Source organism: Hyperolius riggenbachi, chromosome 1 (genome assembly GCF_040937935.1).
Source record: "Hyperolius riggenbachi isolate aHypRig1 chromosome 1, aHypRig1.pri, whole genome shotgun sequence".
NCBI classification, from domain to species: Eukaryota; Metazoa; Chordata; class Amphibia; order Anura; family Hyperoliidae; genus Hyperolius; species Hyperolius riggenbachi.
In genome coordinates this window covers 131120676-131192764 of record NC_090646.1, presented here as the reverse complement: position 1 = coordinate 131192764, position 72089 = coordinate 131120676, and the positions used below count along the sequence as shown (strand labels likewise).

General features: G+C 44.3%; 1 protein-coding gene across 3 annotated transcripts; it reads left to right on the top strand.

Annotated features, from left to right (window-relative positions):
* Window positions 1–13079: 13079 nt before the first annotated feature.
* On the top strand, window positions 13080–44819 carry SGCB (sarcoglycan beta). Of its 3 annotated transcripts, none has more exons than XM_068278555.1 (6): window positions 13080–13176; window positions 21874–22080; window positions 24500–24685; window positions 26205–26396; window positions 29478–29609; window positions 38539–44819. In XM_068278555.1, exons 1-6 carry the CDS (start codon window positions 13159–13161, stop codon window positions 38734–38736), a joined length of 933 nt encoding a protein of 310 aa, XP_068134656.1. In that variant the 5' UTR covers window positions 13080–13158; the 3' UTR covers window positions 38737–44819. The 3 variants fall into 3 exon arrangements, with proteins under 3 accessions (XP_068134656.1, XP_068134655.1, XP_068134657.1); XM_068278554.1 differs by having other exon boundaries at window positions 13110–13203; XM_068278556.1 differs by lacking the exon at window positions 24500–24685 and having other exon boundaries at window positions 13110–13203.
* The last annotated feature ends 27270 nt before the right edge of the window (window positions 44820–72089 follow it).

The following is a 72089-nucleotide window of genomic DNA, read 5'->3' as shown; positions in this document are numbered from 1 at the left end:
CGCAGGCGTGCCGCGGGCCGGTTCTTGACAAAAAGCACTTTCAAAAGTGCTTAACAAAGTGAAAATTGTTCTAAACGTACAGGGGAAAGCAATTTAACCACTTAAGCCCGAAGGGTTGAAATTTTTTTACATCCGAACAACTTTCACCCCCCATTCATTTGCCAATAACTTTATCACTACTCATCACAATTAATTGATCTATATCTTGTTTTTTCCTCCACCAATTAGGCTTTCTGTGGGTGGTATATTTTGCTAAGAGCCCCTTTACTGTAAATGCATTTTAACAGGAAGAATAAGAAAAAAATGGAAAAAATTCATTATTTCTCAGTTTTCAGCCATTATAGTTTTAAAATAATACATGCCTCCATAATTAAAACTCACGTATTGTATTTGCCCATATGCCCCGGGTATTTCACCGTTAAAATTATGTCCCTATCACAATGTATGGCGACAATATTTTATTTGGAAATAAAGGTGCATTTTTTCCGTTTTGCGTCCATCACTGTTTAGAAGCCCATAATTTATTAAATCATATTGATATACTCCTTTGACATGCATATTTAAAAAGTTCAGACCCTTAGGTAACTATTTATGTTTTTTTTATTATTGTAATTTTTTTTTTTTTTAATTTAAACTTGTATGTGGGTATTTTTTGGTGTGGGAGGTAAACAGGGTTTTTTTTTAATATAGAGCTCAGAAAAGCCGCAGCATCTGAAGAGACGCTGTCGGCTTTTCTCCCCGGGGGGGGGTCCGATCAGCGAAAGGGATTTATAATCCCTTTCACTGATCGGTGGGCTAGCGGCCAGCAGCGGGGGCGCGCACGGGGGGGCCCGCGGGAGCGCTTGCGACCGGCGGGAGTGCGCGCAGCCCAACTGGACGAGAAATCTCGTCCAGTTGGGCTTAAGTGGTTAAAGAGAACCCGAGGTGGGTTTGAAGAATATTATCTGCATACAGAGGCTGGATCTGCCTATACAGCCCAGCCTCTGTTGCTATCCCAAACCCCCCTAAGGTCCCCCTGCACTCTGCAATCCATCATAAATCACAGCCACACTGCTGACAAACAGCTTGTCAGAGCTGGCTGTGTTTATCTCTATAGTGTCAGTCTGCTGCTCTCCCCGCCTCCTGCAGAACTCCAGTCCCCGCCTGCATCCCTTCACTCCCTGCTGATTGGAGGGAAGGGACGGGGGCAGGGACCGGAGCTATGCAGGAGGCGGGGGAGCAGCTGAGACTGACACTACAGATGTAAACACAGCCTCACAGCATGGCTGTGATTTATGAGGGATTGCAGAGTGCAGGGGGACCTTAGTGGGGTTTGGGATAGCAACAGAGGCTGGGCTGTATAGGCAGATCCAGCCTCTGTATGCAGATAACATTCTTTAAACACACCTCGGGTTCTCTTTAAAAAGCGCTTTCAAAATCGCTCAGCGCTTGCAATTGTGCTTGAGATTTATAATGTGAATAAGGCCTAAGGGAGAGTAGAGGGGAGGTTGGTGTTAGGCAGAGGATGGGTGGAGGGTGGTCAGGCACAGGATTGGATAGGTTGATGTGTTTATTTACCAAAAGAGAGTTGGATTTGCTGTGAATGGGCAATATCCCTAAATTCCATATGTCCTGGAATTGATTTTTTCATTTTTGAAAATAGATCATGCATAAGAGATCTGGTTGTGAAGAAGGGTGCTAAGATTAAGCACCTTCTCCCTCTCCAAGTTGCAACTGCATTATGCATGGAATTTGCTTACATTACATATTACTCTCTGTGATACATCCCCCCTGGTTCTCTGGCAATTTTTCTATCAAGGATCAAGTCTAGAGTAGAGATGGCTCGAACCTCCAAATTTAGGTTCGTGAACCTCAAACGCGAACTTCTGCAAGTTCGGGTTCGTGCGAACTTCGCAAACCGCAATAGACTTCAATGGGGAGGCGAACTTTGAAAACTAGAACCATTTATGCTGGCCACAAAAGTGATGGAAAAGATGTTTCAAGGGGTCTAACACCAGGAGGGGGGCATGGCAGAGTGGGATACACGCCAAAAGTCCCAGGGGAAAAATCAGGATTTGACGCACAGCAGCGTTTTAAGGGCAGAAATCACATTGCATGCTAAATTGGAGACCTAAAGTGCTTTAAAACATCTTGCATGTGTATACATCAATCAGGGAGCGTAATTAGTGTACTGCTTCACACTGACAGACCAAACTCACTTTGTAACGCACCGCAAACAGCTGTTTCTGTAGTGACGGCCGTGCTGGACTGGTGCGCGCCATGGCGAGAGTGCAGGCGATATCGGTTTTCAAGCCCATATGGTCGCCGGGCTGTGGTAGCTCAATGATAGAACAACAGCGACTGTCCAGCTGATCGAATTTGGTCTGTCCACAATGAAGCAACACCAGGTCATTCCCCTTGAGTTTTTTTATATGTGGGTCCCTCAACAGGCTGGACAGCATGAAAGCCGCCATCTGCACAAATTTTGATGCAGATGTACTATCCATCTCCTCTTGCTCTTGCACAGTGATGTCAGGTAAGTTCTTCTCCTCCCCTCAGCCACGAAGAATACCACGGGAAAGTTGAGCAGCACAAGCCCCCTGCGACGCCTGCTGCGATTGTTCTTCCGCCTCCTCCTCCAAAAAAAAAAAAACACCTTCCTTATCTGACTCCTCTTCCCCACACGACTCTTCCTCCTCCTCCGTCCCCCATCTCTGTGCTGCCGCAGTTGTTGAGGAAACATCTGGTTCTGCTGGTAATTGATCCCACAACTCTTCCTCCTGTTCCTGTTCCTATTCACGCTCCTCCACAGCTTGATCCACCACTCTACGCATAGCACGCTCCAGGAAGAAAGCATATGGGATCAAGTCGCTGATGGCGCCTTCACTGTGACTCACCATGTTTGTCACCTCCTCAAACGGCCACATGAGCCTGCAGGCATTTCGCATGAGTGTTCAGTACTTCGGCCAGAACAACTCCATCTATCCAGAGAATGTCCTTTTACTGTAGTTTATTTATTTATTTATTGTATTTATAAAGCGCCAACATATTACGCAGCGCTGGACAATAAATAGGGATACATACAATATTTAGGGGTGACATACAACAAAATGACAATACCTGAATACAAGAAAGACCAGATCATGCAGCACAGTATGAGTTCAAGGTAATGCTTAGTCAGTCACTGGATGGAGCATGGAGATTAGGCAAGTTAGGTTCACTCAGATGCATAGCATGGGTTCACGGTAATGGAGGTGCATGATCAGGTAGGACACAAAAGGAGGAGGACCCTGCCTAAAGGCTTACAATCTAGAGGGAGAGGTAAGGACACGGAAGGTAGGGGACCAGAGTTCAGCTGTGGGTTTAGAGCACTTGTGAGGGGTAGTAGGCTAGAGTGAAAAGGTGAGTTTTGAGGGCTTTCTTGAAGATGTTGAAGGAGGGGGCTGCCCTAATGGGTGGAGGTAGGGAGTTCCATAGTGTTGGAGCAGCTCTTGAGAAGTCCTGGAGGCGTGCATGGGACTGGGTGATGCGGGGGGCGGTTAGACGAAGTTCATTGGAAAAGCGGAGTGAGCGGCTAGGTGTGTACCTCTGAGTAAGATCGGAAATGTAGGTTGGACAGGTTTTGTGGACAGATTTGTAGGTCAGACACAGTATCTTGAATCTGATTCTGGACTGGATAGGAAGCTAGTTGTAGAGATACTTGTTGATGGCTTTCTCCTGTTGTAGCAGGCGGTTAAACATCAAGAGCATTGAATTCCAGTGAGTCGGGCTATCGCAAATCAAGCGCCTCACCGGCAAGTTGTTTCTCTGCTGAATATCGGCCAAGTGTGCCATGGCCGTGTAAGACCGGCTGAAATGCCCACACACCTTCCTGGACTGCTTCAGGACGTCCTTTAAGCCTGGGTACTTACACACAAATCTCTGAATTATTAGATTCAGCACATGTGCCATGCAGGGTACATGTGTCAACGTTCCCAAATTCAAAGCCGAAATGAGATTGCTGCCGTTGTCACACACCACGTTGCCGATCTCCAGTTGGTGCGGGGTCAGCCACTGATCCACCTGTTTGTTAAGAGCAGCCAGGAGAGCTGCTCCAGGGTGGCTCTCCGCTTTGAGGAAAGACATGTCTAAGATGGAGTGACACCGTCGTACCTGGTATGCAGCATAGGCCCTGGGGAGCTGATGAGGACGACGACAGCGAAGAGGATGTAGCAGGAGGAGTAGGAGGAGAAGGAGAGGAGGTGGCAGCAGGCCTGCCTGCAAGCCGTGGAGGTGTCACAACTAGATCCGCTGCACAGCCACGTACTCCCTGCTTGCCAGCGGTCACCAGGTTGACCCAATGGGCTGTGTAAGTAATGTACCTGCCCCAATCGTGCTTTGCAGATCAGACATCCGTGGTCAGATGGACCCTTGACCTAACGCTGTGTGCCAGAGATGACACCATTTGCCGTTCAACTTCATGGTACAGGGTATCGCTTTTTTTGAGAAATAATTGTGGCTTGGTATCTTCCACTGCGGTGTCCCAATGGCCACAAATTTTCAGGAGGCCTCAGAGTCCACCAGCTGGTATTTTAACAGCTTGCGAGCTAACAGTTCCGCCAAGCCAGCTGTCAGACGCTGGGCAAGGGGGTGACTGGCAGACATTGGCTTCTTCCGCTCAAAGATTTCTCTCACGGACACCTGGCTGCTGCTGAGGGGCAGAGGAGCAGGAACCGCTCAAGGTGAGAGGCGGAGTGGAGGAGGGTGGCTGTGAAGGTGCAAGAGAGAAAGCAGCTGAAGATAATGCACCTAAAGGAGGAGGAAGAGGAGAAGGAAGGTGGCTCAGGTGGTCCTCAGGTGGTCTTCCCATTGCAGTTTGTGCTTTTTCTCCATGTGCCTTCGTAAGGCAGTTTCCCCTACGCGGGTGTTGGCCTTTCCACGGCTCAAATTTTGGTGGCAGAGAGTACATATGGCATTGCTCTCATCTGAGGCAGACACACACAAAAATTTCCACACCGCTGAGCCCTGGGGTGATGGCACTATGGTGGCGTCAGCAGCTGACGTTGAAAGGCATGTTGGCTAGCTGTCCATAGGTGGCGATACATGGTGCCAGACACTGCCACCAGCTGTTTCTGACGACGAGCTCCCCCTGCTTCTTTCAGCAACCCGTCTCCTCCTACTACTCTCTGACTCCCCCTCTGAACTGTCCTCCTGTTCATCTCCTCTATTGGGAACGCACGTGACATCCATATCATCATAATCATCATCATCAATCATCCTCCCCAGCTTCAGACACCTCCAAAACTGCACCAACAGCGGGTACTTCATCATCCTCCTCCTCACACCTTATGTCCAGAGTGCCGCCTAACTCAGACATATGAGGTGGTGTAACTTTGTTAGCGCCTTCATCTTGTTGTAACAATAATGGCTGTGAATCAGTTAATTCCCCACCAAATAACTTCTGTGAAGTGTCAAATGTAGTGGATGTGGGCCTGCCTCTGGGTCTGCCTCTGCCTGTTTTGTCCATATTGGGGGGGGGAAGAAGTGAAAGGCATGCACTGACTTGACTAATACAATGTGCAGTCACACAGGTGCAGTCAGGGGCGGCGCCAGGGGGGTGCAAGGGGGTGCTCGAGCACCCCCTAGAATTGTCCAAGCACCCCCAAAGCACCCCCTGGAGTGAACTGACTTCAGGCGTCTAAAAGACGCCAAGTCAGTTCACACAGCGGCAGCACGGAGCAGCAGGCAGGGCTACGGTAAGATGGCCGCCCGGAGCCCTGTTCTGCAGACTTCGAGTCTGCAGTGCATGGCTTCGGGCGGCCATTTTCCCGTAGCCCTGCTCTCTGCATGCAGGCAGGAAGTCTCGTCGTGACGTCGGGAAGGAAGAGGATCGTGGGCGCGCGGGCGCTGCGCGCCACAATGAGGTCGGGACTCGGGACAGGAGGTCGGGAAAGAAGGTCTTCTGGCTGTAGGTGAGTAAATGGGTTTTTCTTTTCTTTTTCAGGTGATGCTGATTGTGCATATTGGGGTCATATCTGCTACGGATTGTGCATATTGGGGTCATATCTGCTACGGATTGTGCATATTGGGGTCATATCTGCTACGGATTGTGCATATTGGGGTCATATCTGCTACGGATTGTGCATATTGGGGTCATATCTGCTACGGATTGTGCATATTGGGGTCATATCTGCTACGGATTGTGCATATTGGGGTCATTTCTGCTACCGATTGTGCATATTGGGGTCATTTCTGCTACCGATTGTGCATATTGGGGTCATATCTGCTACGGATTGTGCATATTGGAGTCATATCTGCTACCGATTGTGCATATTGGGGTCATATCTGCTACCGATTGTGCATATTGGGGTCATATCTGCTACCGATTGTGCATATTGGGGTCATATCTGCTACCGATTGTGCATATTGGGGTCATATCTGCTACCGATTGTGCATATTGGGGTCATATCTGCTACCGATTGTGCATATTGGGGTCATATCTGCTACCGATTGTGCATATTGGGGTCATATCTGCTACCGATTGTGCATATTGGGGTCATATCTGCTACCGATTGTGCATATTGGGGTCATATCTGCTACCGATTGTGCATATTGGGGTCATATCTGCCACCGATTGTGCATATTGGGACCATATCTGCCACCGATTGTGCATATTGGGACCATATCTGCCACCGATTGTGCATATTGGGACCATATCTGCCACAGATTGTGCATATTGGGACCATATCTGCCACCGATTGTGCATATTGGGACCATATCTGCCACCGATTGTGCATATTGGGACCATATCTGCCACCGATTGTGCCTATTGGGACCATATCTGCCACCGATTGTGCCTATTGGGACCATATCTGCTACCGATTGTGCCTATTGTGACCATATCTGCTACCGATTGTGCCTATTGGGGTCATATCTGCTACCGATTGTGCATATTGGGGTCATATCTGCTACCGATTGTGCATATTGGAGCCATATCTGATAACGATTGTGCATATTGGGGTCATTGGACGTGTTTTTTGTTAAAATCTGCTCACATTACGTGTATTTTCTTGAGAAAACCTGCACAATTATGTGAATTTTCTGGGAAAAGGGTCACCAAAACTTGGGCCCTCTGTCTTTGCGTTGCACTTTTAAAGGGAACCCGAGGTGAGAATAATATTGAGGCTGCCATATTTATCTCCCTTTAAGCAATACCAGTTGCCTGGCTGCCGTGCTGGTCCTCTGCCTCTTATTCTTTCAACCATAGACCCTGAACAAGCATGCAGCAGGTCAGGGGTTTCTGACAATATTGTCAGAACTGACAAGATTAGCTGCATGGCTTGTTTCTGGTGTAATTCAGTTCTCTACTACAGCCAAATAGATCAGCAGGGCTGCCAGGCAACTAGTATTGTTTAAAAGGAAATAAATATGGCAGCCACCATATCACTCTCACCCTGGGTTCACTTTAAATTACAGTTAGCCCCGCCCTCATCCGGTCATGACCACGCCCATTTTTTCGCCGCGGCGCGCTTCGCGCGCCGCAGGTTATAGCCACACCCATTTTTGCCCGTCAGCTCCCCCGGAAATTGGTCCAGCACCTGCATAGCACCCCCTAAAAAAAATTCCTGGAGCCGCCACTGGGTGCAGTGAAAGGTATGCAGTGACTGGTATTACAATACAATGTGCAGCTGTCACACTGGTGCAGTGAACAGGTATGCAGTGACTGGTTTATAAAACAGCGTGCTGTAACGAAGGTGCAGTGAACAGGTATGCAGTGACTGGTATCAATACAATGTGCAGCTGTCACACACACAGGTGCAGTGAACAGTTATGCAGTGACTGGTATATAACACTGAGTCCGGTCACACAGGTGCAGTGAACAGGGATGCAGTGACTGGTATATAATATAACACTGCATGCTGTCACGCAGATGCACTGAACAGGTATGCAGTGACTGGTATGAATACAATGTGCAGCTGTCACACACACACAGGTACCGTGAACAGGTATACAGTGACCCTTATTACAAATGTGCAGCTGTCACACACACAGGTACCGTGAACAGGTATGCAGTGACAGGTATATAATATAACACTGCGTGCTGTCACGCAGGTGCACTCAACAGGTATGCAGTGACTGGTATCAATACAATGTGCAGCTGTCACACACACAGGTACCGTGAACAGGTATGCAGTGACTAGTATTACAAATGTGCAGCTGTCACACACACAGGTACTGTGAACAGGTATGCAGTGTCTGGTATATATAACATTGTGTGCTGCTGTCACGCAGGTGCAGTAAACATGAACAGGTATGCAGTGACTGGTATATATAACACTGCGTGCTGTGTGCTGTCACTCAGGTGCAATAAACAGGTATGCAGTGACTGGTATCAATACAATGTGCAGCTGTCACACACACACAGGTACCGTGAACAGGTATGCAGTGGCTAGTATTACAAATGTGCAGCTGTCACACACACAGGTACCGTGAACAGGTATGCAGTGACTAGTATTACAAATGTGCGTGCTGTCACACACAGGTACCGTGAACAGGTATGCAGTGACTAGTATTACAAATGTGCAGCTGTCATACACACAGGTACTGTGAACAGGTATGCAGTGTCTGGTATATATAACATTGTGTGCTGCTGTCACGCAGGTGCAGTAAACATGAACAGGTATGCAGTGACTGGTATACTGTATATAACACTGCGTGCTGTGTGCTGTCACTCAGGTGCAGTAAACAAGAACAGGTATGCAGTGACTGGTATTACAAATTTGCAGCTGTCCCACACAGGTGCAGTGAAATGGTAGTCATTGAATGTGCTGGGCCTTGCACAGTATAACAATTACCAAGGGCCAGCTGCAACTGACAGGGCTGTATATGCAAGTGTCAGTGGGCCACACAAAAAAAACACATCAAAAGAGCATTAGCTCTCAAAAGAGCTGTTTTGGGGTGCTTCTTAGCAATAAGTATCAGCAAGGAGCAAGCTACCAAGCCTAACAACAGCCTAACTAAGCTTTTCCTATGCCTACAACAGGTTCCTCTCCCTTCTCTAATTACTGCAGCCACACCGAGTGAGATAATGGCCAACGCAGCTGCCTTATAAAGGGGGGGGGGGGGGGGGGACACTCCAAGAGGGAGTGTATCCTGATTGGCTGCCCTGTGTCTGCTGACTGTGATGTAGAGGGTCAAAGTTGAGCCTAATGATGTAGTATAGGGTGCGGGTCGAACTCGCAAAAAGTTTGCGGTTCCCCGCGAACGTGAACCACCGATGTTCGCGTGAATCGGTTTGCGGTCGAACCGTTCGGGCCATCTCTAGTCTAGAGTTGGACTCTCATTCTACTCAATTTTTGGAGGTCATCTGTGATTAGATGAATGGACTTATTTATCCACTAAACCAGTCACTATTCTTATTTGAAGTTTATGAAACGCTCTAACTTTAAGGGATGGCTGTGGTATAACACAAATACTCTATATGATTTCTCATTGAGCATCTTGGGTTTTTTTATGATATACCGGTATGTTCCCCGTTTTTATAGTTCTGTAATAAAGTAATTAGATTTTAATGTTGAGTATTGAGTCAAAAACTATTTTTTTTTTGGGGGGGGGGGAGGGGTTGTTTTGTTTGTTTGTTTCCTTATTTTTTCCCCGTTTTTCTGCATATTAGGTTTACTGGGATTGGAAAATAACTGCTTTGTCTTTTATGCTTGTTTCAACCACCAAATAAGGGACAGGTCTATGGGGCAACTTATGTGCCAGCATATAATTTCATTTTTTTTTTACATTGAATAAATGTTTATTGAAGCAATGAAAATGGTGCATACAGATAGTGCATAGTAGGAGCGGCAAAGTATACAATTGCAACTCAATAAAAGCAGAAACAAACCTAAAAACAAAACAAAATGAACCAAAACACAATTCAGTTAAATAACACAGCATCAATATTCTCTATGTTAGCATAGAAAACCCTATCAGTCAGCATGATCAAATCGAATCTATTTTTGACCAGTCCAATGTCTAGATCAGGCGATTTCCATTCAAAGGCAATATACCTCTGAGCAGATAGCAACATATATTTATACATAACACACAAAGCACCCGGGACAGAGTCATTAGGAATATATAGGAGACCCTTGGAGGCAGTCAGACAAATAGGGACCTTAAAGGGAACCTTAACTGAGAGTGATATGGATGTTTCCTGTTAAACAATTACAGCTGCCTGGCAGTCCAGCTGATCTCTGTGACTGCAATAGTGGCTGAATCACACCCTGAAACAAGCATGCAGCTAATCCAGTCTGACTTCAGTCAGAGCACCTGATCTGCATGCTTGCTCAGGGGCTGTGGCTAAAAGTATTAGAGACACAGGATCAGCAGGAGAGTCGGGCAACTGGTATTATTTTAAAAGGAAAAATCCATAGCCTTCTCAGTTTAGGTTCCCTTTAACTCCTCAAATAGGGATGCCAGCATATCCTTACTTTCATTTGGGTCTTTGGGAAAGATAGGTAAGTAAGTAAAGTCGAGTGTACCCTTATTAGTTCTTCCACACACATGCAACCCTCTGGGTGAGATGTATAGATGACATACTTCCATTGTAAGAGTTGGATGAAAGCTGTAGACAGAAAAGGAAATACAGAAATATATGATATCTTTGGCCATGCCATGTTAGCAGCATAACACTGATGCTACAAGAAGTGTAATCTGTGGGCAGACAAGGTCAAGGCTGGCAGCACATACAAACAACCAGAAAAGAGGAACCATGTGTCAAAACCTAGTGATAAACATTAAACCTTAAACTGTAGATGGCAATAAGTCTGGCAAACACTTTGCCAGACAACAAAGGTTGTACAGAGGAGGCAAAAAGAGAAGGGGACTGCAGAGAATTAGATGGCTAGATAGTATCATGGAAGTAAACAACATGAGCTTGCATAAGCTTTGAGAGGCAGTAGAGGATAGAGGGTCCTGGTGAGCTGTGGTCCATGGTGTTGCAAAGAGTCAGATACAACTGACTAGAGGCAGTAGAGGATAGATGGTTCCAGCATTATGTGATCCATGGGGTCGCAAAGAGTCTGACACAACTGACTAGAGGCAGTAGAGCAGGGGTCAGGAACCTCTTTGGCTGAGAGAGCCAAAAACGAAACATACTTTAAAATGTAATTCCGTGAGAGCTATACAATATATTTCAAACTTGGACGGTGCGCATGCGCAGCAGAGGGCTCATGTCCTTGTTGCCATGGTGATGAGTGTGCATTGATCCTCCGGGCAGCGGAAGCGTCAGACACGTCTTTAGCTTCTCTTGGGTTTCAGAAACATCAGCAATATCCCACAGGGGAAATACCAACTAACAGCTGGTACAATTAACTAGCTGACTTGGGGGTTGATTCACTTTGCAGGACGAGATCCACGCACTTTGGCCCAATAGGTTGCTTGTCAAGTGACAGACAGCCTATTGGAACAATCAAAGTGCGGGGATCTCGTCCTACAAAGTCACTGGACCTGACAGGGTCCAGGGTGGGACAATTGGAGTGGCCGTGAGTTTTGGGGGTAGCACGAGTAAGTTAGTAGTACATGCTACAGCTGTAGCATGCCTACTCTGAAAATTGACTTGCGCTGTCACACTAAGCTGCGCTGCTTGAGCAGTGTAGCTTAGTTAATCAACCCCTGTGAGCCAGATGTAGCCATCAAAAGAGCCACATCTGGCTCCCGAGCCATAGGTTCCCTACCCCTGCAGTAGAGGATAGATGGTCCCAGAATTCTGTGGTCCATGGGGTCGCAAAGAGTCTGACACAAATGAATTGAGGCAGTAGAGGATGGAGGTTACTGGCGTGCTGTGGTCCATTAGGTCACAAAGAGCAGGTCTGGACTGAATAGAAGCAGTAGAGAATAGAGGGTCCTGGGCTGGCGTATTGTAGTTCATGGAGATGTAAAGAGCTGGACTGGACTGAATAGAGGCAGCAGAGAATAGAAGGTCCCGACATGCTGTAGTTCATGGGGTCGCAAAGAGTTAGACTCGACTGACTACTGACTGAACAACTACAAACTTTGTACAGAAGAAAATTTTTAAAGGAAACCAGAGAGGAGTTAATATAAAAGTGTTATACATACCTGGGGTTTCCTCCAGCCCTATGCGCACGGATTGCTCCCACACCACTTTCTTCAGACTTCTCCCTCTTCGGTACAGACTGGCCACGACTGGCTAAAGTTACGGGACCCGGTACCGACGAGGGAGAAGACTGAGGATGGCGGCGTGAGATCGATCCGTGTGCATGGGGCTGGAGGAAGCCTCAGATATGTATAAAACTTTTATATTAACTCAGCTCTGGTACACTTTAATGTAAACCTCTGACAGTATTGGCAGGTCCCAGGCCAAGTAACTCACCCACTCACTCATAATTCTATATTATTTTAGAACTTGTCATGGCCCTTCCCAGCTCGGCAGCCACCTATTAGGCTGCAGCTGCCTAGCTTAGGGTGGGTCGAGGGAACACAGGTGAGGGTGGTCACAGCTTTCGGCCACAGCAGGCTTGCAGAAAAAGCACTTGAACTTGTACCTCTGAAACGATAGTTAGCTCACCTTAAAAAATATTGACAAGCAAAAAACTTCCAGCAAATGTCTCCCTACTGACAATGGATGGGAGAGTCATCGAGCCTACTGCTGATCAAGTGGGGTTAGATTGACTAACTTGACTAACCAGCAGCTTTGATAGCTAAAATGTAACCTCCTCCTTCAAATAAAATGCGATTTTAGAAAACTTTTTTTTTTTTTGCTCACAAACACTAAAACAATTCTCTACAGGTCACAATAAGCAAAAATAGACTCAAAATATGTTCCTTGGATAAAAGCCGTTACAGTGAAAGTCCTCACAATACTATTTATATAAAAGAGTATAATGTAACAAGCCAGGAATAGCTGGGAATGTGACTGTGACACTGACAGTCTTCTCCGACTCCCAGTGAACATTCCTATACCCCACAAGACGCTACCATGCCGACATAGGGGGTGACCCGCACGTGTACATCGCTCTGAATCATTTTTTTCACTACACCTACACCGAGCTTTGCTTGGAAGGGTTACATTGAATTGTGTAATAGAACGGGTGGCGGACGGGAAAGGCGCACACTGATACCGGCTGTGTTGTGATAGAGGGCTGCAGATGGTACGGTCCAGGCTGTCATCACTATCTGGGCGGAGGGAAGATGGCGGCAGCCGAGCAGGTCTGGGAAGAGTTGCCTGCATGCTGTGTGAGAATGGGAGCTTTATGTGTTATTATATTACGGCTCGAAGTCGGGCTTAGGGGTGGGCAATGGAGGAAAGCCGATGTATTGCACTAATCTGTGTTGTGTGCTATCATTTCTAACAGAGGGGCTTTACCACTTCAGTGAACAGCGTGTGCCCCTGATCTGTGCCTGACTGCCAGAGCCATTCCAACCACAAGTCCTGTACATTTTTCTGGCAAAAAAATAATTGTTTTCCCTGTCCTGAGAAGACTGTCAACTAATACCTGGTAAACACCAGATAGATGGGTCAAATAGGAGACAGGTCCGATCTGATTTCTGACAGTTTTTCTGATCAATTTTGTATAGAAGTGATTGGGAAAACAATTGAAAATCAGATTGGACCTGCTTATCTATATGACCCATCTATCTGATGGGAAATTGAACCAGGCATAAGAGAGAAAGGCAGAGAGAAAAAGCTTTCTGCTCACTTGCACAATTGTTCTAATGATTGCATCTGCTCAGACACTGATAAGGAATCATAGGAAGCTTTGTAGACAGTCCCTATTCAGTGTGCAGCAGGGTCTTGTGTACTAGTCCTGCACCCAGCCTCTCCACTCCCTTTACCCCTTCCCAAGTGGTGTGCACTGTAGTGGAGCTGGAGGAGTCTGCAGAGCCAGTTCTGCTCCAGCAGAGATGGACAGAAAGAGTGTAATAAGAAGCTAAGACTAAGCGTACCCTTGTCTGACAGTTTTCTGTGTGTGTTTTTCTGTATGTGTTTTCTGCACACCATGTGTGTCTTTGTGTGAAAACATGCATGTTTTATCACAGAAGCAAACGTAATTGATAGGGAAAATGTGTGCAGTGCTTCACTGCTTTTATCTGCATGGGGAAGACACATTCATGTGTGCACTAGCCAAACTGATTAACCACAGACCATGCTAATTGAAATCTACACCCTGTTTGGAACCTGGTATTCCTGCCAGGGCCTAGATTTCAGTCATCCCCGCTGCATACTCCCGCCGATCGTGCCGCTTTCTCACCGCTACAGCCCCCTCACTCTGCTATCGGTATGACGGCAGAGTTCCCTGAGCCGGTCAGGAGACTATTTCATTGGCTCCTGACTCCGAGATCACTGTGAACCAATCACATTGGTTCATACTGATGACAGCAGGACTGTGGAGTCGGTACAAAAATCATCTGACTTTTCTGTTTATGAAACCCCTGGCTCCAACTCCTACTCCAGGTACCCAAATTGGCTCCGACTCCTTAGTCTAATACTTACCAGAGCTGTGGATTTGGTACAAAAATCATCCGACTCCTCAGTTTATGAAACCTCTGACTCCAGGTACCCAAAATTGCTCTGAATCCGACTCCACAGCCTTGGATGACAGGGTCAGTAGCCAATTAAATTGGCTCCTAACCAGCTCAGGGAGCTCTGCCATCATAGAGGGCTACAGCAACAGGTGGACAGCGGTTGCGGTGTGACGTCGGTAAGCGCTGTTTTTTTCAAACCAGCAGTCTCTGGCCTGGAAACCTGAAATTAAAAGAAAAAAAAATTCATACATACCTGTGGCTTCCTCCAGCCCCCTCTGATCGCTCCCTCAGGGTGCCGCCTTTGTCCTCCTCCTGGATCTTCCATAAGTGCTCCCGGTATCTTTGGCAGTTGGGGCTTACTGCACATGCCAGGCCGCGCGTGCCTACCCCGCCACGCTCCCGTCATTGGGAGCTCTCTGCACCTGTGCAGTTATACTGCACATGTGCCGACTGACTGAAGATAGCGAGAGCCCTTAAAGAAGATCGAAGAGGTGGAGGACGGGCCAAGGGAGCAATAGGAGGGGGATGGAGGAAGCCCAACGTATGCATGACATTTTTTTTGTCATCTGTGGTACACTTTAAGGGGCCAGAGACTGCTGGTACGGAAAGGGTTAACATTGGTTCTCAGTTTTCCTGTGCAGAAAAGCGGAAAATTGTATACTTACCTGCCGGTAATTTTCCTTTCCCTTAGCATCCATGGCAGCACATCGGGTATTGGCCCCGCCCCTAATACCCCATAGGACAGCGTATCTATAAGTGTTTAACCACCCCCTCCAGTCAGTGTCTTTTTGTAACTAGCACCTCACCGAAAACGGGTGGGTATTCCCTGTGCTGCCATGGATGCTAAGGGAAAGGAAAATTACCGGCAGGTAAGTATACAATTTTCCGCTTTCCCTTAGCCTCCATGGCAGCACATCGGGAACTAACTAGACACAATTAACATGGGAGGGAGACTGTTGCAGGTGAATCAAATCAAATTTTTATTTAACAGAAGTAGACAATGACTCAGAAGATAAGACTGCTCTTCCAAAGTCTAGCGATGTACTGGAAGTAACATCTACTTGATAATGAGACATGAAGGTGTGTATTGTAGACCAGTTAGCTGCCTGGCAAATTTTCTGTGGAGAGATATTGGCTTGAGCTGCCCAGGATGCTGCTACACTCCTGGTTGAATGTGCTTTAATTTCTTTTGGAGGTGGTAAGTCCATTGACTTGTAAGCGTTCTGAATTACTCTCACTAACCAAGTAGCAATAGTACGAGTGGTAGCTGCCTGACCCTTCCTGTAACCTGAGCAGATGACAAATAATCTGTCTGATTTTCTAAAGCTCTTAGTTGCTGCTATATAAGCTCTTAAAGACCTTGCCACGTCTAACGAATGGAGTCTGGATGATTGTTCCTGGGCAAAGTTTGGCAATGACCACTCCTGATTTAGATGAAAGTAGGAGGAGACTTTGGGAAGGAACCCTTGTACTGGTCTGATTTGCACTCTGTCCGGAAAGAAAGTCAAATATGGTTCCAGATGACTCAAGGCCTGTAGCTCAGATACCCTCCGGGCCGAGGAGATAGCCACTAAAAAGATAGTCTTTAACGTCAGGTTAAATAGGGAACAGTCTTCAACTGGATCAAAGGGTGTCCTTGATAGATATTCAAGCACTAGAGGTAAGTCCCATGATGCAAACACTGGTTTGATTGGTGGGCGGATCTTCATCACTCCAGTGACGAACTGTTTAATGAGCGGATGAAACGCCCATCTTTGGCTCGTTAAGGCAGAAATCGCTGATATTTGGACTTTGATTGAGTGGAAACTGAGGCCTTTTTCTACTCCTGTTTGGAGAAAGGACATCAATTGATGAACTAGCGGATTTAAGGGATCAAATCCTTGTTCCATCGAATGTTGAATGTATACTCTCCATATCCTCTGGTAAGAGGCATTTGTTGTGCTTTTCCTGGCCTTCAGTAGGGTCGATATTACTGCTTCTGAACATCCCAAGTTCTTCAGCTTCCCCCTCTCAACTTCCATGCCGTCAACCTCAATCGGGATGGATTGGGATGGCATATAGGACCTTGATACAGGAGGTTCGGACTGTAGGGAAGGTGCAGCGGTGGCTCCATCCTCATCTGTTGAGCTATAGGGAACCAGGGCCTTCTGGGCCAGTAGGGCAACACTGCCAATAATATCACTTGTTCTCGCCTCAGTCTCAGGAGGAGCTTTAGGATTAGAGGCACTGGAGGAAAGGCGTATGCTATTTGAAACTTCCATGGGGCCGTCAAGGCATCTGTATGCTCCGCTTCCTGGTCGTAGTATCGACTGAAGAATCTCTGGGATTTCCGATTGGACCTCGATGCCATCACATCCACCTCTGGCGTTCCCCACTGAGTGCAGATTATCTCGAAGGCTTCCTGACTCAAGGCCCACTCGTTGTTCGAGATGCGCACTCGACTGAGAAAGTCCGGAACCACATTGGTACAGCCGGGAATGTGGATTGCTGAAATTGAACTGAGATGTGCCATCGCAAAGTTGAATATTAGAGAGGCTTCCTCCAGGAGACGGCAACTGCGCGTGCCCCCCTGATTGCGCACATAGGCCACTGCCGTCACATTGTCCATGTGTAGTAGGATGGATTTCCCCTCTAACAGATGCTGAAAGTGCCGTAGAGCGCAGTAAGCCGCCCTCAACTCCAGCCTGTTCGCTGACCATTGTCTCATGGATGTCGGCCAGCAACCCTGGGCTGTCAGGGTTCCACATGACGCCCCCCAACCTACTGAACTGGCGTCTGTTGCAATGATCGTGGGATTGTCCGGGTATAATCGGATGTGGCGTCGCAGACTGGTGTCTGACAGCCACCAAGTCAAGTCCGTCTTCATCTGACGAGTTATTATTATGGACTGGCGGAGGTTCTGACCATTCCATTGCTTCAGGAAGCCTTGCTGAAGTGCTCTCGTTTTCCACTGTGCCCATGGTATCATAGGTATTGTTGAGACCATAGTCCCCAGTACCCTTAGACAAAGTCTGGCCTGAACTCGCGTCATCAGAAGAAGTTGAAGTATCCTCTCTTTCACTAGAGCAACTTTCTCCTCTGGTAAACATACCGCGTTTCGATCTGTTAGGAAACGTGCCCCTAGATATATTAGATCTCTCGTTGGCTCCAAATGACTTTTTTGATGATTTATCAGCCAGCCGAACTCCTGCAGAGTGTTCAGAAGTATTTCTCTGTGCGCTATACTCTGCTGTATCGAATCTGCCAGTAGCAATACATCGTCGAGGTAATGATGTATTCGTAATCCTCGGACCCTTAGAATGGCTATTACTTCCACAAGTAGTTTGGTAAAGGTTCGTGGGGCAGTGCAAATCCCGAAAGGGAGGCACACAAATTGGAAGTGACGTTTCCCTATGCAGAAACGGAGGAACTTTTGAAAGGAGCTTTGAATAGGGACATGCAAGTAAGCATCTTTCAAGTCGACTGATAGTAAATAATCGTTGGGCCGAATTACCGATATGATAGTATTTAGGGATTCCATCTTGAACTTGTCCAGATGTATAAAGGAGTTTAGGTGTTTGAGGTCTAGGACCGGTCTCCAGTCCCCTGATTTCTTCTGGACGAAGAATAGAGTCGAATAGAACCCCTTCATTCTTTCCCGATACGGCACCTGAACAATTGCTTGTTTGTCTAACAGTCCCTGCAGATAGGTCTCCAAGATCTCTCTTCTTCTTGGGCAGGCAGGTATTTTGGTTAATCTGAAATGGTTTTGGGGAGGAGGTTCTGTAAATGTCCAAAAATGTCCTGTCGTGACTGTTCTCCAGACCCAGGGCGAAGTCGTCTGTTGTTTCCATATGTCTGCGAACATCTTGAGTCTTGAACCCACTGGACATTGTTGGACTGTGTAAACGTCAAAAGGACTTCTTCGCATTCTGGCCCGGGGGATTGGGCCTTTGCTTGTTGTTTCTGAAAGAAGAAGAAGAAGAAGATTGGCCAACCTGCCAGTTTCTCCTAAACTGCCTTCCTGGTCTATACGATCTTGCATTACGGTATCTTGTTGACTGAGCTTGGGATTGTGAACCTGAGAATTGTCTAGGTGGATTCCTGTCTTGCGGGATGAGGCCTGATTTGCCTCCCGTCACCCTAGAGATGGCCTTGTCCATTCTTTCCCCGAATAGGAATTTACCATCGAAGGGTATCTTGCACCATAGCAATCTTGACGACGGGTCTGCCGTCCAGGATCTTAGCCATAAGGCCCTTTTCCCCGTCACAGAATACAACATAGATCTCGCAGAGGATCTGAGAATATCTATTGCTGCCTCTCCGATGAAATCGCCTGCTACTTTAAAATCCTCCAAGGCCGAGATTAGCTCCTCTTTATCCGCCTCTTCCCTTATACCTTGCTCTAAGTTTTCTGCCCAGAATTTAACCGCTTTGCCTACGGAGGTAAGAGCGATGGCTGGTTTACAGGCTCCTCCGGATGTCGTATAAATCTTCTTCAGATCGAAATCTAATTTCCTGTCTAATGTATTCTTGAAGGATATAGAGTCCTCCAGCGGTAGCGTCACATGTTTAGCCAGTCGGATTACCGAGGCGTCCACAGTAGGAGCGGTCTCCAGAGCCTCGCTTCTACCCTCTGGAATCGGGTACAGCTTTGAAAAGCGATTGGCCAAGGGAGGCTTCTTTTCCAATTTCTGCCACTCCTCATCGATCACTGCCTGAATTTCGTCCATGACTGGAAAGGTCAACTTCTTCTTAGTTAAATGCTTGTAATACTGTTTTTTGGGTTTTTTGCTGGACTGTTGGTCCTCATCTTCTGAATCGGGCCAGTCGATTGCCTCACGTACTGCTCTAATAAAGGGTTCTACTAGGGCAAAGTCAAATCCAATGTCGTATTCCTCCTGAAGGGCTGCGGTTGAAGTCGAAGGCAAGTCTGCCTGTGCTGAACTAGGCTGAGGTGTTAGTCCAGCTAGGTAACTCTGCATAGATTCCTGTACTGCCTTAGTGATGAGCTCCGAGACATCTACTGGATCCTGCACCGTATCTTTTCCCAAATCCTCAAAACAGTCCGCACAGACCAGCTTTCCCGGCATCACTGGGTGCGCACAGGCCCAGCATAGCTTGTCATTATGTCTTCTATTAGTTGCCTTTGACCGGGCTGCCACATCATCATGAGGCTGAGTATCTCTTGAACCTCTTTTCTTCCTGTCGGTCGAAGTAGCCAGGTCTGTCGATGAACGTCTTTTAGGGGAATCAGAAGATCTTCTTCTCTCCTCCTCCCTTGCACTGCCATAAAAAAATAGGCGGAATTAGGCACTCCTTATTTATGCGCAACTTAAACTTACCTTAAACCTCCCTTACCTCATATAATAGTGCTGGTCTCTGTGGGGCATATGGGTATCCATGGGAGGTTTCACTGAAAACCAGTGAGAAAGCTGGAAGGAAGAAACAGCACAGAGATAAGACATAGTCAAGATCCCTGAAGAGATACATCTATCTATATATATATGTGGTCCCCCATATGAAGTGCATGCCCGTTACGCCCACCTACCTAACATAAAGATTCTCACAGGCACGGGCCCACAAAACGTCCGCACGTATCCTCTGTCGCCGCTTTGTAACACCAGCTGCGGCTGTTAAATAGACGCGCCGTTCCTCTGCCTGATCCGCCCCCGGCCGCATCATCCGACCAATCAGTGTAGGCAAACGCCGAACTTCCGGATCCGCATGCGTGCCATGCCCTGGAAGCGGAAGTGTGGTCGCATGGTGGAACGCACGCCGTAACCAGACCCAGCGCCATTACCGCTCTGCACAGAAGGAAGGAAAGGCAGAAAGGATACCCGCCCGAACCCAAGCGTTTAGCCTGGTAAATATTTCAATCTTTGCCTGAAAAAGGCTCACCAGCTCTTTAGGCACTTTTAGTGACGAGGCAAGGCTATGGCACTTAAATGCAGGCAGACCCCCAAGACACAGCAGAACGGGGTCGCTGCCTTCACACTCTATTAGAGTATATATAGACAGCCAGCAGCAGGGGAGGCAACCTGCGCTTAAGCTACATGATGCAGCTGGTAAGGGAGTAAAAATAAAAATTTATGCAGTATAAACCTGCCGCCGTCCTATGAGGTGAGGAGACAAGGAAAAAAAGACACTGACTGGAGGGGGTGGTTAAACACTTATAGATACGCTGTCCTATGGGGTATTAGGGGCGGGGCCAATACCCGATGTGCTGCCATGGAGGCTAAGGGAAACACACAAACAGACAAGTGTGCTCCCAGCCTGAGGACAGCATAGTGAGATCAGGACTCAGGAGTAGCAGCTGGGAGAGGCAAGTGCCCCAGTGGGTCTCTGTTGCCTGCATAGTGACTTGCTGTGAGTGTAGCAGCAGGTCTGTGTTCTTATGGGGGCTCTGTCACTAGTGGAAGTCCTCTTCTAAAGCTCTTAAAGGACAACTGAAGTGAGAGGGATATGGAGGCTGCCATATTTGTTTCCTTTTAAACAATACCAGTTGCCTGGCAGCCCTGCTGATATCTTGGCCTGCAGTAGTGCCTGAACAACACCAGAAACAAGCATGCAGCTTATCTTGTCAGATATGTTGCATGCTTATTCAGGGTCTATGGCTTTTAAAAGTATTGGCTCTAGTCTACTTTTGGGGACCCAGCAGGAAACCTCATGGGGAAATGCTGAAAATGTGATTGGGTGGACAGTACCCTCTCAAACTGCTAGGTTTCAGATAGGTTGTAGTAAACAATGCCCACACTATTTGGCCAATCACAATGCTTTGTGCTGTAGAGGGTGCTGTGATTGGAGAGCTGTTCTGTATGAGGTTTCCTGCTGGGTCCCCTAAAGAAAACTAGCGCCAAGGTATTAGAGTCAGAGTATCAGCAGCATAGCCAGGCAACTGATATTGCTTAAAATGAAATAAATATGGCAATATACACTGGGCGGAGTTCCAATCCTGCTATACGTGTGTCACTGCCGGATTTTGCTACTTCATGAACCTATTCTACCCTCAACAAGTCTAATAGGTTTCTTCTGGTTACGAGTGCAACTGGACTGGTCATGCACAAGTAAGGTCTGCACATACCCAACAGAATTAAGTGCTTCAGCATGGAGGAAAAAGCCACACATGAGTGGCTTCCTTCCATTTGGCATATACAGCCCTCACTAGCACATGCCTGCCACAGAGGCGCTCGTACCTGGCTGGGAGCACGGCCAGAAGATGAAGAGGGACCATGTGATGGAATATTGGGCTCTACAAGGATCTGGGAAGCTTCTGGACCGTCAAAGGGCTTCATAAGTATCTAACTTTTCCCTGATTCCCATTTCAGTTGTGATTTAATCCCCCTCTAAAAATGAACTCTGTAACTGCCTGTATAACATGACTTGATGTGCCTTTTCTAGAGCTCTAATGGTCCGGTGAAGAAGTCCATGCGAGAGAAAGCCGTGGAGCGCAGAAATGTGAATAAGGAGCACAACAGTAACTTCAAAGCAGGCTACGTTCCCATTGATGAGGATCGCTTGCACAAAACTGGCCTGAGAGGCAGGAAAGGCAACTTAGCCATCTGTGTGATTGTCCTCTTGTTTATCTTGGCTGTCATCAATTTGATTGTAAGTACAAGAAGCCAGTGCTCAATAATTTGTTTACTAACAGTGCAAGGTACACTCTGGTCATATGCAGGCACACTCTGCTATTGTAGTCTGTAGGCGTGGACACTGAACAGGAAATATTATTTATATATATATATATATCTATATATATATATATATATATATATAAGTCCAGGGGGAGTCAGCAGCTCACACAAGCTAAGTTGATGGGTGTGCATGCAATTGGGGCGGCCAAAACCCCAAGTATAAACAAAACAAGCATGGAATTGCAGCACACAGCTCTTCTTTATTAGAGCAATCAAGCTTTACAAGTAGCAACAGCAGACAGTTTCGGTCGTCCCCTGACCTTCATCAATGCCCATTGGCATTGATGAAGGTCAGGGACGTTACCGAAACTGTCTGCTGTTGCTACTTGTATAGCTTGATTGCTCTAATAAAGAAGAGCTGTGTGCTGCAATTCCATGCTTGTTTTATATATATATATATATATATATATATATATATATATATATATATATATTATAAGGAAATATTGCCTTGATGGTGGCGTTACATGCCCATCTGAAACAGACAAATATCAGTCCATGTAGGGCAACTCTTGTGGATGATATGCAGAGCTGTGGAGTCGGTACAGAAATCATCTGACTCCTCAGTTTATGAAACCACCGACTCTCCAGGTACCCAAATTTGCTTCGACTCTGACTCCCTGCCTCCGACTCCACAGCTCTTGCTGTCATCCAACTCCGACTCCTCCGTTTGTGTAAGCTCCAACTCTTCGACTCCACAGCCCTGGTGATATGGCATGGGTGTGTGGTATTTCTGATCTTGATTTTAGTGTCGAACCTGATTCTTCTGCTTTTTCAATGAGAGAATAAAGTACCTAGTTACAGATTGTCACTTCAGCACATAGGCTGAGTCACTGCATGCATTACATTGATTTAAACAGGAACATTCTGAAAGAAGCCATGCTGATTAATCTAAATTATATGTATAACCTTTAAAAATAACTTTTCACATTGAAATATGTTTTATGTAGCTCGGGTTGGTGCAGATGTGTAACTATCCATACAGGCTTAAACTCAGACTTCCTGTGAACTAAAAAGTCCCACTTATCATGTAAAAAAAAGGAATAAAACTAAGGATCCACACTCCAATAACTGTTAATGCCTAATTAGTCAATGGGTGTTCTTACTGAAAGGCAGGTGGCACTGGCACTTAATACCAATACTATTGTATGGGTTTGGTAAAAGTTTTTGGTAGACCACATTGGTGATCAGTCACCACTCCATTTTGCTTTTGAGCATATGAATGAACATTCCTACGTAATACCAATACAACATGACAACACTGTGTTATAAGGAAAGTGAGGAGCATCAATGGAACCTAGAAACACTGTATTCTGGAGATGTGTCCTCTACAGTCGTGACATTAGCCTTACCCTTTCTGTGGTTTGCCTTGCTTTTTCCTGTGTTCCAAGTATTATGGTGAGCTCCATTAACTAGAAACAAGGTTAAAGAGGATAAACTTGGTCGATTTTGAAGTGTTTGTATACACAGTCATTTTTAGTAGTTTTTGTAAGTTGAATCCTACCACATACAGCAGAGCAATTTCAGTTGGGTATGTATGGTGATCCAAACCAAGTTATTGATGAAAATCTGCCAATATTTATTGAAACATGTCTGGCCAACGTCATATTTAGTAATGGAGCAGGCCATAGCATGGGTGGAGCACCTGCCATTTATGGATATGTTTCTGACCACGTACACATACACTGGAATTAACTCATCCAAGGTGGCTGATAAGGACCTCCTCAGGCAAGGAAGAGCTTTCCAAGACTGTTGAAAGATTTGGCATGCCAGATCTTTAGTGACATCTGACTGACCCTCAAGAAGATTGTTCTCCTACTCTGTTGTGCACATTGCGTTGTTCTCCTTTCCATGCTCTGTAATAAGCTGGTGACGCATCTGTGCAGTACTTGGTCCCGAACTGTAACCCGAGGGATTGATTCCGGATCCCTGCAGCCTACAGTCCTCGTACATGTGTATGATGCTTTAGAGTGTCCTCAGCTAAGGAGTTCCTGCTGTGTCTAGATGCTCTCATGTGTCTTATGTCACGAGTTCATCTTAAAGTTTACTCAAATGGCCTGAAAGTGATAGATGGCTTTACTGCAAACACATACCAAGAATCATTATTATACTCTAGCTTGTAGCACTACTAGCAACCATTGCATAAAAGTCTATCAAGCTCCAAGCTGAGAACATTTCCATTAAGTTCATAATGAAGTGGGCAGTAGTAATAAACAATGATAAATAGTTGTTGTTATTATTGATTGATTTATAAAGCGTCAACATATTCCATAGTTGTAATATGTGTCATGTTTTACTGATAAAAGAAATGAGCCATTTCTGTCTTCGCCTAGATCACATTGGTTATATGGGTTGTAATTCGCATTGGTCCGAGTGGCTGTGAGAGCATGGAATTTCATAACAACGGTTTGCTCCGGTTCAAACAAGTATCGGACATGGGAGTCATACATCCTCTGTACAAGAGTACGGTGGGAGGACGGCGGAATGAAGACCTTGTGATCACTGGAAATAATCAACCTGTGAGTTAATGACCCATGTGTACTGTATGTTTTTACTGCTGTAGTGATCTTCTGACTATCCTGAAGACAACAGCAATAACTGCAGTGGAAGATCTTGCCAGTAAAAGTCTTCATTTCCATTTAAATATTGTATACCTCTCAAAAGTCCAGAGAAACTCTACTGGATGAGGCTGGGAGCACTCTTGTCTGTGTGGAAAACCATGTGTTTCCTGCCGTGTGCATTTCTGCTTTTGCATTACCCTTGTGTTTATCATGCGTTTGTTTTTTTTCATAATCTTGCAGGCAGTTTTGCATGCATTTTCTGTTAAGCAGCATGCAATTACAATAGGTGTGCTCCCTACATCAATGTTTCCTTTATACTGATGCACAAAATGTGTTGCCAATTTTACCAATTCCATGTAGTACAGGAGCTTGCCTACACAATCCGTCCATAGTATACAAAATGAGTTGCTCCTCATACTACATGACTTCTGTCCTCCATTGCGCCACCTGTGTGTCCCCCTTCTGTCTCCAATGTGTTCCACTGTGTCCTCCTTTGCCCCCCAATGTCCCCTTGTGTCCCCTCCTGGTCCCACTTTGTTCCGTCCTGATCCCCGTGTCTCCTATGTCTCTCTGTGTCTCCTGTATTCCCTCCTGGTACTCCTGTGTCTCCTCCTATGTCCCTTTGTGTCCCCTCTTATGTCCCCCAGTGACCCCTCCTGGTCCCCTGTGCCTTTTCCCCGGTCCTCATGTCCCCTCCTTGTCCCACTGTCTCCCCCTGGTCCTCCTGCCCTCCCCCCCCACAAAATAAAATTCTCCTCCGCTCCCTTTTTAAAATGAAGTACCATGGCTTACCTTCCTAATGCCAAATCTTTCAACAGTCTTGGAAAGCTCTTCCTTGCCTGAGGAGGTCCTTATCAGCCACCTTGGATGAGTTAATTCCAGTGTATGTGTACGTGGTCAGAAACATATCCATAAATGGCAGGTGCTCCACCCATGCTATGGCCTGCTCCATTACTAAATATGACGTTGGCCAGACATGTTTCAATAAATATTGGCAGATTTTCATCAATAACTGCTGCTATTTTATTTTAAACAGGAGATCGGAGGAGACCGGTGGGGGACAAAGCATTCCGTGATTCAGGGATACCCTGTGTTTGGAATATAAGATGCAGGGACTTTTTCTGCCCATTTTTTGGGGGAGAAAAAGTGCATCTTATATTCCAGAAAATACGGTACTTGCAATCCAAGTTTTTACTGTATGTGTAACTCAAGCGTAAAGGATGTGTGTATTTAACTTTCAGTCCTTCATTAACTAATCCCAGTCTTTCTCATTTTTTTAGGTATAGTTTTTAAAATCCCCTTTAGAAAAATGTTACTAAGCCCTACTGATGAACCTGCTTTTTGTCCTTGCTTTAATACTGCATGCTTTATCATGTTTCTAAGGCATGTACAGTATTTTTGTCATTAATTCACTTGCGTCCAAAGAAACTCATTAAATGATTTATTTTCACATTTTGCAATTGGTTGTCTTGTTAAGGTGATTCTTCAGCAAGGTTCAACAGTACTCAGTGTGGGCAAGGAGAAGACTTCCATTACGAGTGACGTGGGCATGGAATTTGTAGATCCACGTACCCAGAACACCCTGTTCAGCACAGATTATGAGAAACATGAATTCCATTTACCCAAAGGAGTGAAAACTTTGAATGTTCAGAAAGCATCTACAGAAAGGGTAATACACTTTATTTTGTGTCCGAAAAAGTACAAACCATAAATACTCACCGAGCCTCCAGCGACGTCTTGCAGCCTTCCTCTGGCTCCTAGCGGCTGTTTGGTTTCCTACATGCAAAGAAGCCGGTGTGTCACCTGATTCACATCAGGTCACGTGACACACTGAGAGCTGTGCACGTAAGCCACTAGGAGCAAGGGGAAAGGCTGCAAGTCGTCGCTCGCAGATCATAAGTATCTCCCCCTTCTTCCTGGGGCTGTAGTTTTGAACTATTTATTACGACCCTTTAAAAAAGGAACCAGAAGTCATATGTAAAGTATGTTTGTGTGTCATGTACACAGGTTGTTTATATAAGCAACCCCACATCCCAAAATCATTTTCTTTCCATTTAAATTAATAAATAGGATTTTAAAGGTGAAATCCCCCAAAAAGTCTAGGGATCTATGTATTTTGTAGACCCCAGTCTAGGAGATAGGTAATTCCTTCACATAGAATCACATTTGTCAACAATCGAAGACCATTTATTGCAATAGACAATGCATAAAAACATTATAGTTGCTTATGCCTTACCGTGGTCAGTTTGTTAAATACACAAAATATGATTTCTTTAAATATTCACATCCACGTCACTAACGTTGGGAACAGTCAGAGTTGGCGGGGAGTGCATTTAATGTCCCAATCCCAAGCTGTATTTAATTTGAACGTGAGTCAGAACTATTAAAATCACTTTTAGAACTGACCAACTGAACTGGCCAGATAAATTCCCTCCAGTTAACAGTGCCTGTATTTCTATGGTGAGCTTTAGTGTGAATCTATTCATATACAGCAGGCATACTCCCAACATTTAAAGAGACTCTGTAACGTCAAAAAGATCCCCTGGGGGGTACTCACCTCGGGTGGGGGAAGCCTCCGGATCCTAATGAGGCTTCCCACGCCGTCCTCTGTCCCACGGGGGTCTCGCTGCAGCCCTCCGAACAGCCGGCGACAGAGCCGACTGTCAGTTCAATATTTACCTTTGCAGGCTCCAGCGGGGGCGCTGTGGCTGCTCTCGGCTCCGAACTACACGGAAATACCCAATCTCAGTCGGGTCCGCTCTACTGCGCAGGCGCCGGAAACTTGCGCCTGCGCAGTAGAGCAGACCCGACGGCGATCGGGTATTTCTGTGTAGTTCGGAGCCGACAGCCATCAGCGCCTGCGCAGGAGCCAGGAAGGTAAATATTGACGTCATTATTCTCGGAGGGCTGCGGCGAGACCCCTGAGGGACGGAGGATGGCGTGGGAAGCCTCATTAGGATCCGGAGGCTTCCCCCACCCGAGGTGAGTACCCCCCAGGGGATCTTTTGATGTTACAGATCCTCTTTAAGACATTTCAAGTGAAAAATATTGGGTTTAATTTTTGTTGCTTTAGGCTTGGTTCAAACATAAATCTGTACATTTCCGGTCCTGTCAGTTTTACTTCTGTTTTCTATCAGTTTTGCCTGACAGGATAGGAACTGTACACATTTTATGTTTGAACACACTCATAGAAAACTGATGCAAAACTGACTGGACTGGATTGGGCCGGAAATGTACTCCTTATATGTGTGAGCCAAGCCATAGAAAACGCATACAAACAGGACAGGACAGGACTGCATCGAAAATGTACAGATTTATTTGTGAACTAAGCCATAGAAAACTCACACAAAGGGCTTGATTCACTAAAGTGTGATAACTGCTATTACAGCAGTTATCACGCGAGCTGCCGCGTGCAAAGGTTTGCGCACAAACAGCGTTACTTCGCGTGATAAGCAAAGGTTTGCGTGCGATCACGTGCACATTTCACATAAAAAACGCACGTGATTGCGCGCAAACCTTCGCTTATCACGTAAAGTAACACTGCTCGTTTGCAAACCTTTGCACGTGGCAACTCGCGTAATAACTGCTGTGATAGCAGTTATCATGCTTTAGTGAATCAAGCCCAAACTGTATTTATTTATTGTATTTATAAAGCGCCAACATATTACGCAGCGCTGTACATTAGACTGATGCCAACTGTCAAAAATTGACAGGACAGGACTGGGCTGGACACCTCTGATGTATGACCCCAGCCTAAAGGCTCATACACACATCAGACCATAGTCTTTTGAAAATGAAAGATCACAGACCAATTTTACCCCCTTCCATGTAGTATGAGAGCCATACCTACACAGTCTATTCTATGGAGCTGAACTCCCCATCAGACAGAAATCTTTGCAAGATGCTGCACACACAGATGCTGCAGACATTCAAAAGATCAGTATCTGCAAAAGATCTGTTCCTGCAAAAGATTCGTTCCTCCAAAATGCATTCATAGTCTATGAGATCTGCAGATCATCATACACACCTTGTTTAACTGACATTCATCTGCAGATCAGATCCACCAGGATGGATTTTCAGATCTGCAGATGGTCTGATCTGTAGATGATTGTCAGTTAAACAAGGTGTGTATGAGGATCTGCAGATCTCATAGACTATGAATGCAATTTGCAGGAACGGATCTTTTGCACATCCTGATCTTTTGTGTCTGTACAGCATCTGTGTGTGCAACATCTTGCAAAGATTTTTCTCTGATGTGGAGTTCAGCTCCATAGAAAAGACTATAGAGTATGGCTCTCATACTACATGAAGGGTGGTAAGATTGGTCTGTGATCTTTCATTTTCAAAAGACTATAGTCTGATGTGTGTATGTGGCCTTACACTGATGATTGCACAATGCCAAAACCATTCAAGATTGTGGACTGGGCATATTCTTTATTGCTTTTTGTGCTTGATGTGTTTTATGCACTTATATTCTTAAAGGGTCCTTGTCATAAGAGCCCCAATATGAGTATCTATCCAATGGTGGCTGTTTTAAAGATTTCCTTTTAGTATTACCCTTAGGCCAGGGTCACATTTAGAAGAATTGGATGCGATTTTCCCATAGCACGTAGTGAAAAACTCGTGCGATTCTCCTGAATGTGAGTGTGATCCTGGCCTTAGTCTGCATACTGGTTTTTGTTTCTGATTTGGAACACGTCAGTGTAGCTATTTTCATGGCCTCCTTCTAAATATAGACCTTTTTTTTCAGATTACTAGCAGTGCAAGCAGTGATCTTAGAATCAATGTTGATGGGCATATCACTGTGCGTGGGAATGAAGGTGTTTTCATTATGGGAAAGACCATCGATTTCCGCACAGGGGGAAATATTGTGCTAAAAGCTGTGAGTATACAATTTCTTTTTTGAACTCTGTTTTACTGCATTCTGGTAACAGGTAACAGGAAAAAATAATACTGTATCTTTTCTCTTTTATTAAACAGTTTAAGCATTTTCTTGCTAAATCCCTAGCCAAAGATCATACTTAACCAAGGGATAGTCTCAGATAGTGCTGCCACTGTTTACAGTACATTTTATGCCTACCAGTTATTATATAGGGTTTTTTTCCATTTAGGTCACATATGTTTTAAAGTAAACCTGAGACTAATAAATACAAAAGATACATACCTGGGGCTTCCTCCAGCCCCCTCTGCATCGATTGCTCCCACAACATCTTTCTCTGCCTTCTCCTGGTCCTGGTAGAAGCCCCATAAGTTTGTCAAGTCGGGTGCACTGCGCATGCGTGACCAGGCTGCGTGCACGTGCCCTGCCATGTTCACGTGGCTGGAAGCGCTCCGGCCATGGGAGCAAGACCGGGGGGGTGGGGGTGGAGCGCACAGCCACACTACGCAAGCGCCGACTGGGCAAATTTATGGGGCTTCTATCGGGATCAGGAAAAGGCGGAGGAAGATGTCATGGGAGCCGTCGATGCGGAGGAGGCTGGAGGAAGCCTAATATATATTTGTGTTCTATATGCATATTTTTTATTTTTATCCCTTAATATCTCAGAGAGTGAGCGAAAGAAGATATATTTCTATATTAATCTGTGCAGAGTTCCAAGTGAATCTGTGCAGAGTACCAAATACCATGTATATGGAAAATAACATTTTTAAGCCTAATTAGAGAGTAATACAAAGCATCAAAATCCAAAAATGTCCAAAAAGAAGAATTGACCAAAGGCACTTACCTAAATTACTACATTAATAGTCGAGTAATACATTATATTTTCCCTCTTAAATATTCTTCTTGTTACAATGGAAAACTATAGTCACATGTATTGCTATTGCAAACAATCCACAGACCTCCGAAGTTAAATGAAGACTATGATGCCGTTTTTTCATAACATGCTAACAGGATGTATGATATTTTACCCTAGCAGTGCAGAGCACAAGTGATATGTAAAATACAGTAACTCACAGCAGCTCATTTCAGTTTACGGTGGCCATTAACGATAATCAATCATTTGATTCAATCGTAATTGGGCACACTAAAAGGAATAAAAGCTGCTAACCAATCCGATCAGTTTGATGGATCCAAAAAATGGCAGAAAATTGTATGGTTCATAGCTACCTTTACAGTTGTCAGATCAGATTGTTTGTTGTGAGTTTTGTGCACTGCAAGTTGCCTTGGGATAGCTGATATCCAAGAGATCGATTTATTTTCACTAATTGACTTTACACCTTCCTTGATAAATCAGCCACTGTGGACGCATGGTTAAATAAGTTTAAATGGATACTGAAGTTTGAAGTCATAATGAAGCAACAAACACTATTACCCAAGTTTTAAAACACTTAAAGGAAATCAGAGATTAAATAAAATAAAAGTTTCATACATACCTGGGGCTTCGTCCAGCCCCATGCGCACAGATCGCTCTTACGCCGCCGTCTTCAGCCTTCTCCAGCTCCGGTACCAGGTCCCGTAACTTTGGTCAGTCGCGGCCAGTCTGAGGCTGCCAGAGAAATACGTAGAGAGCGCACTTCTCTTGCGTCAGACTGGCCGCGACTGGCAGAAGTTACGGGACCCGGTACCGGCAACAGAGAAGGATGAGAATGGTGTCGTGGGAGCGATCTGTGCGCATGGGGCTGGAGGAAGCCCCAGGTATGTATAAAACATTTAGTTAGTCTCTGGTGCACCTTAAAGCATTACCATATTTTAGAAAATTAACAGATAAGTGTCAAAAGTAATGATTCAGTGTAAACCATCATACTGCTGAGATTGGCTGGTGCTAGGAAAGCTATAGCAGTCTGTTGGATGGTTGCTGGATGGTGGCTGGATGGTGTAATGGTTAAGGGCTCTGCCTCTGACACAGGAGACCTGGGTTCGAATCTCGACTCTGCCTGTTCAGTAAGCCAGCACCTATTCAGTCGGAGACCTTGGGAAGGTCTCCCTTAGGGTACGTACAGACATACGATAACGATCGTTCGTTCTGAACGACGAACGATGTTAAAGGAGGTATCGGCCGATGATCGTTTGAAGAAAGGCTACTTTGAACATCGTTCGTGTACGAACGATCTTGGAACGAGCGTTGCGTGCGCAACATGATGTATAAACTGATTTCAAACACAAATGTCAAAAAGAACTGTTTGAGCATGTGCAAAGCTTTGAGAACGAACGATCAACGACCGATCGTTGTACAGACATTACTTTTTGAACGATGGTTGTTGGAAAAGATCTGGCAGAATGGATCGTTCTTTACCAACGACATATCTCGTTGGTCGGTCGTTTTAATGATCGTTTGTGCACTTTTTACGAACGATTGTCGGGCAATGCCGTCGGTAACGATCGTTTCAAAGGACTATAGTCGCATGTCTGTACGCACCCTTACACTGCTACTGCCTATAGAGCGCGTCCTAGTGGCTGCAGCTCTGGCGCTTTAAGTCCGCCAGGAGAAAAGCGCGATATAAATGTTATTTGTCTTGTCTTGTGTTGCCTTTCACCCACCATTCATACTGCATAGGTTTAGATTAGGATATTTAGCCTTTCCGTACCATACCATATAAAGACTAATCTCTGTCCACAGAGCTGCCTGGACAAATTCTATAAAATCAGCAGAATTTGGACTAGTAACCTTCCAGCATCAATAAGTTAGCTAAACATATGAACAAAGTGACTGCAATCCATAAACCTTGATAATTTCCTTCCATTATTCACTATTAACCAGGAAAGGAATGCAGCTGTATGTACAGTAGCTGTACAGCCTCTTTGTTTCTGCAGAATCATTGATCTGTTTTATTGGTTTATAAGTGTATCTGTTTTTTTCTCTGATGTGGAACAAAGGCAAATCTGTTGCGACAAATGCAATTGGTTCTCTCATACCCTTAAAGAGAACCCGAGGTGGGTTTGAAGAATATTATCTGCATACAGAGGCTGGATCTGCCTATACAGCCCAGCCTCTGTTGCTATCCCAAACCCCCCTAAGGTCCCCCTGCACTCTGCAATCCCTCATAAATCACAGCCACGCTGCTGACAAACAGCTTGTCAGAGCTGGCTGTGTTTATCTCTATAGTGTCAGTCTGCTGCTCTCCCCGCCTCCTGCAGAACTCCAGTCCCTGCCTGCATCCCTTCCCTCCCTGCTGATTGGAGGGAAGGGACGAAGGCAGGGACCGGAGCTATGCAGGAGGCGGGGGAGCAGCTGAGACTGACACTACAGATGTAAACACAGCCTCACAGCATGGCTGTGATTTATGAGGGATTGCAGAGTGCAGGGGGACCTTAGGGGGGTTTGGGATAGCAACAGAGGCTGGGCTGTATAGGCAGATCCAGCCTCTGTATGCAGATAACATTCTTTAAACACACCTCGGGTTCTCTTTAAGCAGTTTGTATTGGGTTTATTCTAATACTGTTTTAACTAATTGTTTATATCCTGAAACTTCATTGTTTATATTTTACACCTTTTCTTAACTGGTTCCGGACCGACGCAGTTGAAATCAACGTCCTTTATTTGGCTGCGCGGATCTGACAGGGTGTAGATTTCAACACTCATCACCGCGTGGTTCTGCCGCTCCCGCCGATTGTGCCGCTGTCTCCCCACCACAGATCACTTGCCCTGCTGACTATATGACGACAGAGCTGTGTGAGCCGGTCAGGAGCTGATTTCATTGGCTCCTGGCCCTGTCATCACTGTAAGCCAATCCCATTGGTTTACATTGATTGACAGCATCAGGATCCAATGGAAGCGGCTCCTGACCAGCGCACAGTGCTGTGCCGTCATAGAGACGGCAGCGAGAGCAACCTGCGGTGGGATTGACCGGCGGAGGTAATGGATGATTGCAGCGATTTGTCGGTAAGCGATGTTTTACCGTGCCAGCAGTCTCTGGTGCTTAAGGGGGCATAGACTACTGGTACGGAAGCAGTTAATAAAGTTATCTTTTAATTAAATAAATAAAATCATACCATTTGCTATGTCACCTTAAAGTGTACCTGTAGGGGAAAAAAATGCCCCAAATAGGTACTCAACTCAATCGATGGAAGCCTCTGGATAATCCAGAGGCTTCCTTAGTTCTGCTCCACTCAGCGGTTCCAGCGCTGTCCCCTCCACAAAAACATCAACAAGGGCTGGGCTATCATGCGCAGTAGCATGGACCTGATCGGGGTCTGCTTTTTCCGTTGAAGCATGAGCAGGTGTGTGCTACTGGGCATGCTCAGTGTGGCGGGCTTCAGAAGGATACAGTGCTGGAACACTAAGGTGGAGGATCCAGAGGTAAGTGCCTCTCTTATTCGTTTGCACATCTCACAGGTTTACTTTAATGAGACTGATGCATTTTGTTACATTTCTGAGATCTGAGTAAAAATAGTGACTGCTGGGTCACACCGTCGGCCACCTTTTGTTCTCTTTTAGATTTTGTAGCAATATGTCAAGGCTGGCAAAGTTAAAACTGTGTGTGAGATGTAACTATAGATAGAAATAAATGTTTACAGTATATGCTTTTCTTAAAAGCAGTATAGAAGTTCCTCCTTTATCTCCCTGGCGGTGCATTTCTGTCCTAACTTTATGGATCTAATAACGGTACTTTTTTTTTTTCAAGAATTTTAGGCCTCCAATAATTCTTAAGTCCTAACTCACCAAAATATATCAGAATAAAGGTCTTGTAGACATCCCACGTATAATAAAAGACTAGAACACATAATTGTTGAAGAAATTACATTTATGAATAAACTTAAAAAATAGTGAAACTGTACAAATAAACCACCAGACTATACAGTATGTACATATATACCTAATACACCTCCCGTGTGGTATATTTTGAAACGGGGAATGGCACAGAGGGCGACATCACAATCAGGGCAGTAGAAGCGGGATTCCTTTCAGACTTTTTTCCCTTTGATATTAGTCTTGGGTGGCAGGCAGAGCGTAGTCATAATCCAGGCAGAGAGTAGTCAAAATCCAGGCAGAGGTCGGTGCAGGCGGCAGGCAGAGAGTAGTCAAAATCCAGGTAGAGGTCGGTGCAGACGGCAGGCAGAGAGTAGTCAAAATCCAGGCAGAGGTCGTGCAGGCAGCGGCAGAGAGGCCCAGTGCACACCGAGCGGTTTTAGCAGCGATCCGCCAACCGTAACCGCCTGTGAAAACGCTTGGCTAGCGGTTTGAGGTTTTTAGCAAACCGCAAACGTGCCTCCTGCTGCACGTTTGCGGTTTGCAGAACCGTTTCTGCCCCAATGTACAGTATAGGAAAACGCAAACTGCTCTGGAAAACGCTACATCACAGCGGTTTTCCAGGCGTTTTTGTTACAGAAGCTATTCAGTAACAGCTTTTACTGTAACAATATTTGTAATTTGTAATCTGCTACACAAAAACGCTCCCAAAAACGCTAGGCATGTTTAGAAAACGCCTCTAAACATTCCTAGAATCGCTCTGAAATCTGCTCCAAAAACCTCTAGTGTTTTGAGGATCTGCTAGTGGTTTTGGTGTGCACTGGGCCAGAGTAGTAAAAACCCAGGCAGAGGTTCGTGCAGATGGCAGGCAGAGAGTAGTCAAAATCTTGGCAAAAATCCATAACAGTAAAGCTATGTACCCACGTCGCGATTTTACTGACAATTTTGTTGATTTCCTGAGCACCGAGCGGTTCCTTTCCGTGATATTGCGATGTGGGTACAGGCACACGACCAAACGTCGTCGTGCAAACGTCGATTAGCATCGCCCCGCAATAAGGACCGTCACATCAGATCGCTAAGATCCCTGACAACTCCAGCGCGAAGTACTGCAATCGCTTGAAGTCTCGTTTGCTCCCAACGTGTAATGTCGTGTGATGTTGTGCATACCCGCCAGCAGGAAGATGAGATCCTGATGACCGCCGTCAAGGGGACATCGCAGACCCGTCGGGTGGTGAGTTCGGAGAGTAAGGCAGATCAGCAGAAGCACTTAGCTCAGAAGCAGTTGGGAACCAAATGGCTATATTGTTAACATCCTGTGCTTTCAAATTAGCTTATTTGCCATCTCTGCTATGGCAGTCATGTGACACGAGAGAGATCAAATTATATCTTGTGATTATTCATAGATGAGGGGGGAATTAGACAGGCTAAACTCTCTATATCCATACAGGCTGCATTTCTCAGTTTACCTTCTGTCCTGTGCAAGATCGGGTCCAGGTGGGGAATTAGACAGGCTAAACTCTCTATATACATACAGGGTGCATTTCTCAGTTTACCTTCTGTCCTGTGCAAGATCGGGTCCAGGTGGGGAATTAGACAGGCTAAACTCTCTATATACATACAGGGTGCATTTCTCAGTTTACCTTCTGTCCTGTGCAAGATCGGGTCCAGGTGGGGGGTTAGACAGGCTAAACTCTGTATATACATACAGGCTGCATTTCTCAGTTTACCTTCTGTCCTGTGCAAGATCGGGTCCAGGTGGGGAATTAGATAGGCTAAACTCTCTATATACATACAGGGTGCATTTCTCAGTTTACCTTCTGTCCTGTGCAAGATCGGGTCCAGGTGGGGAATTAGACAGGCTAAACTCTCTATATCTATACAGGCTGCATTTCTCAGTTTACCTTCTGTCCTGTGCAAGATCGGGTCCAGGTGGGGAATTAGACAGGCTAAACTCTCTATATCTATACAGGCTGCATTTCTCAGTTTACCTTCTGTCCTGTGCAAGATCGGGTCCAGGTGGGGGGTTAGACAGGCTAAACTCTGTATATACATACAGGCTGCATTTCTCAGTTTACCTTCTGTCCTGTGCAAGATCGGGTCCAGGTGGGGAATTAGACAGGCTAAACTCTCTATATACATACAGGGTGCATTTCTCAGTTTACCTTCTGTCCTGTGCAAGATCGGGTCCAGGTGGGGGGTTAGACAGGCTAAACTCTCTATATACATACAGGGTGCATTTCTCGTTTTCCTTCTGTCCTGTGCAAGAGTTCGGGTCCACTTTATGTCGGCGCGGCCGGCCCCCCGATGATGTCACGCTTATCGCCGTACTGCTGCTGATTGGCCACCGGGATCCAGGAAGAAGAAAGGAGAGGGGGATCCCAGTGGCCAGCAGAAGAGCAATGGAGTCCCACTGGGCAGCGCGGATTGCGCATGGGACCCAGGGAAGCTTCAGGATCACTGATTTTAGTTAGTACTGTTCCCAGCTTCTAATTCTTAGCCTAAGCTACGCTTGGGATTACCACCAGAAGGGTTAAAGGACAACTGGCCTGAGACCTCAAGGGAGGCTGCCATATTTATTTCCTTTTAAACAGTGCACATTGCCTGGCTGTCCTGCTGATCCTCTGCCTCTAATGCGTTTAAGTTTGACTGGATTAGCTGCATGCTTGGTTAAGGCGTGTGATTCAGACACTACTGATGAATAAAAGATCAGCATGGCTGCCAGGCAACAGGTATTCTTAAAGCGAAATATAACCCTGCATTTCAACTTTGCTCTAAAACATTATTTACAGCATATTATATGCAAAAAGCATTTTTTTTTTACTAGACCAGCATTGGAAGGGTTAAACACAGAGGGTTTAAGTTCCGTGCAGACGTTCAGATAGTTACATTCTATTTAGTTATATGTATATATTTAGAAATGTTACACACTCTTTGGCTGTCCTCCAACTGAGAGAGATGAGTCACAATAAACACTTAGATACATATTTGTAAACAAAAAGTATCTAACTCAACTTCGGATGCGTCTGCAGAAATCTCCAGGGACTTTAAAGCCCTGTGTAACCCTTCCAATGCTGGTCTAGTAAAAAAAAAAAATGCTGGTTGCATATAATATGCTGTAAATAATGTTTTCGAGCAAAGTTGAAATGCAGGGTTATATTCCGCTTTAAATAGGAAATAAATATGGCAGCCTCCGTATCCCTCTTAGGTCAGTTGTCCTTTTACATGAACTTTTGTCCAAATGTTGTAAAATGAAATTATACAAATTGCCATCAGGGGTGTAGATGAGGAGTGTGGGCCCCAGTGCATGTTTTACATTGCCCCCCCCCCCCCCCCCCTTTAGCACTCTATACATAATTGATATGGTGCACCAAAACTTGCCAAGGACAGCAGCAGTGTCAGAGGTGTAAGCAGGGATGGAGAACAGATTGTTAATGATTACCCCTATTCAAAGCACGTGTAGAGCTGATCAATACAAGCATAGCACCAATAAAGAGGTAATGCAGTGGTGTAGGAGGGACTTAGTAGGCTCCTCTGGGCTTTGGGCCCCAGCGTGGTCGCAACCTAAATATTGAGCAGTGTATACACTCCCGTTTGCTACGCCACTGGTTGCCATCTAATGGTTGCTCCATATTTCTATATAGGGTGAGGGATGAGGGCCACTAGACACCAGAGTACTCTACAGTAGAGGGAGGAGGGCCACTAGACACCAGGGAACTGTATACGGGAGGAAGGAGGGCTACTAGACACTAGGGAACTGTATATGGGAGGGAGGTGGGCCACTAGACACCAGGGAATTGTATATGGGAGGGAGGTGGGCCACTAGACACCAGGGAATTGAATATGGGAGGGAGGAGGGCCTCTAGACACCAAGGAACTGTATAAGGGAGGAAGGAAGGCCACTAGACACCAGGAAACTGTATATGGGAGGAGGGAGGAGGGCCACTAGACACCAGGAAACTGTATATGGGAGGGAGGAGGGCCACTAGACACCAGGGAACTGTATAGGGGAGGAAGGTGGCTCTAGACATTGAGATTGGCTTGACTTGGTTCCAGTGTTCAATTTTGGCCCACTTTGTGTTTGAATGATTGCAATAGACAGATGAGATGTCTGTGCCTGCTTTCAACAGATTGATTGACACAGATATGCTTTCAATTGTCTAACCTCTAATATTATTCTTTCCATAGGAGAACAGCATTGTTCTAAATGGCAGTGTGACGGTTACCCCCTCTCGGCTGTTCAGCGGTACTGGAGACGTGCTGTACGATGACGGGACAGAGCGCTACAAGCTGTGCATGTGTGCAGATGGGACTCTATTCCGAGTGCTAGTGGAGAGCCGCAGTATGGGATGCCTGACTTCTGTAAACCCTTGTGGATCCATATAGCGAGAAGCAGTACATCGCGTGCAATTACATCAGTGTTCTACTTTTATCCCTATTTATGTTTGCGTGTGAACGATTTGCCATGATGCTTTCATAGGACCCTTTACAGTATTAACTATTTATGCTAAGGTGATCGTACATGACTAAACCTGCAGCAGCAATATGCACTGCTGACCTGACCCCTCCCAGCGATGTACCGATGTGTCCCTTCCAGTGTCAGGAGTGCTGCCACCGCTGATAGGGCTGGGTGATTGCTGCATGGATGAAAGTAAGGAGTGGCCATATCACTCACTGACGTCAGCAGCTGTATCTGATTATTGACTAAGTGCAGCTAACTGAACACTCCTTGCTGGAAGGAAGTCCTGAGCATTCAGGGCATACTGCTCAATCTCTGTTGTGGTATTTCTAGCTCCCGAGTATATGTATACGCAGCTGCTGTGTACATGTATACACACAGGCAGTATATTTAATGTACTTTTACATGCAATTGATAACTACAGTATTAATGCTTTGTCCAGTTTGTATTTCTATGTTGACATTTATTTACAAACGCTTTCTGCCTCACATTAAGTTACCTTGGCTTATGTTTGTACTCAGTCACAGCGCATAGTTGTCACAGTTTTACTCCAGATTACGCTTCGCCTGCGATTTTGAAATGTTTACATTACAGTGGTATTGGATGTGTGTCAAGTTCATTGTCTGGCTGTGGCCATACGCAGTGGAATGTACTCAGGTGTCAGGAACACATATAATACATTGAGACACATTTATCAGGACTGTGGTAAGGGGAGCAGGACAGCAGCAGAATGGGAGTTGTTACAGTTCAGGTGGCCACACACCATACATTTTTTTAAATATCTGTTCAATTCAAGAATAGCAATAAATTTTTCTGACTGATTGTAACAAATCTTACAAATGTACCACACACCTATGTAAAATTTTTCCCCAATCATGAATAAAATAATTGAAAGCTCAGAAAAAATTGATTGGAACTGTACATCAAGTCATTGACAATCCATCACACACACCATACAATTCTTGATAAAGTTGGTCTGAAATTTCCAACATATCCAATCTCCAAAAATTGAGAAATGGGAAATTCGATCAGATTTGTCGATTGAAAACAAAGAAAAGCTCTCGATTTTTCGGGACAACCGATCAAAATTATCAAATTGGTGAGAAATTGGATCTTTTAATTGTATGGTGTATGGCCACCTTTAGATTTGGCGCTGGATTACAATAAAACCTTCCACTTACCACTTCTTGCAAGCGTGGCCGTTTTCTGTACAAGATCGGTTTTAGATGTTACATTCTGTTGCAAGGCAGTACAAGCTCAGGGGTCGCAGAGGCAGAAAAATATCATAGCAGATCATTTGTTACATTAGCACGAGCTTGATTACAGTTAGTAAGATAATAATGTCACAGCACAGAAACCTGGTCATTATACAGCCCAGCTGCTTGGTCAGTCTGGAGGTGATTAGTAAAAGTCAGAAAGATTTAAAGGACATCTGTAGTGAGAAGTATATGGAGGCTGCCATATTTATTTCCTTTTAAACAATATCAGTTGCCTGGTGGCTCTGCTGATCTATTTGGCTGCAGTAGTGTATGAATCATACCAGAAACAAGCATGCAGCTAATCTTGTCAGATCTGACAATAATTTCAGAAACATCTGATCTGCTGCATGCTTGTTCAGGGTCTATGGCCAAACGTATTGGAGGCAGAGGATCAGCAGGACTGCCAGGCAACTGGTATTGTTTAAAAGGAAATAAATATGGAGGCGTCTATATACCTCTCACTTCTGGTGTCCTTTATAGGGAATCTCAGGTGAGAGGGATATGGAGGCCGGCATGTTTATTTACTTTTAAATAATGCACATTGCCTGGCTGTCCTACTGATCCTCTGTCTCTAATACTTTTAAGCCATAGACCCTGAGCAAGCATGCTGATCAGATGTCTGACAAATCTGAGATCAGCTGCATGCTTGTTTCAGGTGTGTGATTCACACACTACTGAGGCAGAGGATCTGCAGGACTTCCATAGGGCTCACACCTCGGGTTCCTTTCATAGTAACAAATGCAAAATGGCAGCATTGTGAGTCCAATTTACTGCATGAAACTTGATTAACTTGATTCATCTCCCTTCTCTGCTGCTCTAACTTGGGCTCCTTTTAGTCTCGGCATGCTTCTTTCTGCTAATACTTCCACTGTGCAACATATTGTTACATGACTGTCAGCATGAATTGTAAAGGATAGCGGGTACCCACCATTCAAAAGTTAAAAACCATTGCAAAATAAGCAACAGCTTGACTTGTACTAAACAAGCGCCTGATTCTGGTGGATCTTCCCTTGATAAAGTATTGTTATCCTTTAAACCGGAGTGTTGAACTCCAGTCCTGGAGGGCCAAATCTATGGATGGACTGAGAAATGTGTTGTACTTCATAAACCACACCTTTCCTGATTCACTACCAGGTCCTTAAAGGAGAACTGTAGTGAGAGGTATATGGAGGCCGCCATATTTATTTCCTGTTAAACAATACCAGTTGCCTGGCAGCCCTGCTGGTCTATTTGGCTGAAGAAGTGTCTGAATCACACCAGGAACAAGCATGCGGCTAATCTTGTCATATCTGTCAAAATTGTCAGAAACACCTGATCTGCTGCATGCTTGTTCAGGGTCTATGGCTAAAAGTATTAGAGGCAGAGGATCAGCAGGATAGCCAGGTAACTGATATTGCTTAAATGGAAATAAATATGGCAGCCTCCATACATCTCTATCTCTATAGTTCTCCTTGAATTAGAGCTGTGCCAAAATGTGTGAGTACCTTGGCATTGAGGACTGGCGTTCGATGTCCCTGCTTTAAAGGGTTCCTTTTATAAGGTGAAAGGGCTGCAACACATCTGCTATCAGTGGGCTATGATGTTGTGCCATTATGTTTCATCCTAAAGTATAACTTTAATGTGAACCTGAATTTATGTGATAAACAGGCCCCTTGCACACTGCATCGCACTTCGGTACTCTTTCCCATCACAAGGGCCCATGCAAGTCAATGACGACTTGCACAGTGCACACAATACGACGGGGCGCTGGATGTCTCTAAATCACCTCAAGGTAAAGGCTGCAGCGTATTACCGCGTGATCCGTGCCTACTGCACAGATTATGCAGTAATGCAAGTAAGTGGCCGAAGCAGGCAGTGTGCATAAGGGGAGCACGGTACAGCACGCATGCGCGGACAGACTAGGAATCCCAATGAATTACGTACATTAATAGCCGTGGAGGCAGCGCCTTGCATATGTCCCTGTTGCTGCACTGTGGCGTAGGGTGATATGAAGCCTCATATATGTGATGCAGTGTGCACAAATCAAGCGTAAAACCGGCCTCAATCCATAGAACAAATTATACATTTTTGAGTCCCATATTGCAGTTTTGGTTTTATGGGTTTAAAATCTGTGGCATCCATTGCTGCTCTTCAGCTGTCATACAGAATAATGATTATTGTCTTACCTTTTCCTTCTTATCTCTTCATAGCCTGTGAGGAGACTTTGTTACAGCTACACACAAGTTTTATAACTTTATCTGGTATGAAGCCGATTTTCTGTCCCATTTCCTAAGACTGCAGAGAGACTGCGATTTATAGCACTTGACTAATAAATAACATATCCACTAATAAGAAAAGGAAACAGGCAAGTTCTAAATAAGTTTAATACTGTATACACAAATGGTTATGTCCTCATGGTACATGTCACATCAGGTACCCTTTAAGTCACAGGTGTCGAACTCCAGGCCTGGAGGGCCAGATCCATGCCAGTGTTTAGGATGGACTGAGAAAGACAGAAATGTGTTCTACCTGATGGAACACACCTTTCCTGATTCAGACCCATCCATTCATTTGAGCTGTATCAAAAATGTGTGAGGACCTCGGCCCTCATAGGACCGGTTTGACATCCCTGCTTTAAGTGATTCAATCTTTAATATACGTGCACATCAAACATGCCTGTTCTTCTAGCTGCATTATGGATCATCCTATTAGGACAAAAAGGAATGTAAAACTGTAAATAAGCAGCAACAAACAGTAGCTGACAGCTACAGCAGCCTGCAGCCACACACATTTACCAGTGATAATAATTATTATTGTGTATTCATATGTTCTCACTCAGGACACAACTAAAATGTTAATACATGCTCTTATAATATCTCATCTGGACTATTATAACATACTGCTTTGTGGACTACCAACTAACAGACTGGCCCCCCTCCAATCTGTACTGAACTCAGCTGCTCGTCTCATTCATCTTTCTTCCAGCTCTTCCTCTGCTGCTTCTCTCTGGCAAGCTCTTCATTGGTTACCAATTAGCCAGAGGATCCAGTTCAAACTCTTAACCCTAACCTACAAAGCTCACCACAAGCTCTCCCCCCTCTTTCCAGATACCAACCCAATCGCAATCTCAGATCTGAACGACTTTCTTTTGTTTTTCTCTAAAATTACCTCCTCCCTTTCACATATACAACATTTTCTCTGGAATGCCCTCCCACAACACATCCTTCACTCTCTCCAACCTTTGATATTTTTAAATGGTCCCTCAAAACTCACTTTTTCTGACAAGCATACATTCTACCACAGGCCATTCTCCCTTTGTCCTAAGGCCAAATTGTACTCCTACTAGATATCCTAAAAACACGCTGCCTCTAGGTATGTTTATTGTATACTCTTGTTTCCCCCTGTTCCTTTAGATTGTAAGCTAGCAAGGGCAGGGCTCTCACCCTTTTGTGTCTTGGAATTCATTATACACTTTATTCATCATGTTACTTTTGTCCTTGTCATTGCCAATTCTGTATTTTGTATCGATTCTGTATTTTGTTACCAACTCAGTATTTTGTATATTGATGTTTACCATTGTCTGTATTATTATGTACTCCATGCTTGTTTCTTCCTTTGTACAGCGCCATGGAATATGTTGGCGCTTTATAAATCAATAATACTGTAATATGTTGTTGAGTCTATAGTCATGCTACTGTCACTTAGAGGAGCTTACAGTCTAATTCCTAACACAGCCATAGACTTATGTCTAAAGCCGTTATTAGGGGGAACCAGTTAACTTAGCAGCATGTTTTGCGACGTGCCCAGAGGAAATCCATGCAAACGCAGTGAGAACCTGCAAACTCCTTGGAGGTAGAGTCCTGGCCCTAATTTTAGTCTGGAAGCCTAGTGCAGAAAATGATTGCTATATGCTGAATATCTACCTTTATCTGGTTACCACCATGGACCACTCCTTATATAACATGTCATCAGATATTTAATGCTGTATCAATCTGACCACTGTCGCTGCAGCTTTGTACTGCCCAATGCAGTTTAAAGCTTTGAGAAATGCTGATCATGCACCTCTTTCATTTGTGGCCCTCGAGAGACCCCTTTTTCCCCACCCTTGTCAACCTGAAAAAAAAACCGCAGATCAGCGATCAATAAATAAAAAAATCAAATACCAGTCAATAGGGCCTTTATTTTCATATTTTTTACATTGAATGTTTTTCTTTCAATAAAATCTACCATTCAATCTATTAAAAAGTCTAATAAACTATGGTTGCCTTTAGCTTGAAGTCAATATAAGACAGTCTCTTCAGCCCCGTATAAGGCTCCCTGCACACTGCAAATCAGTTTTGTGATTCCGATTTGCAGTTCCGATTTTCCCTGAATGTAATCAACAGAAAAACGGATCAAAAAACGCAGCATGCAGTAATGATTAAAGATCAGAATCGGATGTAAAAAAACAATTGAAAATCGGGATCGCATGCAGTGTGCAGGGAGCCTAAGAGTGATGCCAATACTGTTCTTTCTTTCCTTTTCATACATAAGCAGTATTAAAGCCTCGGGCGTCGACTTAGCTGCAACTATAAAGTAACAGCTACACTATTTATTATTGACGTGAAAAAACACTAGTTTTCAAACATTTTCTACATTTTTGTACCAGACAAACTGAATACTACAATAACTAAAGATGTATGTTTCTATTTGTAAAATATAAATAAGTGGATATGTCAGAGTTTATGCTTTCTTTTCTGTTGTTAAAATAAAGCAGAGATACTACATTGTAAGCTGTGTTTTTGTTTTGCATTTATTTTTATTATCAGCACTGGCTACTCCTGTCATATCTATGGAACGTTTGTGTGGCCCCACACAGAACAATCTCAACCAAATCTCTATCTGAACAATCTATTAAGTAGCTCCAATCACCGTAGAGCAATTGAAGAAACATGGAAATTTCTTCTTAAAGTGTAACTGTCGGGCATAAAATCAATTCTTTATTTTTATCGGGTAAACAAGTAATAAGGATGCTAACCAGGCAATCCAAACGTTAAAATCTCTATTACTTTTCTTGTTTATAAATGATCATTCCCCAGTTTACCTGACTCTTATTTGGTACGTTGCCACACAAAGGAAGTTGCAGGGCACGCTGGGTTCTTTTTTCGCTTCTTTATTTCCGCTCAGACTTAACTAATGTACAGAAGCAAAAAAGGACAATCCAGCATGCCCTGCAACTTCCTTTTTGCGGCAATGTACCAAATAAGAGCCAGGGAAACTGGGGAATGATCATTTATAAACAGGAAAAGTAATAGAGATTTTAACGTTTGGATTGCCTGATTAGCATCCTTATTACTTGTTTACCAGATACAAATAAAGAATTGATTTTATGCCCAACAGTTACACTTTAAAATGATTATATTGAAGCATCTAAATGATCTTTGAATTGGTCTACTAAAACAGAAAGATTTGATTGAATCTGTGGCAGTTGTGTGATTTGTGTGATTTAATTTAGTTTTATTATTGTGTTGATGTGAACAGTACTGTCAGTAAATAATGTACAGGGTGGGCCATTTATATGGCTACACCTTAATAAAATGGGAATGGTTGGTGATATTAACTTCCTGTTTATGGCACATTAGTATATGTGAAGGGGAAAACTTTTCAAGATGGGTGGTGACCATGGCGGCCATTTTGAAGTCAGCCATTTTGAATCCAACTTTTTTTCTTCAATAGGAAGAGGGTCATGTGACACATCAAACTTATTGGGAATTTTACAAGAAAAACAATGGTGTGCTTGGTTTTAACGTAACTTTATTCTTTCATGAGTTATTTACAAGTATCTGACCACTTATAACATGTGTTCAATGTGCTGCCCATTGTGTTGGATTGTCAATGCAAACCTCTTCTCCCACTCTTCACACACTGATAGCAACACTGCAGAAGAAATGCTAGCACAGACTTCCAGTATCTGTAATTTCAAGTTCTGCACATCTCGTATCTTCACAGCATAGACAATTGCCTTCAGATGACCCCAAAGATAAAAGTCTAAGGGGGTCAGATCGGGAGACCTTGGGGGCCATTCAACTGGCCCATGACGACCAATCCAGTTTCCAGGAAACTGTTCATCTAGGGACGCTCGGGCCTGACACCCATAATGTGGTGGTGCACCATCTTGCTGTAAGAACTCAGAGAACGTGCCAGCTTAAGTGCATAAAGAGGAAAACACATCATCATGTAGCAATTTCGCATATCCAGTGGCCTTGAGATTTCCATTGATGAAGAATGGCCCCACTATCTTTGTAGCCCATATACCACACCATACCATACATTTTTTTGTTCCAACAGTCTTGGAGGGATCTATCCAACGTGGGTTAGTGTCAGACCAATAGCAGTGGTTTTGTTTGTTAACTTCACCATTCACATAAAAGTTTGCCTCTTCACTGAACAAAATATTCTGCGTAAACTGAGGGTCCTGTTCTAATTTTTGTTTTGCCCATTTTGCAAATTCAGTGCACCGATCTGGGTCATCCTCGTTGAGATGCTGCAGTAGCTGGAGTTTGTAAGGGTGCCATTTGTGAGTAGCTAATATCCGCCAAAGGGATGTTCGACTAATGCCACTCTCCAGTGACCTGAGGCGAGTGCTACGCTGTGGGCTCTTGCTGAATGAAGCAAGGACAGCCAATGGTTTTTCTTCATTAGTGACAGATTTCATGCGTCCACCTTTTGGCAAATCCAATACTGAACCAGTTTTACGAAACTTGGCAAGCAGTTTGCTATCTGTAGCATGGGAGATGAGTAGTCTCGTAGGGTGTCTTGCATTGAAATCTGCTGCAATGACCCAGTTACCGCATTCACCAGACATCAACACAATTTCTATCCGCTCCTCATGTGTTAACCTCAACGACATGTCAATGGCTGTAAACAAAGAGAATCTTGTAAATAACTCATGAAAGAAAGTTACGTTAAAACCAAGCACACCATTGTTTTTCTTGTGAAATTCCCAATAAGTTTGATGTGTCACATGACCCTCTTCCTATTGAAAAAAACAAAAGTTGGTTTCAAAATGGCCTACTTCAAAAAGGCCACCATGGTCACCACCCATCTTGAAAAGTTTCCCCCCTCACATATACTAATGTGCCACAAACAGGAAGTTAATATTACCAACCATTCCCATTTTATTAAGGTGTATCCATATAAATGGCCCACCCTGTACATTGAGAAATGCTGAGCAAGCACAAAACGAGTAATACTGGGAGCTTTTGAACCCTTTTTTAATCTCTGTGTAGTTCTTGACACTATGTACACTTATGGCAAATGGTAAAGAGTCACAACCCCTCTACTCATTAGTGGGAAAACGAGCACTAACGTCTGCACCTCACAAAATGACTCTCTCACCTGTCAAGGTAAGAAATTTGTGGATAATATCACTTCCACAGGCCTCTTGGACATGAGCAGCCTACTGCCAGGAGATTGAGAAGATCTGTAACTGGTGTAAAGACAATTACCCCCCTGAGCTCCCCAGCTTCTCTTTGAGGGCTCTGAGATAACCAGAGTCCCCAGCGCTCATCTCCTGCAGCTTAGGGTTGGAAGGAAACTACTCCAAAATGCACAAAAAAGACCAACAACGGTTGTTCCTTCCTGCGCCGGCTGAAAAAGTTTGGCATGTCTCGTGCCTTTCTAACTCGCTTGAACTCTGCTACTATCGAGTCAATTCTCTGCCGCCCTACCATTGTATGGAAGATGGACACCTCCGCTACGGACAAGCACAAGTTACAGAGCTATAAGGTTTTTTTCATTGGCGATTCTTGTAAGGGCCAAGAATACCTAGGTGAGAAGTAGGGAGAGACAGGGAGCCCAATGGTGCAGTATCATTAGCATTAGAGGCGCCTACACTCTATCCCCTATGCTATCAAGGTATTTTTGTATTGACCTGAGGAAGCGGGCCATGACCTGTGAAACACGATTTCAGTTTGTTTTTTGAATAAAAACTTTTTACAGTTGAACTGGTGTCTGTAACTTCTGGAGAGGTATGCAATTACCTCTCTTTTTATTATATAATTTTTTTATCTGAATTTTAAAATACTAAAATAGAACGCACATCGGGTGTCTCCATCCTACCCACTACAAGCTAAAAAACAACAACATCGGGGATCCCCACCCCGACCATCTCTAGACCTGTACTACTCCAGACTGCAATCCAGGGCAGTTAGAATTGCAAATGATCCTTCCCATCCCAACAACCACTACCTCAACCTACTCCCATCAGGTCGCTGTTTCAGGACTATCTTCACCAATAACCCCAGACACAGAACTTTTTCTTCCTCCAAGCTAACACCCCCCCCCCCCCCCCCCCCCCCGTCCCCCTTGATTCGGCAATCCCCACTGTGTAATGTTAAATATAATTATCCATCCACATTGAGTAATGATATTAGCTATTCATACTGAGTAATTGTAATAAGTGCCTATCCCATCCCCCTGTGTTATGTGTATGCTCATAATGGTCTGCTGTACGGTTTGCACCAACAACAATTTCTTGTACTTGCTGATTAAAATCTATTCAGATTCTTATCTGATTGCTCAATTTTTGAGGTATCTGGATTGCACCATAACCTGCAGACCCTTAGGACACCCCGCTAAACTTGGGGGTGTTGAAAATGCTCTGTGTGCACCAGCAATGAACATGGTGCTTTATGAACTCGATAAGAAATTTAGTGCCCTGCTTGCAAGACACCACACCTCTACTGGCAAGCATAGGGCTCATGATAACAAGAGCAGGGGGCACCTCTATGCTTGTGGGGCCTCTTGCTGCTTGTTACCAGCCTCTGTCAGGCAGTTGATTGAGTGGCACCAAGTGTTATTGCAACATACAACAATTTTTGTGTAGGTTGCCACAGCCTTACTCAACTTTAGTGCATCAACCCCATGGAGAAAACTGTTCTAACTTCAGAAAAAAAAGGAGAGGTTTCTTTGTCTTGTGGCTGAGTAACTGTATTTCGATCAGATGCTGACACAATGCACTCTATATATCCATCAACATTGAACATATGTGTTGGAATGCCTAGCATTCTTACACATCCTGGATGTCCAGAGCTGGAATACCACTGATAATGTAGTTAATGAACAACTAGGGAATCCACAGGTACTATTCATATTACTAATCAGTGATGCTTATCACTACACAATGTAAGGAATTTGATCATGTGAAATGGGTGTACTGTTGTGTACAAAATACTAATAACAGTATACGAATATTCTATACACCCCTTTTCCTTCAAAACGATCCCAATCTGTTTAGTAGATTTCTTCTCTGGCATACCGTACTTTACTGTAGTGTTGCTCACGTTACTCAAATAATGCAGGTTATTCATAGTGTAACTTATGGTAATCAGCTGCGGGCAGTAATGGTAATATTGCTGTACACTGTCTGCACACAGCAATATTACAGCAGCTTTGTGCACCAACCCCTATGGGACATATTCAGTAAGCAGATGTAACATTGCCATGCACAGGTAGAACATGGCAATTTTAGCTGCACTTACACCACTGACATAGCATGCATTGTGCGCTTAGTGCAACCTGCGTTTCTTAGGTATTAGCTGCAGTACTAGATTCATGCGTGATACACAAATAGCATAATGCGCATTACATTAGTAATGTGGCTGTTACCTAGGTAACTTGGGTACGTGTGTGGCGAAAGTACCCGTAACAGTGCAGGGCGCTACCTGCATAAGAAAATGTTACTGCTGATTAGTGACTATGCCCCTATGAAACAAAACAGGACATCTGGCCTGTGCCAGAAACACTACAAAGCATTGAATTGCCAGAACCAGCCTATGGTCATCCAGCGTCAGTGGGCTACGCTGTGTGCTTTGCCAATGCTGTACTGATTTACTCATCAGATACTGAACATAGAACTGCTGACAGTAAAAGTATGTATCTCAATAACCATTGCTCTTGGCATAATCTTTGTTAGTATTAAGCAACGGTGTTCCCTGCCATTGTAAGACTTTGACCTCCACTCAATAATTTAATTGGCACGGGACTGTATGAAACTCATATAAATGTCTCATATGATATTAATAGGCACAGCTATCATTCTGAATGCCATAGTGCGTCATGCTTTTAAGACAAAATGAACAGAAACTCTTTCCAGCTATTTTACTTCTTTTCTTTACTTACTTTAGAGCTAGTTCATAAGTAAAAACTGAGATCTGATTGGTTGCTGAACCGAGGAATACTATTTAATCAGACAGTGGATAATTATTCAGGGCTGGCTCACAGTGCTCAGTTGCGTTTTATAATAATTCTGCTTGTCAACTCACTGCCCATACAATTCTAAGAGGCTGTTCACAGTAATCCGTTGTAACTGATCGCGTTATTCTAACTCGCTGCATGCAAGCTTTCTATTTAAAGTGTACCAGAGATGATATCCGCTGGAGAGATACGCATGTCTCTTGCGCAGACTGACCACTACTGGCCGAAGTTACAGGACCCGGTACCGGCGATACAGAAGACTGAGGACGGCGACGTGGGAGAATCCGTGCACATGGGGCTGGAGGAAGCTCCAGGTATGTATAAAACTTTTCGTTCATATCATCTCTGGTTTCCTTTAAGTCTATGTCCAGTCTCCATTGCAGTTCACACACAATATAACATGTTATAACGTGTGTCATGCAACTGACCACTGTGAACTTAGCCTAAAAGATTTTTAAATTAGCCATATAATGCAACATATCCCACTTTCTATAATGCAGAATTGCCCACTCATGCTCTGTTTTGTTGTTCATTCCAAATAGTGTAATAAATGGGCGTAGCAATGACCCCTGCAACCACCATCGCAGGGGGCCTAGAGGCTTTGGGGGCCCCTCCTCCTTCCTCTCGACAACTGCAGCCAATCTGCAAAGAAGACCTCCCCGTTCCCTCATGAAAACAGCCCCTGCCACCTTCTCCCGCCATGCAGAGTAGCTAGTAGCAGGAGTGTCTTTTATTTTTCCCTGCTTCTAGACGTTACTTCTCAGCAGAACACTGCCTGCTGCCATTTGCTGGCTCGCAATCACATGACCTTCATGAGGTTTGGGGACCAATTGGACCCCATGCTATCATTTTTGCAGGGGGACCTTATTAAGTCTAGTTACGCCCCTGCTGTAATGTGTAGGCTGGTTGCACACTAGAGCAGCACGAGGCTGGACAATCGCACCACATCGCACAAGTCACACACAAACTATAGCCACAGTATGACCGTTAAATTCCGGTTCTAGACTTCTGGTTCACTTCCGGGAGTCACAAGGTAATGCACTGCAACCTGTACAGTGCCTGGAGCACTAATGGTCACAACAACGCGCTGCAGCGCGGGAGAGTACCGCAATGCGATGCGTCGCCACATATGTGCAAGTAGCCATAAGGATATATACTACGTGCTATTCCTTATATGAAATGTATTTATATGGTATATATAAATGAAAGGGGCATTCTGTAAGTCCTGTTTATAACACACATCTTCCTTACCTCAGTAATGAGGATGCTGCCACTTTATTGAGCTGTGGGCATATTAGCTAATAATTACCTGCCATAGCCTAGGAAATTTACAAGCTCAAACTATGTAAATGTGATTACATATTCCCTTCATATAACCCCTGTCATAAGCCATGCAGACTTTGTCCAGTAATAAAATGAGCAAGACTGGGAACTGTGGTCAGCAGCACGCCCTGTGCAGCTATTCTAGATGTTGACGTTCTCGGAGCAGCAAGCTGGATTCTACTTTTAGAGACTACAAAGACTACAGACAAGTGTATGTTGGTTTTAATGATAAAAAAAGTCACTGTGGTCCTGAACTGAGTAAACAAAGGTAAGCGTGGAATTAACAATGTGAGCGATCTGGAGAAACCGCTTTGTGCCATCCAGGGAAAAGCAAAGACCTCAGCACAAAGGTAAGTACACACACATGTTTAATCCTTTACTTTTAAACCAAACTAATAAATATTCTAATTTGTATAAACTTATGTGATGGTTTGCTTTGTGGGATGCAGGCCATTATACAGTGATGTAATGTCTGTAGTGCAGAGGAATTCACTTCTGTACCTTATTGACTGAATGAGGCCAGGTCTGGTACCCCAAACAGCAGTACAGGCAACTAGGGTCCTGCACACTTTCTCTGCTTCTGTGGGCTCCGGGGGTGTAATACAGGGGAGCAGCCCATGTGACTACAGAGGGGGGGGGGCAGAGCTGTAAGGGGGCCCCCAACTATTACTTTGCTCCCTCCGGGAAAGAGGTCCAGCCTTCAGATCAGATTTTCTTTTACTTCATATGTTATTGGTGTGAAGATTACAATGCTTTATGACCCCTGCAAGATCACCAGGGGTAGGCAAGGGTGTAAACATTGGGGGGGGGGGGGGGCTTCAAAGGTTTGCTATGGGGCCCCATGATTTGTAGTTACGCCCCTGGTGAGCTCCTTACCATTCTCTTGAGTAATATTAGCCTCCCTTTACCATCATGTGCAGGAGATGTGGAAACATCCACTGAGTATTGATATTTTTATGCTTTATTTATAGAGCACCAACATGGTCTGTTCAATAGATTAATAGGGATTGTAGATTAGAATTGCAAGCCAGTCCCAGGCACAGGAGAATACTGCCCCATTAAACTTACAATCTATCATATGTAGGTAAGACAGGTACCAGCATTTAGATGTGTGCATATTATTTGTAAGTGGTCGGTAAGGATGGAAGGGAATATGGCTATGGCAATTTTGTTGAGGTACGTTTCTGAGGGTAGCTTTCCCCCATGTTATATGGGGGGGTTAATAGGATAAGCAGAATTCAGTATATACTAAACCCTCAAAAGCAAGTACGTGAATGGATAAAACAAATGCTTCAGACAATGTACCACCAAATTCAGGGGAACCGTGCAGCCAGCTAAATAACTCATGCACTAAAAAGGGAGACGTTTTGAATCATCCAATAATGGTATCATTCTGATTCAAAACTTGCTGTTACTGATGGCTAACAAGGTGCAATACTGCAAGTACAACACAGGGAAATGAGCAGTATAATGCACTGTGATAGAATATATACTTCTACTTTAATACTTGCTTCTCACAGCCTGTCTTGTCAGTTCACCTGCAGAAATTTGCATTTACTCCAGATTGACGGCACACACTATAGCTGAGTAGTTTTATATAGAAGCAGAGGCTTATTGCTGACTCTGCTGTATAGTCAATCTCTTTCTCAGAATAAAGTTACAGGGAGCACAATAGCACTGTGGGAGTCTGTGAGCCTTCTGATGAACATGTGGGATGGTTGCATTCCAAAGCCATCAAAGGCCTGATCAGTATCAGATTTGTATGTGGATGGAAGCATGGCCATGAGAACATGTCTGACAAGCCCTTGTCGAATATGCTTGGAGGGTCTCTGAACTGGATCGGCAGGGAAGATAATGATGGGGAAGCCTCTTGACTATCCAGAGCAGGGCCGGATTTACCATAAGGCACTGCAGGCACATGCCTATAGGCACCTGGTGATGGAAAAGCGGCTCACTCCCTCCCCTCGTGCCTCTCTCACTCCTTCCCTCTGTAGAGTCCCAGGCAGAGTGTAAATGAGAGGTTCCTCACTCAGCTCTCAGCATTCCACTAACAAGATCTCCCTTTAGTCGGAGGCACTTCTAGCTACTTAATACTGAGGTTCCTCTATCTAATACTTAGGGGCACCTCTAGCTACTTAATATTGAGAGTACTTCTAGCTACCTAATATTAAGGGACACCTGTTGCTACCTATGACAAGCAAGGAAAGTAAGGGAGAAGTGACGGCTGGGCCAGCCAGCACACTTGCAGTGCGGTTCGGCGGGGGGTTTGTAGGTTCACGGAGGGCGAAGTCTCGGGTGCCAGGACATCTGTGCCTTTAGGTTCTTGTGAGGTAAATCTGGGCCTGTAACTATCTGAAGTAACTGTTTTTTAGTTATGTTTGCTTCCAGTCCCCTTCAAGTAAAGCACATATGGTGCAGTCTACATCTTGGAGAAGACAGTTTGGAGCTCTGGACTGTCATCCATATTTCCTCATTATAACCTATAGAACAAGTAATACTGTTGGGTAGGGAGCCCAAATAATTTATAGTGTAAACTCTTGATTTAAAATTGACTATTTTATGAATACAAAAATGGGAAAACATGGAAATATAAAAGGTGGAGCGTATTTTCCAAAGGGTCATGTTCTGACTCCATACAGATAGAGTACTATAATTATTATATGGTCCCTCTTTAAACCTCCAGGGCTGTTTATTAAACAACCTGGGTAGCTGTCCTTGATGCTGGTTTCAAGGACCAATTACCATGTACATCTTCTATTGAGTAGGGAAGTTACTGGTAATAAGAAAACCTGTGGTCATCTCCACTGATTAGATACACCCAGGTCTTTGGTATATATTTCCCCATTTGGCTGATGTCCAGGTTCCAGCTTGAAGTCTGAGGTCCCATTATGCAGCACAAAAGGAAATGACCACATAGCAGAGTCACAATGTTGCTCCATCCAGTTGCATTTGTTCGGTAATATCTTCTTGGCAACTCCTAACAGCCAATAACATTGCATTGCCTTAATAAATAAAGTGATTATTAATATGCACTTATATATAAAGATATGTTTTCTGTAAAACCCTTTACAGAGAACCTTGAAGAATTTATATCATTAAATGTTCATAGCCAGGGACTATTTGGGGGAGCTGAGTAGCCTATGGCCCTGTTCACAGTGTTCAGTTGCGTTGCAGAAAAATTCAGCATGTCAACTCACAGCCCATACAATTCTATAGGGCTGTTCACAGTAACGGATCACGTTATTCTAACTCGCTGCCTGCAGGCTTCGTATTAAAGTCTATGGCCTCAATTCACTAAACTTATCTCCTGTCTTTAATAACTCTTCTAGAGTTGTTACCATGGTGATAAGGCATGTAGTATTCAGGAAACATTTTACCTCAGGCAAGCCTAAAGTTAACTCTTCTGTCTTTAAATTAACTCTCCAATCCTTAAAATAACTCCAGAGTTAAAGACAGGCTGTTAATTAGCTGCATGTGAAAATAACTACAGAGGAGGTAAATTAACTACAGGAGAGGTAACTTTAGGAATGAAGAGGTAAGATAACTCTCTCACGTGTGGAGGTAAGTTTTCTCTTGCCTTATTATCTCTAGCATGATCTTAGTGAATTGAGGCCTAAGTCCAGTCTCCATTGCAGTTCACAGTCATTATAACGCCTAAGTTATGCAACTGACAACTGTGAACCTAGCCTATAAGTATGTTTTAGGATGTGGGAGGAAGTTGAAACACACAGATGAAATGGGGAGAGCATACAAACCCATGCAGAAAGTGTCCTGGCTGGGATTTAAACCTGGGAATATAGCAAGGCGAGAGGGCTAACTGCTTATCCACCCTGGTGTCAACTGATGATCTTTACCTGTATCTGAATGACTTGCTCTAACCATGCAATTTTTGCTTTTTTTTAACTTACCCCTTCTTTGTTTAGGATGTATGATGTGTATTTAAAGTGAACCAGAGACAAAGCACCCTCATGTATTTTACCATATAGATCAGTGGGAACATTAGAGAAAACACCTACCATGCTTTCTGTTTAATTCTGCACTGCACAGCTTGTTTCTTATCAGACCTGATAAAATCCCCGACTGAGCATTCAGTCTGGCTTTGCTATAATGACTCAGCTATAATGATTCCTGAGCAGAGCCAGCAGGGGGCAGGCTTAGACTTGAAAAGACATGAGAGGACACAGACTGAGCTTTAAATTTTCCTGAGCAAAGCCAGACTGAATGCTCAGTCGGGGATTTTATCAGGGCTGATTAGAAGCAGGCTGTGGCGTGCAGAATGAAACAGAAAGCAAGGTAGGTGTTTTCTCTAATGTTCCCACTGATATATATGGTAAAATACATGAGGGTACTTCGTCTCTGGTTCCCTTCAATTTTGTATACTATTTTGCTTGGGGTAGATGGGTTTTCATTATGTTGTTTGAACATAATTGAATGAATGCCCCAGAACATTTTGTATCTTGATACCAAGTATATTTTAATATCTAAGTATTGTTTTGTCTTTATACACTTAGGATCATGGAAGGTCCTTACCTAATAGTGGTGATTGCCAGTCTGGTTGTTGCCTCTGTTAGTGGCTGTGAAACCATCTCCCATTATTCTGGATGTCAGTGGTACAATATGCAATTTCTGAACTGCAGCTCCACCGGGATTTCCTCTCTTCCAGATCTCTTCCTGGATCATGGAATTAAGAATGGAACTTCCTCACTCCATCTACTAAGATGCCTGAAGGCCACCAAGCATGTAGACATCAGTTATAATGAACTGTCAGCATTACATCTGAATCTTTTCTCCAAGTTCTTGTATCTGGAAACCTTGGACATGAGCAATAACCGTATTTACAGAGCATCATTGTTCAAGAATGGCAGACAGCAGGAGAAAGTAACACCTCTGGCTTCACTGCAAACTCTGGCCCTCAGAGGGAATAGGTTGACTGCCATTCCCAAAGGTAAAACACTGAAGCATATCCCACAGTGATATCTTAATGCCCGAGTACGTGTAAAACTAAAAAAATCAGATTTGTAAAGTCAACATGTTGATTTGTGTAAACTATAGGTATTACCTCTAAAGATTAACTTTTAACATTCAAAAGACCTTTGTGTAGCTGTGCTAGTCTGTAGCTATTCACCTATCCACTCAGACTTAAAGAAGAACTTTTCCGAAAGATGGTAAAAAAAATCAATACACTGCAGAAGTGAGAAGTTAAAAAATAAAAAATAGATAAAGAAATGAATGATACTCGGCATGTAATTCGTTCATGTTGTTTGATCCACAGTGAGCCTGCGGGTAATCATATTTACTACGGCAAACAAACAAAAAAGAAAAAACAGATTATCTACAAACACACGCACTAACAATGTGATAGACTAAAAGGTTATACACACTGAGCAGGGCCGAGCCTGGGCGGGTGCTGCGGGTGCAAGGCACCCAGGCGCCTGCCTCTGAGAGGAGCCGCCCGGCGTCGCTCTCCCCCTGTGGCCGCCGCTCTCTCCCTCCCTCCCTCTAGCAGCAGGTGCACCGGCGCCACGTCAGACCTCGATCAGGCGGCAACCAGTAGTGCGGGCGCTAGGACCTAGCACGCCGCACTGATATGCAGAAGTGACATCACTTCCGCATTTAGAGCGGGTGCGTCCGGCGCCCTCTTACTGGTCGGGTCGCCCGCTGATCGAGGTCTGACGCTGCTGCAAGGTGAGGGGGAAGCGGCGGCGGCTAAGGGGGGGGTGGGCTGTGGGGGATTGTCACTCACTAACTAACTAACGGGGGTCCCTGTCACTCACTACATCTACTGGGCACATATACCCCCTGGCTACATCTACTGGGCACATATACCCCCTGGCTACCTCTACTGGGCACATATAACCCTGGCTACCTCTACGGGGCACATATACCCCCTGGCTACCTCTACGGGGCACATATACCCCCTGGCTACCTCTACGGGGCACATATACCCCCTGGCTACCTCTACGGGGCACATATACCCCCTGGCTACCTCTACTGGGCACATATACCCCCTGGCTACCTCTACTGGGCACATATACACCCTGGCTGCCTCTACTGGGCACATATACCTCCTGGTTGCCTCTACTGGGCACATATACCCCCTGGTTGCCTCTACTGGGCACATATACCCCCTGGCTACCTCTACTGGGCACATATAACCCCTGGCTACCTCTACTGGGCACATATACCCCCTGGCTACCTCTACTGGGGACACTGGCTGTTTGTCATTATGTGCATTTACTGATGAAAATCTGTCTCTTATTATGTGCATTTGCTGGTGAAAAGCTGTCTCTTATTATGTGCATTTGCTGGTGAAAAGCTGTGTCTTATTATGTGCATTTGCTGGTGAAAAGCGGCCTCTTATTATGTGCATTTGCTGGTGAAAAGTGGCCTCTTATTATGTGCATTTGCTGGTGAAAAGCGGTCTCTTATTATGTGCATTTGCTGGTGAAAAGCGGTCTCTTGTTATGTGCATTTACTGGTGAAAAAAACCTTCTCTTATGTGCATTTACTGGTGAAAAGCTGTCTCTTATTATGTGCATTTACTGGGGAAAAGCTGTCTCTCATTATGTGCATTTACTGATGAAAGATTGTCTGTCATTACGTGCATTTACTGGTGAAACGCTGTCTCTTATGTGCATTTAGTGGGGAAATGTTGTCAGTAAAAATCTTTTGTCAGTAAATTTTTAGGTATTTGTCAGTAAAAAGTAACGTGAAAGGTTGGTAGCACTGGCAGGCTGTGCGGCGCAACGGGAAAGATACAGGCAGCCCACCTCACGCTTGGGCTTGGCGGGGGGAGGAGCCGACGACAGCGAGCAAGAGTAGGGTGGCCGCAGGCAGCCATAAATACGCAGTGCGTGACTGCGTTGCACTCGCAGAGCCTCTTAGCCTGAGTCAGTCCAGAGACTAGCAGACTTGCAGGCAGCCAAAGCCAGCCAGGAGCAAGCCAATGGAAGAGGGGTAGGAATGGGGTATCGCATGCATGCGTAAAGAGGTGGAAGGTGTGGGTGTGATTAGGCAGGACATGGGTGTGGTTATGTGGTTGGGCACGGTTAATTTAACCACTCCCATAGGCGCCAGAGAAAATCTTGCACCCAGGTGCCAGGCACCCCAGGCTCACCCCTGACACTGAGGGAGGTACTACTTGCTCAGCAGTTCCCACAATGCAGATTCTGTTTTTACCGTTACATGTCCGCATAATCCTATAGAAGCCACTTGTTTTCAATGCAGGGGCGCAGGTAGAGGTGCAACTTCTGAGGGAGCAAGCTCTGCTGCCACAGGGGATTAAGGGCTGAGGGGGTCCAAATATTTACTGTTCCATAGGACACACTTTTCACAGGAGGAACGAGTCATGATCTTCAAACTCTTATAGGGATCATGGTTTTTACACTTCTTATATATGGTAACTCCTGGGAAATGGACCCCTATGCCATAGAGGGCATCACAGGGGAAGGGGTGGCTGAAAGCTGAGATAGAAAGATCATAATTTGTAGTTACACCCCTGGATGCAGAGAAAAATAATTATTGTCAGATATTTGTTCTTTCTCCTTTGGGTGACTTATAGTCCACCAGCTGCAACCTAGAGAGACAGGAAGTGAGCTGTAGTGATGTTTGAAAATCATAGCTGACCTGGCAGCTGCATGTAGCAGGCATTCTAGCCAATGGCCATCACTTTGCTTCTTTATAATGATTATATTCACTTATTAGCCTGAGTGCTGTAAGAATTTGTTTTGTTGAACCTTCAAATTAGTTGGACTATAAAGCTCAATTACTGGCATGAAAATGTTTTTAGAACCGCTTTTGGATTTTTATAGCTATATGTCCTGAAAAAAAGTGGTGAATCTCCAAAACAATGATTCTCTCCAAAACACATGAAAACATGTTGTGCTGGGTGGGGAGGAGTTATGGTCCTGTCAAATTTTTCCCCTGCCCCAAATCCTGTCCTGAGACCATCAGTGTTTAAATTAAAGCACCATTTTTAGCACCCAGGCCATCTCAATAGCATAATTTATATGCATGCCAACAATGTGGGTAGCGGTGTTTTGAGGAGTAGTTTGGACACTGTTCTTCAAAGAGTTTACAGAGGTCACAGATGCCATTTTTACACCTTCCCATAGATAAATAACGAGCAGCTAGAAGGGGAGAGGGAACATTGCAGCTCCTATAGCTATTAGAAACCAGGAAAAAAAGTGGTGCATGGTTCCCTTTAAAGTTACACTATCCAAAACTGTAGTAAAATGCTTTGTCTGGAGGTCACAATACAAGAAAATCCCAGCACAGTTTTACTGCTATTGGCATTTATTGGTTTAATGTATTTAAAGACAGACAGCTGACAATATACCAGTTCCAACTGGCATTTTTGCTGGTTTGTATTGAAGAAAACATTTCACCACTAATCCAAATGGTTTTATGCAGTTCAAATGAGGCAATGGAAATCCTCACAATGTAAATTCAGCAATACAGTCACTCATTCCCGACACCATGATATCTGGGACTACAGTGGAGTAGATAAGATGTAGTCTCCATACTCAGTAACATTAATCTGATAGCCATAGTGCCCAAACACTCATTATGTAAATTTGAAATATTCAAGCTTTATTGTAACCCGACATGTGAATATGGTGTATTTATTGACAAGCAGAATGTGACTGCAGACAACTGAATGCACATATATCTCGCGTAGGTCTGTATATACAACCACTGGGCCAAGAAGTGAAGGATTTGCATTAGGCAAGGGAATACATCATCTCCCTGCATGTATCACAAAGGGCCCTTTCACACTCATGGCGGTACATTCCGTCACATCGCACAAAAACGCATCCTGTTGCAGAAGCAGTGACAGCCCTATGGGGCTATCACATTGACTGCGGTGTGGTGGGTCCCAATGTGGCAACCCAAGAGCTGCTGTGCGTCATTAGAAAGTATGCCTCACTGTATGGTCGCACTGCAGTAGTAAAGATGCAAGGCAACCGTTCCGAACCATTGTGGTGCGATTATAGAAGAAGGGGCCTAAATGTAACATACTTACTACTTTGTCTTCCTGAAACAGAAGCTACTTACCAATATTGAACTTCACATGTCAGAGACATTGCTCCCATAATGCATCACTTCAGCTCAGTGACTGAATATGCAAAATTGCAAATCATTTCTTTACATTCCTGAGTAAGCTAGTTGTGCATTCAGAACCATAGGTGTACAGCATACTTATTAATCCATAACCTCCAGCTTGCAGACAACTGTGTCAGGCTATGATGACGTTCATGAGTGCAAGCCATGGACTGATACTGTATGACTCTTTGGTAGGACTTGCAAGGTAACAGTACCAAGGACCAAAACCACAGGGATGTTTACAGCAAGCCATAATGAATCCAAAAAGGCCCCCCCCCCCCTTCCCTTTCAAATATTTGCGATACTGCATTACACATTGGAAATAGCCATGGCATTTCTAATTAATTGACACTGCACATTAATATTATTTTATGCATTTATATGGCACAAAGATCTTCCACAGTGCAGTACCGAGTAGATCAAAGAATTCATGTTACTGACTACCATTAACTGTAGCTCACATATATAGCCTGATGCATTAAACAGTGATACATCTACTGTGCACACACAATGTGGGTTACTATTAGCGCACGCACTCAGCGTGCGGTCCTGTACATGTACCGTGTGCTCCCAAGTGCTGTACGATGCGCTCGTAGTGTGACCACAGTACTTCACTAGAACAGCCAATGTCACACGCCCCCTAGTGGCCAGACCGCACAATGTCTTCCAATCAGTTCCAGCACACAGACCATGCAATCTGTGGTTGCAATCAGTGTGCAGAAACCACTGGAATTTTGGCAGCAGACAGGCTAGAAGGGAGCTTGTGAGTTGCAAATAAAACGGTTAAAACACATTTTTATCTAGCTATTAACTGTAGTAGAGACTCTTTGGAAGGCTAGGATTTGTTTTGTGTTGCTGAATAGTAGGCGTCGCTGAAAAATAAATGACTTTTAGAAGTATTTTATTATAAATGCAATATAAATAATTAATATAAACAGAAAATCATTAAAATCAACAATTATGGAGATGATAGTTTTGCAGTATAAAAATAAAAAGGGAAGAAAATATGAATACTTAAGCTCAGGTGAAAATGTCCTTCTGGGTATGCACATTAAGTTTCTTTCTTTCCGGAGCAAAGTTCAAACAAATATGGCCGCTGCTCAGTTCTCAGAGCAACAGCATGCCTTCATGACGATGGAATTTGGAGGACTGGGGGAGAAGTCCCTGCCAAGTTCTTTTGAATGACCCACATTTTTGGGTGGGGTCTCAGGTTCAGCCCAGGTGCGGGACAGGGGCAGTTACCCTTCTGGGTGGGACATTTTCCAGTCAGCCAATATGACAAATTTCATAACTAAGCTTACGCGTCCCGCACACACATAACCACAGATTCATATTCCTCAGAATATGACAATTCCTATGACATCAGACTTGGCTACCATATTATGTTTATCTCCTGAGAGGTTTAATACTTTGTCGTGGCTTATCCCTGGCCCCCCAAGACTGGTATCAAAATGTCCATCAAAACTCCACAAATCCAATGATAGAACTTCCATAACTGTCCCGGGCATGGTATTCCTTAGACACGCAAAAATCATACATAGCATTTATTTTCCCTCTGCCCCCGGCGGAGTCAAGATGTCTGATCTTCTGCTGGGTTTATCCTGTCCTTACAACAACACTTTTGCTTACTGCTGGGAAGTCTTCAAACTTACGTGTCACTGCCCATGTGTGAGAAAACGCGGAAAAGCCGCCGCGGGTACTCAGAGCAAGGCGGCTGATTCCGCGTCCAACGCGGCAGGTTGCGCGCATAGGCCTACATCTGTCAGTATGGCTGAACGCGGAGAAACCGCCGCATGCTCTGATAGCGGTGCGGCTGGTTCCGCGTTCAGCACAGCGGATGGGTTACAACACATGCCTGGTGTGGCTGGGACTGATAGTCCACACAGGTTCAGAAGGACGCGCGCGCTGAGAGGCAGAGATTTTATGACAGTCAGAAGGAAGTCAGCTGACCAAGCCGGTCAGCTGACAATTCTATCAGTTCTCATTGGTCCAGCACTTAGGGGAGGCGCTGGAGAGCGCTATAGTATATATACTGGGTGCTGGTCAATTTTCTGGTGTCTGTCGTTGCGATCACTACGTGGAAGCACTCAGACCTTTTTGTCAGAATCTGTGTTATTCTCTAGACCAGTTCCAGGGTGTTGATGATCACAGACCTCACACCCCAGACTAGGAATACTGTATTTCATCTGTGTTATTCTCTAGACCAGTTCCAGGGTGTTGATGATCACGGACCTCACTCCTCAGACTAGGAATACTGTATATTATCTGTGTTATCCTTCAGACTAGTTCCGGGGTGTTGATGACTACGGAACTTACACCCAAGACTAGGAATTAGCGTTACCATCTTGTCATATTTCAGACTAGTTCCGGGGTGTTGATGATCAAGGAGCTCACACCTAAGACTAGGCATTGTTTGATTATTTGTTATGACCTTCTGCTTTCCCGACCACTCTTCTGATCTCTGATTTGGTACTTTGCTATATCTGATTCTCCGTTGCCAAACCTTGCTTGCCTTAGGATTCCGAATCAGTTTGTTGTCTCTGTACCTGATCTGTCTGTCTGTTGCCGACCTGGCTTGTCCGACCTTGAGAACTATCTCCTCTGTTTAGAGATAGTTCACAGATCTGTCAGTGACACTCCACCATTGGTGTCACTCACACTCTGGTCCTTCCCACTCTCAACCTGACTCCTCCCCTTGGGGAACCTCAGGCCATTGGAAGGAGCCTGTTCTTTGGGCAGTATCTCTTACTGCCTTGCACCCTCTATACGGGTGCTCTCCTCAAAGTATTACTGTTGTACCAAACACTCATATTACTCAGGTGTCCAGAGGTTAGAGATATATCTGATTATCGGTGATACTGCAGATCATCAATAATCAGGTATATATCTGTATTCTCGGTGATACTGCAGATCACCGATAATCAGATCCTCTCTGTGTTACACCGATCGTTACACCATGAAGGAACTTCTGCTGGAATCACCAAATGGTATCCTTCAAACTGTCATCTGCCCATGGAAAGAAACCCTTTGTTCTTTGCTAATTAAACATACCTTGGGACAGTCAGACAAAAGGGGACTTCATGAAAAGAGTTCTGCTAGCAGCTGAGATGGACAGATTCCCAAACTAAGACCCCCAGAGCTTAAGTCTGCGAGGCCCTAAACATTCAATCGTGATCTGGCACGTCAACGACAATCTGTGCAGAAAACCGATTACAATTGCGTTCTCTTTTCTCACGGCTCCTCCGTGACAGCCAATACTACAGTAATTACCACAGTAGCTACCACACTAGTAGAGTACCACAGTCACGCTATGAGCGCATTGCACAGCAGTTAGGAGCTTACGTTACAGAAACAGGATTGCGCGCTCTGTGTGCGTGCTAATAGTAACCCACCCTATGTGTGCACAGTAGATTTAGCGCTGTTTGATGCATCAAGCCAATAGGCCAAGGGGGGGCACTTAGAAAGAGAGAGAACATACCGCCTCTTTGATGTCGACAGTATCCTGGCTGAGACTGGAATCTGGAACCCTAATGGTGCCAGGCCAGAGTACTATCCACTATCATGGATGCCCACGCCTATTATTAATACAACAAATTCAAGAGGTGAAGTGAAATAAAACCTGCACATACTCACATTTTACTGTAACTGTGACAAAGTTCATCTTTTTTTTCAGAAACAAAAAACATTCATAAAAATAATAATCTTTCAAAGAAGTGTAAAAAGAGTAGTGCATACAGTTGATAACACTGTGTTTACTCACATGCTCCATTTTATTTTTCATTACAGGACTGGGCAAACTGCAATCTCTACAGGTTCTAAGCCTATCAGCCAACAAGATTCTTCATATTCAACGAGATGACTTTGTAAGCTGTACACGTCTCCAGAATGTAGATCTAGGGGGGAACAGAATCAGCAGGATCCATCCTGATGCCTTCCGAGACCTCACAAGTCTGCAGGTGGCTGTTTTGTATTTTGGTTATGATATCAAATTAAATCAATTATTTTGAAAATAGGCTAAGGGTCTTTCAGCTGGTGTACAGACTCTCCTTCACCACTACAGGTGAAACTTGGAAAAATTAGAATATAGAGCAAAAGTCCATTTATTTCAGTAATACAACTTAACAGGTGAAACTAATATATGAAATAGACTCATTATATGCAAAGCAAGATATACAAGCCTTTACTTGTTATCATTTTGATGATTACGGCTTACAGCTTATGAGAACTCCAAAATCTCATTGAATGCATTTTAAAGAGATGTTAGATAGCAGGCTTCAAAGCTGAAAATATTCTAAACATAGAACAAGAAGTTATTCAGGAGCAAAATCAGAGATGATCAGTGTAATAAAAACCGTTGTATTGCAAACTGGGTAAAAATTAGAGAAACATCGTATGGTATCACATCATGTAAGAGAGGGACTTAGTGATGATTAGGAAGGAAGATAGGGCGACCACTGAGTATGCTATTGCTAAGGGTCTTGGGGAGAGAGTGAGGCTACTGAGGATGCAGGTGGGTGGATGGGAAGATAGGGGATTACTTATGGTCTGGAGGAGAGAGAGTGACACTACTGAGGATGTGGGGGGAGGGGGAACAACAACTTACTGATGATGTGGAGGGGAGATAGTGAGGCCACCAAGTATGCTTGGGGCTAGATAGGGAGGGAGGGAGGGACTTACTGAGGGTCTAGAGGGGAGAGAGTGATGCTATTGAAAATACTAGGGAGTGGCTAGGGAGAGGGGGCTGAAAGCTGCTGATATATAACTGACAGCAACTGGTATGTTTCAGTTCTGACAAAATCTTGTCAGAACCCGAAGGGATCACTGTAAGAAGAAAATGGTGAGCCTCTGAGCGGAACTGAAAGTGAGGTAAGTATGTAATATTCATTTGCAGCTATGTCATGTGTTTATTTTAAATAATTTTACTCAGTTCAGGTTCCCTTTAATCTGGTGCAGCCATTCATCTCTATCCTTGCCCAATGTTGTTGCAGGGGTGGGAGGAGAATCACTGGGTGCACACAGGCATATGCATAAGGGGCATGGCCTGGGCCAAAGCTTCAAGGTGGTCTGTAATCGGAGGTCTCTGTACCCCTTCCAGGAATTTTGTGGCGCCCTGAGCGATCGACCAGGTTACTCAGGGCAAAGGCCGGCCCCGCACAATCCAACTGATGTAGTTTTGCTCCAATTTCCATTGTATCTGACCTTATGAATAAGCACTGGTACTGTGGCAGAATATGTACAGCAAAAACAATAACCAGTAGTGGGTGGGGGAGGTGGTGTGGAGGGTTCTGCTCTTACAATGTATTGAGATATAATTATATCTACCTTATACCTTCATTTACCAGGTCCTGAAGCTACATAGCAATACACTAGTGAGCATCTCACCACTGGTGTTTTTGTTTAGCCATGTCCTGCGATCAGATGTCGATTTATCAGAAAACCCCTGGTCTTGTGATGGTGGCCTTCAGCCTTTGAAGCATTTGCTTTCCTTTCTGTCTGTGGATGTGAGGGCCACATGGAATGTTACATGCAGTACTCCTCTCACTGAAGCAGGCCGTCACCTCCTTTCTACAAAGCACCCTCAAGGATTCTGCCAACCATCCAATGACAGCTATGTGACTGCCAAGAGGCTAATCATCAGAGCTCAAGAAGAAGCTTCTTTACACTGCAATATTTCTGACACATCAAGTAAGTGTCACAAAATAAAAGATAATGCTTAACGCTAAAGTTACAAAAATTGCATTTTTTATGAGTGGCTCATGTGCAGCAGAAATCATGGACAAGCATGCAGTGGTGTGTCTGGGTACAACAGCGCTTATGGCAAACTCTGAAATTGCGCCCCCTCTCCAAGCAGAGTCTCATTCCCCCATAACTGCATCCTTTCCAACTCTCTCACAGGCAGAACAACCCCTGAACACAATTAAAACATAAACATATAAAATAAGTTAAGTAGTCACAACATGAATTCAGATAATAAATCAAATTGTCACATGACCCCCCAATAAAAATATTAAGTCAAAAGTACCCAGATAAAATAAAGTATTGACATTAACTTTCCTGAGGCTTCTTCCAGCTGGTAGAAGTGTGTGTGTCCCTTGCCGAAGGTCCGCACTGCTCCACGCGCCTGTTGTGAGGTCAGTAGTGGCTCATTGACTCATCAAGTCGATGGCTTCTGCACATGTGCAGACATCCTTTGCGATTGCGCTCCTGCTGCTGAGAGTGTTCTGCACAGGCACAGTAACGCTGCAGTAACGTCCAATCTCCTGCCTGATCTTTTCGTCGCTCGATTCCGGATTGCAGTGAATGGAAAAAGATAAGTAAAACGAGCAGAATATAAGAGAATCACCTGCGGAATCGAGTGACAAAACGATCGAGCGGGAGAATCGAGCAGCAAAAACAAGCCGTGTATGCCCAGCATCAGAGCTCTAGAAGTGCTGTGCAACATATGTGCGGACATACACTGTAATTCAACAACTTTCTTGTCTAATTTCTGATAATCTGCTCTAATGGTGATTTTTTTTTTTGCTGCTAATGTTCTAATTATTATCCATGCTACACATACAATTCATTATATCATACTTTTTTTCGCTTCAGGTTTACAGTCAGATGTGAGGAAATAGATAAAACAGATCCCAGACTTACATAGTTTGGCTAAAAAAATATCCATTCATTAGGTTCAAACAACATGGTTGGAGAAGCACCCAAGCAAAAAGGACTTGTATCCAAAAAGCGTGCCAAAGTCTAAGGTCTCAGCACCAAAGAGACCAATCGATCAAAAAAAAACCAAAATTAGCTTACCTGGTAATGCTGTTTTTAATAACCCTCCAGGACAGGTGCTACATATGAGATTCGGGCCCGCCCCCAACAGGAAACACAAAGGACTAGCTCTCTATAAGTTCCACCTCTAATCTCTACCTGCCAGTACGTCTCAATTAACTGTTCCGATAGAATACCTTACATATTACATAAATATATACTTACAATTTACATAAACACATGTTTACAACATACCGTTATTTACGTGCACGTATAAGTCTTAGGGTGGGTCACCTGTCCTGGAGGGTTATTAAAAACAGCATTACCAGGTAAGCTAATTTTGGTTTTTTCCAATAACCCTCCAGGACAGGTGCTACATATGAGATGATATGCAATGAACAACACTAACCTTAGGGAGGGATCACAGCTTGAAGAACTTTCCTTCCAAAAGCCTGTTCTTCCGCCGATAGTAGATCCAACCTGTAGTGCCTGATGAAGGTGTTAACCGTCTTCCAGGTTGCCGCCTTGCAGATGTCGGTTGCCGTAGCTCCAGCTCTGTAAGCCCAGGAAGTTGCAACTGACCTAGCTGAATGTGCTGTTATATCCTTTGGACATGGTACACCTTTAAGTCTATATGCTTCATTAATGCAGATCTTGATCCATCTTGCTATAGATGCTTTGGACATACTTTTCCCTCTTGTTGCTCCAGAAAAGTTAATAAATAATGCTGTAGATTTCCTGAATTCCTTAGTTCTGTCAAGGTAATATAGTAAACATCTTCTGACGTCTAAGTTATGCCATCTCATCTCTCTGGGATCAGTGGCGTTTTTGCAAAAGGATGGCAATACAATCTCTTGCATCCTATTGGATATAGTAGCTACCTTTGGCAAGAATTCACTTGTCGTCTTCAGGACTACTCTATCATGAAAAACCATACAAAAAGGTTCGACTGAACTCAGGGCTTCCAGTTCACTTATCCTCCTTGCTGAGGTCATAGCTACGAGGAAAATTGTCTTAATAGTCAACAATCGTAATGAAATACTGCTCAACGGTTCAAACTCATCACTCATTAGAGTGTTTAACACTAAGGTTAAGTTCCATCTAGGATATGAACGTTTTATTATTGGTCTGGATCGTTCTACTGATTTCATAAATCTAATAACTAATGGTTCTAAGGCTAACCGCCTATTAAGAAAAACTGAAAGGGCTGCAACTTGCACCTTTAATGTACTTAATGCCAGCTTCTTGTCAATACCGTCTTGCAAGAATTCTAATACTGTCGCCAGTCTATTTGATCTCAGACCTACCTCTTTTTTCCAGCTACAAAAGGTTTTCCAATATTTTAAGTAAATAGCTCTTGTAACCTTCTTTCTACTATTTAATATTGTCTTTGTCACTCTGTCAGATAAACCTCTTTGCCTTAGGATTTGCCCTTCAGAAACCACGCTGTCAGCTGAAGATTGGGAATCTGAGTCAACTCGCCTTCTTTTCTTAGTACATTGTGTCTGTCCCTCAAATGGATCGGTCTGTCCACCAACATTGAATTTAGTATTGTGAACCAGAGTCGTTTTGGCCAATTGGGCGCAATCAATATCAGATACATTGCTGTCGTTCTTAGTTTCTGCAATACCATTGACAATAGAGGGATTGGAGGAAATGCATAGGCGATCTGAAAGTCCCATGTCTGGGCCAATGCATCTACTCCTAAAGCTCCTCTTGGGTCTAGCGAGAAAAACCGGGTGCAAAGCGTATTTTCCCAGTTGGCAAACAGATCTATCTGGGGATGTTCCCATCTCTGTGTCAATTCTCTGAATATTTTTGGATTTAGACTTAGCTCTGAATTTGACATCTTCTTTCTGCTTAATAGATCTGCCATAGTATTTAGAGACCCCTTGAGATGAACTGCTGAGATTGACTGAAGATTCTGCTCTGCCCAGTCTAATATCTGCAGCACCAGCCCTAGAAGCTGATCTGATCTCGTTCCTCCCTGTTTGTTCAAGTACATTACAACTGTAATGTTGTCCGAACGTACTTGTAGATGGTGGCCGTTTAATCTGTATGTCGTTTGTATCAAAGCTTCCTTTACTGCAAGCAGTTCTCGGAAATTTGATGATTGCGACATTACCTCCTTTGACCAAGTACCCTGTAAACAGATGCCTTCTATGTGGGCCCCACAACCTGTGAGACTGGCATCTGTCGTTAGGATCTTTGTTACTGGACACCTCCACAGTCGACCTTGTGTAAGATTGTTTTCCTGAATCCACCAATCTAATGTCTGTTTTACCTCTATTGGTATGCAAAGAGTTTGGTCTAAAGCTGTATGAGCTCCCTTCCAGTTGTGTAGAAGCCATTGCTGAAGAGGTCTTATATGCTTCAGTGCCCAATATACTGAAGGTGCTGTGGAGGTTAAAAAACCGATCAGTCTCATTACCTGTCTTACTGTTGTAATAACTTCCTCCTGACATTGCTGTATCATTTTCTGAAGTTTTACTATCTTGTCCTGAGGGAGATACAATCTTTGTGAAATGGAATCTATCCTGAACCCCAAAAACTGAATTTCTTGTGTTGGGACTAGGTAAGACTTTTGATGATTCACTAACCACCCGGTTTGCTCCAATAGTCCTATCACCATCTCCTTGTGGTTCTCCAGACTCTGTATGCTGTCGGCTACCACCAACAAGTCGTCCAAATAAGGAATTATTAAAATTCCCTTCAGGTGTAGAGCTCCCACAATCTCTGCCATGACTTTTGTAAAAATTCTGGGTGCCGACGAGATTCCGAATGGGAGACAGCAAAATTGAAAATGTTCCAGACCTACACTTGTCTTTACACTGAACCGAAGGAAAACTTGAGACTCTTTTCTTATTGGGATATGCCAATAGCCATCTGTTAGATCGATATTGATCATAAAACAATTTGGGGATAGAAGGTTTCGCATTGTGAAAACCGTCTCCATTCGGAATCTCTCGTACCTTATGAAAGGATTCAAGGGTTTGAGGTTTAGTATCAATCGATACTGCCCCGTGGGCTTTTTTACCAGAAACACTCTGGAATAAAATCCTTCTCCCTCCTGATCGGAAGGCACTGTGCAAACCACATCTCTTGCGAGCATATCTTTCACAATCTGTCGCATGGCCCTCCTTTCCTCTGGTATTTTTGGAGCCTGAGTGACAATAAATCGTTTGGGAGGAGGACTTGAAAACTGAATCTTGTATCCATTCTCTACTAGATCTAGAATAAATTTGTTTCTTGTTATTTCTTTCCAACCTAATAGGAATGCTTTTAACCTTCCTCCCACCTTGTTGGCGTCATGGCTTATCTTTATTTTCCGCTGCTCTAAAGAGCGGATTTTTCTTGGTAAACGCCTTATTACCCATCCAAGGCTTACGCCTCTGTTGATCTCTGCCCTGTGTCTGATTCCTCCGAAAAAACGGTCTCTTTTTCGGCTCAAACTTCCTCTTTTTAGGAAATGTAGTTTTCTTGCTGGCTGTCCGCTCCAATACTTCTTGGAGTTGAGGGCCAAACAACAACTTTCCCTGGAAGGGAAGACTACAGGCTCTAGCTTTGGAAGCTTGACTACCCTCCCAAGTTTTTAACCATAAATTCCGACGTGAATTGTTTATTAATGCTGTAGATTTAGCTGTGACCCTTAACGACTCTGAGGCTGCATCTATGATATAGTCATTGCCTCCTTCCACAACCTCAATTGCTTCTAAAATATCTTTTTTAGGGGCATCCTGCTCTACCAACTTCTTTATTCTCTCTAACCATACTGACATGGTGCGAGACACACAAGTTGTCGCCGCCGCCGGTTTAAAGTTAGTCGCACAGGCTGACCATGCCTTTTTTAGAGATAATTCAATTCTCTTATCCCCTGGGTCTTTTAATCGACCTAAATCCTCAAAGGCTAACTCATTATCCTTCTCAACCTGACTAAAAGCTGCATCCAGCTTGGGACATGATTCCCATAACTTAGCATCCTCTTCTGAGAAAGGAAAACGCCTTTTGAATCCCTTTGAAATAAACAATTTCTTATCGGGTTCTTTCCACTGTAATGTGATAAAATTTTTCATTGAATTGTGGACTGGGAAACAAAGTTGCTCAGAGGGCTCCATACCCATATACAACTTATCATGTAAGGATTTCTCAGAGATCTTTTTCTGGGGTATATCAAGGGTTGAGTAAATTGCCTTCAGCAATTCCTCCGTCTCTTCAGAAGCAAATTTAAACCTAGAAGACTTAAATGCATCCTCAGGATCTTCATAATCTGACAATTCTTCAGAAGATTTAGATTCTGGTTCACCAGTGTCATGGTGACTATCCTGCTCTTCCTCTGAGGAATAAATTATCCTGGGAGATTTACTCGTAGCCTTCTTGGGTTTAACAGGGCGCACTGATTGTTGATCTTGTGCTGAGGTCGTTGGTAGACTCTCTCTAAATGCCTTAAAGGTCTCCACCATCTCTTGCCGCATAATGAACATAAAGTCTTTACATGAAGCTGTATTATCCTCATTAATGATACTAGATATACATTTCTGACATGATGCTTTTGGCCAGTGTTGTTGTAAAGGTTTGTTACACAGAATGCAACTCCTGGGCCTATCAGAGTTATCAGACTCCATAGC

Bases quoted from the DNA above. Each gene is read 5' to 3' on its own strand.
- SGCB (XM_068278554.1), top strand. From the start codon at position 13,159: ATGGCGGCAGCCGAGCAGGTCTGGGAAGAGTTGCCTGCATGCTGT. The intron at 22,081-24,499 runs GTAAGTACAAGA...GTCTTCGCCTAG, and splicing joins TGGCTGTCATCAATTTGATT to ATCACATTGGTTATATGGGT. The intron at 26,397-29,477 runs GTAATACACTTT...CTTTTTTTTCAG, and splicing joins AGAAAGCATCTACAGAAAGG to ATTACTAGCAGTGCAAGCAG.